The 72,089-nt window shown below is 39.3% G+C and overlaps 4 protein-coding genes across 10 annotated transcripts in view; 1 reads left to right on the forward strand and 3 right to left on the reverse strand.

Moving 5' to 3' along the window:
* The window catches only part of LOC307045173 (putative defense protein 3), a 4,131-nt gene extending 3,932 nt beyond the window's left edge, over positions 1 to 199 (reverse strand). Inside the window, exon 1 of the mRNA XM_079690703.1 lies at positions 1 to 199. This exon is cut by the window's left edge and continues 106 nt beyond it. Coding sequence (XP_079546829.1) covers positions 1 to 87 — 87 coding nt within the window. The 5' untranslated portion in view covers positions 88 to 199.
* A 4,640-nt stretch (positions 200 to 4,839) lies between these two features.
* Positions 4,840 to 33,339, reverse strand: egflam (EGF-like, fibronectin type III and laminin G domains). Of its 6 annotated transcripts, none has more exons than XM_079685970.1 (26): positions 33,266 to 33,339; positions 24,523 to 24,632; positions 23,060 to 23,146; positions 21,698 to 21,724; positions 21,354 to 21,471; positions 21,112 to 21,247; positions 18,683 to 18,849; positions 15,924 to 15,986; positions 15,458 to 15,570; positions 15,129 to 15,376; positions 14,014 to 14,201; positions 13,780 to 13,880; positions 13,601 to 13,701; positions 13,043 to 13,187; positions 12,581 to 12,770; positions 11,909 to 12,034; positions 11,243 to 11,486; positions 11,038 to 11,149; positions 10,351 to 10,467; positions 9,982 to 10,162; positions 9,589 to 9,612; positions 9,317 to 9,395; positions 9,024 to 9,167; positions 7,241 to 7,324; positions 6,709 to 6,812; positions 4,840 to 6,623 (listed from the first exon to the last, which is right to left on the reverse strand). In XM_079685970.1, the coding sequence occupies exons 2-26, from the start codon at positions 24,559 to 24,561 to the stop codon at positions 6,472 to 6,474; spliced, it is 3,090 nt and encodes a 1,029-aa protein (XP_079542096.1). In that variant the 5' UTR covers positions 24,562 to 24,632; positions 33,266 to 33,339; the 3' UTR covers positions 4,840 to 6,471. The 6 variants fall into 6 exon arrangements, 5 of the variants coding, with proteins under 5 accessions (XP_079542096.1, XP_079542093.1, XP_079542095.1 ...); XM_079685967.1 differs by lacking the exon at positions 33,266 to 33,339 and adding an exon at positions 28,426 to 29,018; XR_013809039.1 differs by lacking the exons at positions 4,840 to 6,623; positions 33,266 to 33,339 and adding exons at positions 8,690 to 8,875; positions 28,426 to 29,018 and having other exon boundaries at positions 6,784 to 6,812.
* Positions 33,340 to 34,815: 1,476 nt separating this feature from the next.
* Positions 34,816 to 37,932, forward strand: LOC307044825 (glial cell line-derived neurotrophic factor-like). Its single transcript, XM_079690216.1, has 2 exons — positions 34,816 to 35,598; positions 36,328 to 37,932. Exons 1-2 carry the CDS (start codon positions 35,364 to 35,366, stop codon positions 36,882 to 36,884), a joined length of 792 nt encoding a protein of 263 aa, XP_079546342.1. The 5' UTR covers positions 34,816 to 35,363; the 3' UTR covers positions 36,885 to 37,932.
* A 15,277-nt stretch (positions 37,933 to 53,209) lies between these two features.
* LOC307043129 (kinetochore protein NDC80 homolog) lies at positions 53,210 to 66,173 on the reverse strand. 2 transcript variants are annotated; one of them, XM_079687378.1, is made up of 17 exons: positions 66,017 to 66,173; positions 65,005 to 65,103; positions 64,436 to 64,522; positions 63,898 to 64,015; positions 63,314 to 63,486; positions 62,739 to 62,841; positions 62,528 to 62,617; positions 62,216 to 62,309; positions 61,926 to 62,026; positions 59,044 to 59,188; positions 58,410 to 58,615; positions 58,087 to 58,230; positions 57,791 to 57,880; positions 57,578 to 57,670; positions 57,253 to 57,383; positions 56,970 to 57,072; positions 53,210 to 53,714 (listed from the first exon to the last, which is right to left on the reverse strand). In XM_079687378.1, the coding sequence occupies exons 1-17, from the start codon at positions 66,022 to 66,024 to the stop codon at positions 53,592 to 53,594; spliced, it is 1,908 nt and encodes a 635-aa protein (XP_079543504.1). In that variant the 5' UTR covers positions 66,025 to 66,173; the 3' UTR covers positions 53,210 to 53,591. The 2 variants fall into 2 exon arrangements, with proteins under 2 accessions (XP_079543504.1, XP_079543505.1); XM_079687379.1 differs by lacking the exons at positions 64,436 to 64,522; positions 65,005 to 65,103; positions 66,017 to 66,173 and adding an exon at positions 64,151 to 64,207.
* Between the last annotated feature and the right edge of the window lie 5,916 nt (positions 66,174 to 72,089).

Raw genomic sequence — 72,089 nt, forward strand, 5'->3', positions numbered from 1 at the left:
ACAGGCGCCAGTAGGAGCCCCATTGGGATATCCAGTAGCCAAACAGAGCATCTGAAGCATAACTAACCCAGGCAATGACAGCTCCATCAGACTGAATGAAAAGCAACCACACTTTGAGCTAAAATTCTAAAATAGCAGTATATGATGAGGATGAAACGCACAATGTGAGCCAAGAGATGGACTAATATGAAGTACTGGTGCTGAGTCACACAAGCAGAACATTCTAATTTTCTTCAGCAATTCCTTTTCCAACCATGTAATGTGCTTCTTACGTGAATGCTCTCATGATTTATTGAAACAAAGCATGATTATTCTCCAGTGAAAACTAAATGGTTTAATTTTTTTTTTCTCATAATCAAAGGAAAGTTAGAAAACATTTTTCAAGAAAAGCACATGACGCATATACTCTTTAACACCACAGTCTTACATTTAAAGGTTTTTCATGAAATCTAAAGTCCTTGGCAATTATACCATCGTCCAAGTCACTCAAAGTGTTATGAATGCATATTTATTCCAGGGATTATTCATGACATACATGTTACTTCGTTGTGTCACTAAAGAATACGTTGACCTACTGTCAAGAGAAAAACAAAGACCTTCTATTTTACCTTTAGTGAAAACACTTTAGAAGAAAACCACTTGAATTTGTCTGATTGATCCATTTGCACTACGTAATGACCGTGGATTTAAAACACTCTTACTGAATTATATTATCACTGCAGGGGCACCACATGTGTTGTGAAAGGGATTATTTAATGTGTAAACCCTGCCTTGACAAAACTGGATGTTGAGCATTTGAGCGGGTTTGCACTCAGGCAGTGCTGCACATTATTCCCCACACAAGACGGGGGACTGTTTTCCATAATAGCAAAACAAGTGTTTCTACACTGTATGAGTAAAGCTGAAGTGTTAAGCATAAATAACATGAACTAGAAGGGTAATTTGTTCGTTTCAACCTGTTCCTCATTGTCTTCACTGTCAGCTAACATAGAAACCGGCTGGATGCAATACTAACTGACAAGACCCTGTAAAGCAATCTTTATCATCAAAGTGCGATGGACTGGTTTTTCTTGGTCAAAAACATATTTTTTAAGTTCACATATGCCTATATTTATTCTGCAGTTTCTATTTTATGTAAACATATACCAAGTCTCTAAATCAGTACAACAAATTCCTTTACAATTCCTTTTCTTTGTGCTTAAAGGATTAGTTTTTCATTTGTGAGAGAATTTTTGAGTGTCATTAACTTTGTAATCTTCCGTTTATCAAAAAGGATTTGGTGAATAATGAAACAAAAATAATAATAATAATAACATGAAAAACGACTGAATCTCTCTTCACTTTTGATTAATATCACAGAGCAGACATGAGAAAAAGTCCGTCTCTCAGTCCAACATTTCACACGTTCTGTCTGCAGAATAAATGCATGATTTATTTTACATAAAAAGGATCAACCGGTGTGAACCTGACACTAAGAGGAAGAAGCGGACTGCACTATGAGAATGCCACCGTGACATGTTCTCAATGGCTTTCACCTGTTTAAATGTACATTTCCCCAAGGGGATGGACTATACCCTTCCAACATTTATCAGGGGAAATGTGATTTTAAAATATAATCTTTTGAGGAGCATTATGACATGTACTCTGGTCAGATAAGGTTTTGTTCCAGCTGAGTTGTGAATCATTAATGGGTCACATGCTTACTGATTAAATCCCCAATGCTCTGCACAGTCATGGCACAATGTGTTCTGTTTTCAACATCAATCCATATCCTGTAGTAAAAGTCCTTATGGGCAATGTGAGGATCATTCTGAAGAAGTGTTGCCTTGATTTGTTTGTAACTTGTCTTGAAAATGAATATCCAGCAAGAGAATAAGTAGATGACCGATTAATTATAGATTACATTTAGGGAATATTGATAATCTGCTTTGTGCATATCTTTCTTTCTTTGCCTCCTCCATTTGTGCATTTTCTCAGATTCTACACTATGAATCAGAATAAGTGGAGACCAATGAACTAACTCAAATCCCTATTTGGTCAGACTGAAAACTGTCTTCCCCTCTTCCCATAAATAACGTTTGTGCTGGTGAACATGGGGGAATAGAGATCCAACAGAACATAACCTTGTTTGGTAACACAGTTCTTTAAGGCTAATGTGAGAAAAATAAAAGACTGAATTGTGCACAAAAGTCAAGAGACTTTTCCTCTTATTTCCATCCTCTCTTCCAGGCTCTCAGATTTATGTACCAATTGATGTGTTTCCATTCCTGTTCCAGACTTATTCTCACATTGTCACATCTTTGTACATCAACTTTTTCATGCACACAAAAAAGCAAAGTATCTAAAATTGGTGTCCTTGAGCAAGGCACAGGACCCTCACACTGCTGCCAAAGCGTTGTGTAAATAATAGTTGTCCACTGCTTGCAAATGCTACATTTAAATTGACTGTGTGTGCAGTGCTGCGATGATTAAACGTAGATTTAGTTAAACCCAAATATCCATTTCAATCACGATTTTTGAAGCCGTTTTTTTTTTTAATCTGGCTATATCCATTGATGAGGCTCTTAAAGTGTTTTCTGAGTTAGTTCGTTTATACAGCTGTTTCGCCTAAAATAGTTTGGGTGCTCAGAATCGGAAAGGGTTTTATTTAAAGGGTTGTTTTTGATTGCTGACAACCTGGAGGTACTATAAAGCATACACTGAACCTCTACGAATAGACTATAAGGGGAACAATGTCTTCTTTCTGGGTAAGTCAACCCATGAAATATACATTAAGCTGCAAGTGGAGCAGGATGAGGTTACAGGGTTCCTGGCGTATATAATACAATGTATTATTCAAGTCAAGGATCAGAGTGAGAAAAAGGATTAGAGTTAGGGTACAGATTAGGTAACTGTACTTCTATCAGTTTGCATTCAAAGAAGAACGTACTGAATGCTTAGATAAAACCAAACATAAACCACTAGCTATGAGTCTGGATAGTTATCACAAGTGAATTGAATGTGGCAGGTTTATAGTGAATCTCTCAGGGGTTACCTTTAACTCTAAACTGCGGTAAGAAGCGGATGACCTCAATAACTAAATGGTTTCTCTTCAATGAAAAGCTCAATTCATTAGTCCCCCCTGCTCTCAGTTCATTTGAGTGTGAACTCTGGGTGTTACTCTAGCATCAGGCGTACTGTAGATAATGTAGAGCTGGAGTGCGCTGTGTGTGTGTGTGTGTGTGTGTGTGTGCGTGCGTGCGTGCGTGCGCGTGCGTGCGCGTGCATGCGCGTGCGTGTGTGTGTGTGTGTGTGTGTGTGTGTGTGTGTGTGTGTGTGTGTGTGTGTGTGTTTGTGCGTGCGTGCGTGCGCGTGCGTGTGCGTGCGTGTGTGTGTGCGTGCGTGTGTACACAAGCTACTGCGTGTGTTGAGGTGATGGAACAGAACACCTGCGGAAACAAAATCAATCAAATTAAATGTAAAATTCCTCTGAAAGATGCTCAGTCCTGAACAAAATGTGCCATGTCATGTCCAGCAATGTGCAACGGAGATGGTACGATGTACCAAGACAATGTATCTTTTAGCTTTTAGCAGCTTGCATCAAATGACAATATTAACCAGTGACATGCTTACATATGACGAAGCCATGTGCTGGATTTAAGCATAGCAATGTCCGACTGAATACTTTATAGATAGTTGTTTTGCTGTATGACAAAAGTCCATCACAGACTGCCCTATTTTCAACAGCACGGTAGAAAGATATTGTAGCAACCTAGATGTTACAAAACCACCAGCATGTTCTGAAATGTAATGTCAAATCTTGTAAGCTTAGTTGTGATTGAAAGGACCTCCAGGAAAGGGCAATAATGACAGGGGGGAAATACAACTGAAGCAAGGAAAGAAACAAGAATCCAATGTGTATTTTCCTATGTGCAGAACATTGCTCTCCTGAAATGTATGTTTCTTTGTTTATCGGGGTTGAAAAATGTTCATTTACACAACTGTACATACATTTTCTTGTATCCAGTGATGTGTGAGTTATCACCAGGTAGTTATTGTGTGGTATATACATTGTTCATACAAACATTGACAATCTTCTGCCTCTGTGAATCACAGTGCCAGGTTATAAAATGTTTTCTCCTTTTCTCATGTACAGTACTTGATATTCACTTTCATCACAAGAGCCAACACAGGGTCAACCTTTGCTTAATTCGTGTTTTTTAAGATCTTGAATTTCTTCTTGCTTCCAACAGGGATTTTTCATTTGTTAAATAATCTCTCCTTTATAAAAAATGTTGACAGTTGTTGACATGGGCACAACTAATTTTGTGCTGGAATAGTATTTATATCGATTAACGATATTACCCTGAATATTCGATGGATGACAACATAGTATCTTTTATATTATAATGTTTCCTTTTGTCGATTCCTGGAGATCTTTTAAAGAACTTGTTCTTGCGTGTGAAACAAACCTCAGTTAGTGCAGCAAGTGAGATACTGTTTTTCAGTAAGAGGCATGAACAGCCTTTTAGTTGAAAAACGGTAACAAAAAGATGTTTGTTTCTTTGAGAGTAGTTTACCATATTAAATAGAAATCTTGTTCATAACGCTTTATTCAATCCATAACAAATGTTGTTTGGACATTTTGACTTCCACTTCCCAGATAAGTCGAGAGAGCACGACCATTAGTTACAAACCATGACAACGTGTTATTGAATCAGCTATTCAGTTATTTAATTTGGTTAGCATTTATCACAGCCTCTAGTTTTAGACAGGCAATTGTCCCAGTGTACCAAATACAAATATAGGGAACATTTCTTGTTAATAATTTAAAAAAAGATGGTGGTGTATCCATTCAAATCTTATTTTATCTTCCCTAGTTTATTTCATGGCTGCAAAAATGTAATGGAAAGGTATACTCCTTTATACTCAACGACAATCAACTTCTCATCATATAACAAATGGTGATCTATACACTTTTTTAGTACTGTAAATGATTCTTTTATTTTCAGGGGATCTTAACGGAGACACAGTTTTAAGGCTTGATTAGCAGTCAGCTTTGGGATGAGCACACTCAGCCGTGATGGTTCCTGCTTGCTCATCCCACTCCAGCTCTACCCAGGTCAGTTCCCATGCACACATGTAGATTATCTGGCTTCACTAACTGACACATATGCTGACATCACAGATGCTACACCAACATTTTCCTACAGGCTATGGTACACAGCTATTTTACACAAATGGTTCAACAGTCAATATGTGCTACGTTGTGTACAGCTGATGGTCAACCCCTCTGATTACCCAGTGGTAAATCCCGTAACGTATGTTTATTCACGTTACACAGGTGTGGATGTGCTTCATTTAGATCCCTTCAGACTTCAAAACGAAAATGTCACCATAACTACTGACCTTTTATTTTATTTTATCATAACAAATCCAAGATGCAAACTTCTGTTATAACTATAACATTGGTTTTGTTGTTTGTTAAGCGAGAGTAATTCAAATAGGCAGGCTTAAGCATGAGAAAGCACTAAATTTATCATCTTGCACTTAATGTGCTTAACTAAGAGGAATAATCAATTTCTTCTCTGTTGTGAAAGAAGCTCAATTTGCAGGCTGAAGTCCATAGGGTTTGGTTTGTGTCAGATGATAGTCAAATATGGTCACGCACAATACCACCAGCATTTTGGCTGCTTCACCGTGTCAACATGACTTTCATGTGACAAGTATCTGATTGTTCCAAATAAAGGAGCATGTAAACTAAAAGAAGATTTTATAAAGGTTAAATATTATGTGCAGCTTACATCTATGTCCCTTAAAACTACCAACCTTTAATCCGACTTTCAAAAAAACGTTTGTCTACAGACTGATAATACGTCACCAACAAGAACACGCCTCACAATTCCACAAAAACAAACAGAAGTGCTCTAGGGTCAAAACCAAAATCCTCTAAAAAGAAGTTTATCTCTGCTAGCTGCTGTGGGTCAGGTTCATGAAAAAGTTGTGATGACTCTCGATCCCTAGAATCACTCAATTCTTCCAGCAATCAAATCAGGATTAACATTAGAAAAAATAAATATACGATTTGGCTCATCCCATGAAAAAAAATTCCTTCAAAGACCTCCATTACCCATAACTTTAAGCTTTTATCTCCTTTCACAGAGAACTTGTGCTTTGTAATATCCTCTGGTCGTTTGCTGTCGCCATATGTCCAAACGGTTTTTCAGAGCAGTTCATCAACAAGTTGTTACATGAAAATAAAACATAAAACTTGGCAGGTTAGAGTTGGTTTGGAAACGTTTCCACTTAAATCATCTTGTGACTTGAAGTAACAATGTTGTTAGTCTTTTCCCACTTCCAGTCTATACAATGTCAGCCTAGAATTGGCAGAGCAAAATGTACTTTATTCTTTCAGTTTTCAACTGGTCGAGTTGTTCGTTCCAGTTGAAAAAATTGCTGAAAACAGACCTTCTTGTATTGAAGCGATTTCTTTTAGTTGGAGCAGGTGTTGATGTTCTTGCCGTCAGCAGCGTCCTCCACCAGAGCTAAGTGATAATCAGTGGAGAGCGTGAAGTGGGACACGCAGCCCACCAAGCCTCCAATGTACTGTCTGTTTGTGTGAAGGGCTATCTCTTTCATGCCACCTTCAGGGTGAAAAAAAGAAATTAAAATGATTGTCTACAGTAGATATAAAGCTTTTTGAGATGATCAGTTGTCAGCACCACCTACCAACATAGAGGGGGCCGTTGATATTGAGTTGTCTCATCTTTCCAGGTGACCGTCCTGTTTTTGCTCCATAGTCATCAACTGTCAGCTTCCCTGACGGGCCATCTCTGAAAACGTATCGGGAAGGTAAACCCAAGCAATTAAAAATGTTTTTAAAGTTTATCTTTGTCCTTGTATTTCGTTTTTTCATTTTCCACATGGTTTGAAAGTTGACCTGTTTCTGAATGTTGTGCACTGGAAAGAATAGCAGGTTTACCAAATACCTCTCCTTAAAACTAAAATAATCCATCTAAATAATATCAACAATCAAAGTACAATGTATTATGAGTAGGGGTTGCTTGTTTGGGGATAACACATCGCATATAAATCAACTTTAAAGGTGATTTGTCAGAATGTTCTGCTGCCCCCAAGTGGACAAAGAAAAACCTTGGTGCAGCTTCATTTTCTGAGTTGTCAAGTGAAGTAAAATATATAGCAAGATATCTTTAGTGAACATCTATATAAGAGGATGTTTTCATATTTATTTAGAGCTTACCTCACTGCTTTGACTCTGTGCCACTTTCCATCTGTGAAGGTCCCATTGACAGCGATATTAACCGAACCACTGCCCAGGTTATAACTAGAACAACATGGAAACACATACAAGGATTTACAAGAGTTCACAGTGGGGATGTACCCAGATCCACACAAATAATAGGATGTACAGTAAAAGGATCTTTCTTTAATGGAAGTTGCTCATTATTATTAGCGGGGGCTGCAGGCTTTTTTTTCACGAAACTGTGTCTCAGGGCTTCTTAACATTTAACAACCTATTAATGTGTCATACCCACTTAACGGGAAGAAACTCAGCTAACTGACGATATGAACCATTTTTACCGAAACAAAACACAAGTCTCACAAGAAGCGTCTAAATGAGCAAAAAGATGCTAACGCACTTAGCACAGAACTCACGGTAGAAGCACTTTATTACTTATTAGATCTGCAGAAACAAGATATCAGATTAAAGCTGAGATTCCACAGATTTTAGAGGTATAAGTATCATCACTGTGCGACCAAAACTCGCGGCAGCTCAGGCAAACCCAGACAACACACAACGTAGCTTTACTGATATTCCATCAGCAATGAGCCTAGTTTTCAGTTTTCAGAGCTTAACATAGCTTTCGGTTTGGGCAAACTGCGTGCGCATAACTCTCACTCCTTAATGTTAACGTGTAGGTGGATTTAGGAACTTCCCCTTCGATTATATTGGCTCTAACGGTTCAAACGAGATGTCAATGACCAAAATCGACCAATGTGTTCCAGAGAAACGGTAAATACACCCCTTTTGCTGAACCTCTCTAAAAAGGCCAAATGTCACTTGTTTTGCATCAATCTTGATACAGGTTACTTATTATATGTTATAGTTTGGATTTGGAGGGTGGTTTTCACAATATGTTTTTTTTTAGACCGACACTATAATTAAAAAATCTTTACTATGTTCAATCTGAATTTACTTTAGAATTAAAAACTTATATATTGATTCTGGCTTCTCTACATCCAACTCACAGGTTTATCATTGATTTGAGAAAAAAGATTATTAATTTACCCCTTTTAGAAGTGAAGATATAGTCATTTGTTCTGGGAATGTCATTTCGAGCCTGAGACCTGAAAAACAGGCTCAGGGCATAACAGGTTAAGGGGGAGTATTATGATGGAAATGTGTGTGTGTCAATTATTTATTCAAATCACTTTATAACATTTTTGATGGCCACAATATAAAATGCTAATTATGTCTCCAACATAGTTCTTTGATTTCCCTAATAATAATAATAATAATAATAATTGCCTTCTTTTAGCAGTACGTGTTTCATCCACCAAAATCAACAGCAGTTGAAATATTTTCTGATATAAAACACGCCCACACCTGGTCTTCTATCCAGATAAAGAAACAGACACATAATGAAGTCTATGAACACCTCAAGTGCAGTGGGTTGAAATTGTTCACCTTGATCACTTCTTCCAGATAAAGGTCCCTCAGCCTTCAGGTCTTTTTTTAGATCTTCCTCTACTGGGTGTTTAGCTCTCCTCCTCCTTTGGTGGGATCAGCATCCCTTTCCATAATCATCAACTTTTTCCTCACACTAACTTTCTTTGTACCCCCCTTGTTTCCTCAAAAAGACAGGAAGTACCACTGCGGCAAGAAGAACTTATAGTTGGACTAAAAATGTTTATTTTAATCCATATATTTCAGAAAGAATAAATAAAATACACTTTAATAACAGTTTTAATAGTGGTGTGATAGTGTCCCTCATGTTTACAAACACATAGACAACAAATACCTGAAGATTAGTGCCCCATCCTGAAGCCCCATAGACAGGAAGTCACTGTTGGCTCTCATGGGACTGTCTCCTCTCCACAACAACAGGCCGTCGTTGGCTGTGCTCTTAAAACGCATGAAAAGGTTGGTCCTAGAACCAGACAACCTAAAATAAACAGACAAAGTTAACACCAAAAGCGATTAAAACCAGAACTGTGCAGATAGTATAACGAACATCATTACAAGAACCTTAAAAGTATATCTATACATATCACAAAACATTTTGCAGCCCTTCACAGTCACTTCACAACCCACCTTTTCAGGATATCTCTGTTGTCATATGTCAGGTAACTTCGGCCAATGAACTGTGGGATTTCAATGGCTTCAGTCACAGCTGGGCAGAGAAAACATTGTATTTACTTTATAACATCACAAGGTGGCAGCATCAGCATGTATGAAACTAAGCTAGAAGACTAAAAGGTATTTTGGGAGGAGAAATGTACGAGTGGGAAACAGATGTAGGACTATGAGTTAAGTGAGGCGATGATAGGTTATGATTCATTTTTAAGTCATTGAAAAAAACTTACTGTTCAAACAGTAACTCCCACATTCTGTACAGGGAAAGCATTAAAAACAAAGAAAGCATAGATAGGCTTAAGGGATTAGGTATTCCAATATATCATTAAATATGACATTACATGAAGAGAGAAAACACACAATTAATCCCTGAGAGGAAGGATCATGCAACATAATTATATCAAAATATTACACACAAAAAGTGATCATTAACTTCTTCACAGTTGATTAAGAAGAAAAAGTGAACTGCAAACCTTCTCACTTCATTAGACTGCCCCCATTTTATAAGTGCACTAGTCGTAGTATGTAAGGTATAAAGAAGACCTAAGGCACAAGGCACATGCTAAAACAGCAAGTTCTGTAAAAAAATGTTATTATGCTTACTGTGCAACTATGCGACTGACCTTTCTGGCAGTGCCTCCCGTCGTACCCCAGGGGGCAGTCACACTCATAACCGTCCCACTTCGGCCTGCAGGACCCTCCGTTGGCGCAGGGACTCTCCACACATGGGTGAGCTGAATTTGCTACATTAACTCCACCAGCTGAGCCAGTTATTATTGGGATTGTGCGATCATTAAGTATCAGCTGGGGAAGGGAAAGGAAAGAAACAGAGAGAGACCAGATGGAGGAAGAGAGAGAGGTCAAGAAAGGGTTACACACTGAAATAGAAACTTGATGTCTAGTGATGTGAAAGAACAAAGTGTTTCGACTTTAATGTTAACTTTAAAGCATTTAGTCATTTCAACATTGTTCATAAATGTTAACTGAATTACCTTCTGAATAATTCCAGTGAAAGGCTTTATCACACCTGATGCCCTCTTGGTTTTATCGTATTCTGGCACTCCGCCAATATAAAGAGGTGAACTGCAGTTGATCTGGGTGAAAGCTCCCTATAGAGGAAATCAAACAAAAATAAATGAGTGATTTACAAAATAAATGAATGTAATTATGCCCTCTTAGCAATTATGTACACTAAGATTAACGTTGTATATATGTTTCCCCTGAAACAAAAAAACATGTATGCCATTTTCATACTAATGGGTTAAGAAAGAAAAAAAATTGAAAATGTAATTGTGAATTCGACAGAAAGATCTTGTCCTGTTTACGAATTTATTTTCTTGATTTGTCTTCATAATCTACTGTAAACACGTTATTTTCCTTGTTAAAAGGCTAAATCAATTTGCAAGTTTAAGCAAAATCATTGTCAAATAAACAGAAGAACACATTAAAGAACATATGAGATGTAAAAATAGTATGTGTACATGTTGGGCTGACGTTCAACAGGTGACACCAATGTTGCTTTGCATCAACTGGATTTATAATTTGTCCAATGTTATTTACCCATACCTGCATAACCTAATAGTGTACAAACACACTTTTCGAAGTGTGTGAGTTTGTTCTGCCCTCTTGTAGTAAAATAATGACATACTGCAGCTTTCCTCAACCCAAAAACAAAATACCTCAGTGATTCCTTCTATTGGCCTCTGGCTGTCCACCTGAAGGATGCCACTCTTTGCCGTGCGAGACACCCTCAGCTCATGCCATTTGTCCAGACTGATCTGTTCGTCACTCCTGTAGCACACACAGTTTCAGTCATCTAGTTTGAAAATATACTGAGAAAGTAAAGCAGAGGGGGAACCGTTTAAGAATACATCTATGTAATACCTTATAGTAGCTCCTCCAGAGCCGCAGTCAAATCTGAACTCAACATATCCGTCCACAAGGTTGATAGCCAGGAAGTCTCCGCTGCCTGCGTCGTCACTGTACAGCAGCGTCCCGTCAGGCAACGACGGCCTAAACGTCAGCTCAAACTCCATGAAGGACAGATAACTCTGAAAGGACTGGGGCCATGGGATGACAGCATACGAAAACACCGTCTCATTGAAGAGAGGGGAGGACAGTGAGAAACCTGAAGGGTGGAGAGAGGAAACAAGAAAATATATAAAAAGGATAGAAAGACCAAACAATGATTTGGGCCAAGAGGGAAGAAGAGGTGTGAGCACATAGAGATGATTAAGAGTGAAGAGGTGGAAGAAGAAGGAGTTGATGAGAACAAAAGCAAATGGAGAGAAAGTGGGGATATAATGTTTGAAACCTAGTCTTACATGCAATCAATCCCCCTGCCTCTATATAAAACATAATGATCCTCATCTCGAATAATTTTCCTTTATATTGCACTCAACTGGTCAGTAATTACTTTAAAAGGTTTCTGTGACAATCTATGACAGCTATCACAAAGGGATTTAAAGAAATGTGACTTTTGATAACAGTGTGTGTTTTTAGGTATGAGTCAATCATATTGAGTAGGTTTGAGAAATACAGTTGACTTACTCTCTTCACAAAGTGCTCCCCTGAAGCCGAGTGGGCACAGACAGATGAACCCATCAGCACGGTTTGCAAAGCAAACTCCACCATTGGCACAGCTGACCAGGTCACACACACTGTCGCTGCACTCACCTGGGGGCAAGGGGGGGATTTAGACAGGGTTAGGGTTCTATTTATTATGATGCACTTTTTAGTTTTTGCTGCAACTAATAGCTCAGGCTCTTCCCCCATTTAGTATTAGTATTGTAGTATTTAGCATTTGTATTCTGCAAAATCCTCTTAGGTATTGTGCACAACAATTATCTTAGGTGATGACTACTTACAACATGTAGCTTCTTTTAAAAACAATAATATTAACATATTTGTTTGTCCTGTTTTGTTTTTGGTTAGAACTGTCAGGACCTTGAACAGAAGAATAATTGCTATCAAAACATGTCAATCTTTACGGTGAAATTACTCAAGCAAAAAACTGGGCGATGAAGAAATACTGCCATATATATTCAAATAGAGCCCTCTAACCTCATTACATTACTTATGTACAGAGTCCCAAATGAGTTGTGTCACTCTCCAGAGTTGCTCCTACACTACTTCTCTGAGCATCAATATCCAAGATGAAAACCAGTGCATTATGGGTAACATGGGTTAGAATCATATACTGCTGGTAGTATGCCTCCTCACCTATATCTGCTCCGCTCAGAGCCCTGCCCAGCGGCCAGGGTCTAATGTTTATCGCCTTGTTGTTCACGGTCAGACTCTGAATGCAGCCCAGAAAGCCGCGATTTGTCCCTGTTGCCCTGACCAGCCAATAAGCATTCGGGGATCCACCCACATACAGCGGGGAGCGGAAAGTGATCTTGGTGTACTGGCCCTGAAAGCAAAGAGTGAGGAGAACAAATTGTGCTTCATTACTGTAAAACCACTTTTGGTCCACTAGCTGAAAGGACTGAAAGGCAATATTGGCAGCAATGTTCCACACAAAATGCATCCAAACCACAATATCAAAATAGTTATACTGCAAAAAGCTTTTCCCTTTTTGAAGCCGTACTGCACTTTAATAAATTGATAAATAGGTCTTACGCAAACACATATAATATGTAAAAATAATACAAATATGTAAGTGATTATGTGTGTTATTGTTACCTCTGAGCGTCCAGATATTGGGTTGTCGTTGTCCATTCGCAGCCAGCCGCTCATGCCATCTCTGGAGAGAGTGACTGTGTGCCACTGACCGACCACGATACGACTCTCACTTATTATTTGAGCTGCTCCTGTACCACAGTTAAACCTGAGGGGAAAACGATCAAATGTCCAGTTACCTAAAGTATGCTGACATTACACAAGGATGAGTGATTCTATACAATTATATTTGCCATTTGTAAATACAAAATATACTGTATATTATTATCAGCTATATTGTCTATAGATTGAACATTTAAGCACACCATTTTCTTTATGGCTTCAACCTTAAATCAAATGGGAATACAGTGTTACAAATGTCATCAATGTTATGCTAACAACCACATTAAGATGGTTAAAATAAATATTTTTCTTGAATGCTTTTGAAGAATCGCATTCATAAAATTCTCAGATTTCCTTAAATCACATATTTAACAATCCAGTCACTTAAAACCAGCAGTCTTGTAAACTTTATCTAAAATAATCTACTCCTTTCATTCAGTGAGTCACATTTTTCTTCACCTGTAGTGCAGCTTGCCTCGCACCAGAGCCAAAGAGGTAAAGTCTCCTCGCGCGTGTTCATTCTCTCCACAGTATAACAACAAGCCATCCTCAGAGTCGGCCTGTACCACCGAAAAAACTGGATTAAAGATCTGTTCACCCTAAACCATATATGGAAAATCAAAGATATGGTGCTTTACCTTGAACTCCAAAGTGATCTGAAAGGTCTGGTAAGAGTTCTTCAAGGGTTCAAAGGTCATGTGAGAGAAGCCATGGAACCTGGGAAAGTTCACGGATACCACTGAAGAGGAAAAAAAGTCATGATAGGTTTATTTTGGGAGGGATAAAAGACGAAAGTATTATAAAATTGATAGTTGCCTCTTTAGCATCACCACACTTTTACTAAAGCTTGAACTCAATTACACCTCCCTCACCCTCAGAGCAGTTGTCCCCTCTCCGTCCAAGGTTACAGTGGCAGCGGGAGCCTCCGCTGTCGAAATCGCTGAGACAGAAGCTGTCGGGGGGGCACACAGTGTCATCGCAGGTCAGCTCGTACATACGAGGTACCTCACCTTTCCAGGGGGACAATGTTGGGGCGGTAGTGGTGGTGGGAAAAGGGTTGCTAAAATCAGAAGAGAAAGAAAGAAGTTTAGTGATGTTACAGTATAGTCAGTGGTTTAGCAAATAATGATATTTTTATTTTAAAAGCAGTTGTATAATGTATCTATCAGCACTTTCCTAAGTTTTAACTAAAAATGATACCTTTTTTACATTCAGTACATCACAACCAGAATGGCAGCTTTAATTTGTGTGACATTTCACTGCTCTATTCTCCATCTATTATCACATAATTAAGTGTAAGAGTATACAAAAAACGGTAGGTGGATCTTTGGAGAAAATAAAAAAGCCAGAAGAGACAATCTAGGAATCCAAGAGCAAGAGGATCTGCATTAAGAATCGTGATTTTGCTGAGATAAAAGAAAACCATCCTCATACCCCTGTTTTTTGTTCAAACATTAGGAAACATTAAAAGAGAGGCCATAACGACCTCCAGCTGCTGATGAACATCAATAGTATAATCAATGTAAACCCTTCAGTAAAATCGATTATTAAGGTAAAATAAGGAGCATGACATTATGCCTTCACATCTTCAAGTAAATTGTTTGAATGTCATGGTCCCTAAACCATTAGGACATTGCTTGTATGTGTGTGTATGTGAAGTACACACCTTTGTGAATGTGTGTGTGTGTTTTAATATCAATCACCCATCCCCACCACCAGCAGCTGACTACAGCAAATATAATCATGTAAATTAATCCGTTGATCTCCATCTCCATCATCCCAGACTCTCGCGCTGTCAGGTGCTGTCCCACATCCAAGCTTAGGGAGGAGACTGTTTTTTGTTCAAACATTAAGAAACATAAGGAAATCCTTTCTTTAAAAGAGAGGCCATAACGACCTCCAGCTGCTGATGAACATCAATAGTATAATCAATGTAAACCCTTCAGTAAAATCGATTATCAAGGTAAAATAAGGTTTTATATCTTACCTGGTGGTGCTCAGTGGGGCCGTGGTTTTTGTGTAACTGGTGGTCCTGGGCTCTGAGGTGGATGAGAAAACCAGATCTGGGAAATCTGGGAAGATAGATGAGGTGGTGGAGGAAGCAGGCGTAGCAGTAACGTTGCTGGGAGCGATGGTGTTCATACGATAAACAACGTTAAGGCCAGATGGACTATCAGGGCGTGAACGGAGCTGGGACTTCCTGTTGTCTTTATTGATTCCTGGGAATGGCTTTAACTAGGAAAAAAGAAGAGGATTAATAATGATTGATGTGCCTAAAATTGGTATCCATGTCAAGCTGTGGTTTCAATCACCCACCTCCTCAATAAATATGTCATAATCAGAGTCATCAATGTCAAAGCCATCTTCATCTTTGTCTCCTGAGTCTGTGATGTAACGGCCGTAATCCCCACTGCCAACTTCAGAAGCACCTGTTCATGTCAATAAAGATACATGATGTTTATTACATACTTCTTTACATTTCTTTATAACAGTTGATTATAAAATAAATCATGACTGCAGGTTTAGGGGTCAAACTAAGTTGGTGGAATGATGAAACACAAGCAAGCTGTTAGACAATAAAAATGGCCCTGACAACAAACAACATGTCAAATTCATATGAAAGTTGCACACATGGAGAGATTGAAGATGCATGGTTCCTCTGTGGCTGGATGGGTGACTGTTTCCCAATGATAAACGATCACTGGGGAATGTGAAAACATTTCACTGATGGTGGGACACAGATATTGAATAGTAGAAACAGCTTCTGGCCCAGCAGGTCTACCTGTTCGCCTGAAGCCAGGCCGCGGCACCACGTACTGAAACGTGTCTCCTCGATACACAACGGCTGCTCATAAGATACAAAGACAAAAGCAGACAGTGAGTACTGTGAGCATAGCATGACACCTGGGTCCTTTTTGGTCAGTAGCTCTCGCTGAAGCTGCAAAAATAGTATTGCTTAATAAACCTATACAGATCTAGCTGGTGTGGTTTAGGTTAAGATAAATAAAAGACATGTTAAATTGTAATTCCTTCATTAAAATATTTATTTAGAAAGACAACAGACCAAGCAAAAATGTGTGTTTATCATGTGTTTTTCCTTTTTGTATTGCTGAAAATATTAATTATGTTGAAAATGCTGAAAAATCTATCTTATCCTATATACTTGGTGTTGGACAATGTGTGTGTGTGTGTGCGTGTGTGTGTGTGTGTGTGTGTGTGTGTGTGTGTGTGTGTGTGTGTGTGTGTGTGTGTGTGTGTGTGTGTGTGTGTGTGTGTGTGTGTGTGTGTGTGTGTGTGTGTGTGTGTGTGTGTGTGTGTGTGTGTGTGTGTGTGAACCTCCTCTGCCACCCACTCATGACAAAGTTTAATCTTAGCTTACATCACAACATCCCCTCCCTCTACTGCAAGTTTACCATGCTTTAAGGCAAGTTAGGGAATTAAAATATAATTTGTAGTTATGGATTGAATTACAACATAATTATACAACAAAATAAACTGTTAAACATTCTCAGATCTCAAAGAAACTTGACTATTTAATGGATATCAAGATTTAGAGCCAATTAGCACAGCCTAATAACATTAAATCCTGAATACTGACTGCTGGCATACAGGGAGGGGGGGGCGCCCAAAAAAGCCCTCCACTAATCTTCTGTTGTGTAACAATCCCCCTCAGTCCATACCCTGTTTCAAACCACTATAAAAACACACACACACACACACACACACACTCAAACACACACACATAAACACTGTCATAGAGAGAGCGACAAGAAAAGTATGTCAGTCAGTCAAGCACACCCCCGCTGTTCAATCAGGCTGCGGAGCATTGTGTGTGTCAGTGTGTGTGTCAGTGTGTGTGTCAGTGTGTGTGTGTGTGTGTGTGTGTGTGTGTGTGTGTGTGTGTGTGTGTGTGAGTGTGTGTGTGTGTGTGTGTGTGTGTGTGTGTGTGTGTGAGTGTGTGTGTGTGTGTGTGTGTGTGTGTGTGTGTGTGTGTGTGTGTGTGTGTGTGTGTGTGTGTGTGTGTGAGTGTGTGTGTGTGTGTGTGTGTGTGTGTGTGTGTGAGTGTGTGTGTGTGTGTGTGTGTGTGTGTGTGTGTGTGTGTGTGTGTGTGTGTGTGTGTGTGTGTGTGTGTGTGTGTGTGTGCGCGTGTGCGCGTGCACCTGTGTGTGTGTGCATTGATCAGGGCTGTGCATAGGCAGGGAAGGGGTCTGCTGGCATCCCGTCCTTAATCCTGTCTGATGAGAATCGAGCGTAACCCGCTTTTATCCCCCGCTAAGGAACCAGGTTTTTCCATCTCTTCGTTGTTGTCTGTCCGTCTGTCTGTCTAACCGCCTTATCTGATTTGGCTTCATGTAACTTTTATTGACATTTTTCTTTACAAGTTCCTTCTATTATTACCTCCCTTGCTGTGTGGCTTTGTAGCTTTGTCTCTGTGTCTCAGAGCAGTCTAGCAGGACTTAGGGCACTTAATTTAATCGGAGTAGTTTACACCAGTTGACAGCTAACATAGCTTGTGACGCTCAAGCCGCCCACTCACATGCAGCGAGTGAGCAGTGAGGTCGGTAGGTCACAGACAAAAGTCTGGATAATGTGATTTTGTCTACATGGCTGTTTGATTTATTTGATGAATAGTCCTCTTAACTTTACTCCCAATAGTCTGACATGAAGAAGCATCCACTCTCACAGAGCATGACATTATGCCTTCACATCTTCAAGTAAATTGTTTGAATGTCATGGTCCCTAAACCATTAGGACATTGCTTGTACAATATGTGTGTGTATGTGAAGTACACACCTTTGTGAATGTGTGTGTGTGTTTTAATATCAATCACCCATCCCCACCACCAGCAGCTGACTACAGCAAATATAATAATGTAAATGAATCCGCTGATCTCCATCTCCATCATCCCAGACTCTCACGCTGTCAGGTGCTGTCCCACATCCAAGCTTAGGGAGGCAAAATGTGTTTCTGGGTCAAAATTCATAGAATATATTTAATTTATTCCAAGGTTTCCTGAGCCGGAGATCTTAACATCTAAAGACATTTGGAAAAAGCATATCTAAAATGGCAAGATTTCCGAATATTACACAGTGGGATAATATGTGATGAGACTTTAACATCATTTACTTTAAATACCAGCTTCAATGTTTTCATTTAGAAAGCTAGACTAGGATTTGGTAAGTGAGGAAAGGTAAGAAACTGTCTATATAATAAAGCAATACTGAATTAAGTTATTAAGATCATATTTACATGTTGGCGCTCACTATAATCAATGCATGTATTTGTATTAAAATAATTTCCAAGTTTCATTGCTTCACAGTGCAGTGAGTAAGAAAAGATTCTTCTCCACTGTAATGCTGGAGTTTTACATAGTGGTTGAACATTGTATAGCTTTGGTGAAAAAATAACCACAGTCTGTTTGGTTCAGTGTGGGTGTATTGTTCAATTTGCTTTGAAATGTGGTGGAAAGCAGACTAACGAGCGAGGTTTCCTGGCCGTCACATCACAGCACGTTGGCTCAAAGATCACATTTTTTCTTACCGAGAGTGCGCACGGGGTTGTTGATGTTGCTGGGTGGGCTGACTCCGTGCATGTTGGCCGCCCTGACGACAAACTGATACTCTGTTTCCGGTAATAACCCCTTCATAACCATGGAGTTAGTCTCAATGGGCTCACGGATATATGTCCACTCAGTGTCCATTTCTGGCCTGCGAACGACAAGATACACAAAATAAAGGATTTGGGATTAATTTATCAAAATGTTACAATTACCTTGAAATAATTATAATTATTTGTTGACAAAAAATCCTCATTCTCAAAACATCTTAAAAGTGATTGTATTGAGGATGATGATGATGACGACGATGTCGATGTGGATATTTGTCTTTGTTTTCCTTGAAAAAGTCTATAAGTGTTTGCAAATATAACAATAACTAGAGACTGTAGATCAAAGTCGCAAAAGAGAGAGATGTTACTATTTTTAAGGCTCTTTAGAAGCTTTCTTATTTTTTCTTTAATCAGAGCATTGTTTTGAAAAGTAGAGCAAAAAAACAAAAAGATGAACTCCTGAACTTAATTTCTTCTGCCTATCATCTCCAGCTGCCATATTTGGTGCTGATTCTTTGCGCCTGGAGCCACGGCTATCTGTTGAACAGAGTCATCTTCACCACCAATCACTGTCTCTCTTCAGCAAGGCCTCTTTTGAAGTAGGGGGAGAAATATTTGCCTCTGATAAGGCCCTTTTGTATTGAAAAAGCCCCTGCATGCAAACACAGACGCTGATTCATGTCTACGCTGTCACAGTAAGTGACAGTTTCTCTGCCTCTGTCTCTCTGTCTTTGTCCCGCTCGCTTTACGCAGTCTGGAGTTAACTCTCTACTGCAAAAGGCAACACTATTGTGATTGAACTTAGTTTTCGTCTAATATCTTTAGAACTGTTTTCTGTTTATTTGTATTTTTCTTTTATGGAGGCATTTAAACATTTTATCTCTCTTTTTTCCTTATGTTCTGGCAATCAGACAGAGGACAAGGAGGATCATTATCCCACTTCCTTGAATTTGTAGCCTAGACAGTGGCGGGTGTGTGTGTGTGTGTGTGTGTGTGTGTGTGTGTGTGTGTGTGTGTGTGTGTGTGTGTGTGTGTGTGTGTGTGTGTGTGTGTGTGTGTGTGTGTGTGTGTGTGTGTGTGTGTGTGTGTGTGTGTGTGTGTGTGTGTGTGTGTGTGTGTGTGTGTGTGTGTGTGTGTGTGTGTGTGTGTGTGTGTGTGTGTGTGTGTGTGTGTGTGTGTGTGTGTGTGTGTGAGTCTGGACACTACCAGTCAGGGTCCCAACTGATCCTCACGTCAAAACACAAGTGATTAGATTGAGCAGACCCGCAAAGGCCTCACGAAATTCAGTGTTAAAAGGATCTTTGTATTCTGTGTTGTAGTAATGTGACGAGTGATGAGTGTCTGCAGATGGTCTGAATAAGGAGGCTGAATGTGCTGCTTTACAGAGAAAGCTTTTTGGATAAAAGCTTTTTTTAATTTTCATATAACCATTGTGTATTCTGTATATTGTCAATTCACTTATTTGCTTTTGCTCTGCTTATAGAATTTGAAACTAAAGCCCAAAGGACAAAAATGTTGTTTCTAGTTTGTTTAATCCATACCCAAACCCGTCTTCTTAGAAAATGTTTTACATTTAGTATCCTTGGATACCTTGGCATGATGACTATGTACTATCTGTATGGTTGTAGAAAATACCTAAGAGTATTTTTTCTCCAAAATAACCTCTCAGAATGGTGGTCTTTGTTCAGTTTTATCCAGAGACAGACAGCTTATCAATTAAGAGAATGACGATGAAGATCAAACCAGTCAGCCTATTCCCTTTCCTCCCACGGCCAGTTATGATACAAGGCTTTTTACTTAAGGCCGTTCTTTCCCTCTGTGGCTTGGACACGTCAGTGTCTATATGGGTTGGGGTTAGTGTAACCTGAATGTAACTAAGTGCATCTGCAAATCTATAAACCTGTCAATGTGTGTTAGTGTGAGTTCTGGCAGCAACACCAAAAGAAGGAATACAAGTAGATGAAACCGACCTATAGCCACTATAAAATCTATGACAGGAGCAAAGGCCAAGTCAGTTGAATTAGTATTAAAAACTAAAAACTCCATGAGGGGTGAAAGTTGTCCGATCGATAAGACACAAAACACAGGACACACACCAAGTAGTTTGCATCTTGTGGTACGAACAATGTCTGGGTGTTTCTTTTTCACAACGTTACGTTTCAAACTTTAACATGTGTGATTTAATTATTTAACCTGTCATTTTAAAAATAAATTTAACAACGTAGTAGTAGGTGCAGTTTGGCTCTCAATAGCAATATACACCATTGAAGACTATAAATGGGTGATATGATTTGAAATAAATGGGCTTGTTTTATAAACATCAAGCTTCATTACATGTTTCTTTGAGTTTTGTAACGACTGACCTGATGTAGGCCACCAGGAAGTGAAGGACAGTTGCGCTTCCCTCGCTCTCTCCTTGCTGCCATGACAACGCCAGCTCAGTGTCAGATACAGCCATGACGACAGGCTGAGTGGGGGGTGATGGGGGCATGCACTTGTCTAGTTGCACAGAGAGAAATTGAATTCAGAAGAAGATATTAACAGTACACCATTGCAGAAACATTAGCATCAGCTGTAAAATGAAGTCACTACGACATATTCTTACCATGTGTGGCAGTGCTGATGTCTCTAGGCATGCTGGGTCGGCCTTCCCCTGCCCAACCATACGCTCCGACTGTCACTCTGTACTTAGTGTTCATCTTAAGATTACTGATCTCCACATCCTACAAACGTCAGAGTGGTAGAGTAGAGAAAAAGACAGATATGGATTAAGATGGCATCAAGGATTGTTCGGGGAAGATGGTGGAAGAGGACGAAAGACTAAATAACATATCATTTATTATTTGAGATTTTTCCGAGTGGAAAGTAGTTCAAATGCAGCTGTAAATGTCAAGCTTGATAATAAACCAATTCAATTTAGTTTGTTATAAAAGAGAAAATAATACTCACAAAGCTTGCTTGTCCTTCAAATTGGCCCTTTGGAGAAAAGAAGAGCAGAGGGTTACCTAAATGTTTAAGTGTATCAGTGCGGCGGATATTATCACAAATGTAATTGAAGGTCCAAAACATTCTAATATTCAACTTGATGTTAGTGATGTGTGAAACATGGGGAATGTAATGGTCTAGTACTCTAGTTAGTACAAAGTTGTATTTTCTAAAAAAGCAAATAGTTCTCCAAAAGAACTGGGCTCTGCAATTTGTTATATATAAATAAAACAGAAAACAGGGCATTGGCACATACATATTTTCAGCAGCAGATAAACACACAATTGGTGTTCTAGTATTAAGGCAGCAGGACAATGCGGGATCAACTTTAAATATATATCAGTGTCCATGTTCACAATAATGAAGCAACATGTCACTATGTGAATAATTCATGTGTTTTTTATAGTTGTTTGGAAGAAAAAGGAGCTCTTTGGCATAGAGGAGAGACGAAGAGAGGGATACAATGAATCAGGCTTTGGCTAAAGAGTTTTTTATTATCTTTTCTGGGGAGGGGTTTTGTGTTTTTGAAGCATGTTTTCTTCGTGCAATCATAAAGCAGCTCTGCAAAAATGTGTTGGCTACCACAGCTGATAATTCCCACATCGGAAGTTAGAGATGGATCAAAGTTGAGTGGTGAATACAATGGGATACTATAGCACATGTGTCAAACTCAAGGCCCGGGGGCCAAATCAGGCCCTTGGTGGATTTAATTTCGGCCCGCAGGATAATTTTTAATTACTATTTAATCTGGCCCGCCGGTATATTGCACGCACACCTTCACTCAATCCTGAGGGTCTCCTCAGCTCAGAGCCTGAGCCCAAACATTGATGAACTTGCACCCAAGATGAGATGAAAGTATCTGGCTTGAACTAGCATCACAGAGCAGCAAACTGAGTTTAAATGGATGTTTCCTTTTGCACTTTTTCTCTCACGACAACAGGGCATGTTTGTTTTGTTTTTTGAGAGAAATTGTTTTTTTGAAGTTGTTGTTGGCCTGGGAAAAAATGTAATCATAAGAAATGACTCCGGAAAAGCTGCAGATAGAGCCATAAGAAATGAATGCAACTGATTATTTAATGTTTAATGTTGTTTTTATAGGCAATAATTTAAGCTTTGTTAGTTCCAGGTTTAATATGTGCAATAAGTTAATCTCAATACGTTTTGCAATAAACATTGAACCAGTCCGGCCCTCGACTAGTACCAATTTTTGTATTTTGGCCCAGTGTGTATTTGAGTTTGACACCCCTGCTCTATAGCATGTTCACCACTGATTTAAAGATAAGATAAGATAAGATGCTCTTTAAAGTTTAAAGTCATTGTGCTCACAGTGGTCAGCATGTCCAAGTTGAGAGGCACCTCCATCAGAGACCCTGTATCCATCGGACGACCATTCCTCATCTCTGTGTAGAAAACCTGAAAAACACACACACACGGTCAACGAAAAAGACGCATACAAAGATATATTTGTCTATGAAAAATGTTAAGATTCATATTATTTCATGAAAAAATCTAATCTATTCTGTCAGTGTTGTATTTGACATTCATAAATATCATGTTTTGCTATTTTGGATTAAAGCACAATTTTTGTTTAACCTGTTCCAGTATGAAGTCATGGTTTCTTAATGGATAAGAGGAAAAAACTATGAGGAAACCCGATTATCAATGATTTCCAAAGTGATTGGTTAAATGAACACATACGCTGATCTTAGAGCATTGGGGAAGCTAGGTAGCTGGCTAATCCTCTTAGTGCGGACATATGTTCAAAAGCAGAGCACACACCAACACTCGTACTGATCCACGCTTTTGGTAATGGTTGACTCAAAACAAACTAAATAAAGGAAGGAAGGCAGGAAGGAAGGAAGGAAGGAAGGAAGGAAGGAAGGAAGGAAGGAAGGAAGGAAGGAAGGAAGGAAGGAAGGAAGTTAGTAGGGCATAATATCTCATTCAAAACGTTTTTTTTATTTTAAATCTACGTATAAGAGAACATTGGCTCTTAGAAGTAATGACTGTAAAAAAAGAAAATTGGTACTCCTTTTTCTATTCAGTATCCTGTCCATTAGTTCAACGACTATACACAATCTCTTGACCTGCCTTTGCATATCATAAAATATATATGTGCTATATGTTTCTACCAAGAAAACAGATCCCACTTTAGTACTCGAAGCACAGAGCAGAGCAAAACATCTATTGACAAAACGCTAAAACAAATATTTGTGACATCTTTCAGAGCTATATTGCCCCCTTAAAAGCATAAATCTAAAGTGAAGAGGTTCCTTTAAAACACAAGAAATGTTGAAATATCAATCTAGCCCTCAAGGCCATCTTGCTGGACAGTGTATTTGACAGGCACTTTATAAAAGGTGGGGGCCCCCAACTGAAAAGCTTGCAGAGGTAAATGGGTATTGGCTTAGAAGAAAGAGAGGCAAAATGATTTATGACATATCCGAGAGGTTTTTTTTATGTTTACCAGGTTGAAAACCTTTCAATGCATTTTGAAAAGGAGTTTGTAGAGCAGGATTTTAAGCCCGCTGTTTGTAAAGCTAAATGTTTTATTTTCCTTTTGTACCATTTTTTCTGTGTAGTGATTCTTTAAATGTGTGGATGGTACCCATATCTATGGTGGTACCCAGCAAGGAAGCCATCACAATGAAATCACTGCTGGAAATCCTGATATAAATTGTACCAAGCATCTCCCTTTTGGACCAAATTAAACAATATGTAAAAATAATACATACAATACTGAAATATCTGTGTTATTATTTAATGTAAAAGACACGCTCTGTGACTACCTTGTATCCGGTGATGGTGCTGACGTGTCGCCGGGGCATCTTCCATCGTACACTAAAGGTGGTGCAGTTGACTGTCTCCAGTTGGATGTCTAATGGAGGACTCAGGCGTTCTAACAAATACACACAGAGTGCAAGTGATCAGGCATACTCAAATTGTTCATTTGATTTTTAGTGCTGACGGATTATTGAACAAGACTATTAGATTTACATGGCAGCTTTTGACCAATGAAACATAGAATGAGCTAATTAAGCATCTCAGCATCCTTAAAATAAATAAATGATATATATAATATAATGTTAACAGTGGATCATATGTGAAAGGTGCTGCTCCTGACACCAAACCCACTGAGAATCATCCGCTAATGTGTCAAAGGATGCTCTAAACAACCCACAAAAAGAAACTCAAGTGCTGGTGTTACTCTGTATGTCTAATATTTATTATATTTATGTATTTGTTGCTAACATTCATCAATGCAAATGTTCACAGCTTGTTCTGATGATAACAATGGTGCAAAGTGTCAGGGGAGGTTTCATAAATATGAAAATATATTTTAATTTATATTTACAACCTTAACCCTACAACTTGTGAAGATGATATATATTGAGTACTACTTTCAGTTGTGACAGAATTGCCTGTCGATTATATATAAATGCTTTGTCAATACCACTATGAAGTTTGAACAAAAGCAGGTCTTTGGCAAATGGTTTTAAAATAGCCAATGATAACATAGACATTACCTTACCTTTTGTTAGAGTTACAAAAGGATTTTTTTTAAATGGCATAACCCATAGCTCTCTGCGGGGGATTCTAATATCAACTGACTCGCTTCATATGTCATTATTTTCCTGGTTTGGAGTCATTAAAATCCTGGGTGTTTGTGTGACACTTCAAAAGATTGTAATTTCAGACTGCGGCCTGAAAACCCTCTTGAAGACGAAGAAGAAAGAGAACGGGCTCTAGAGGTGTAGATCCTCCTCACCTCTGATGACCTGCTGTATATTCATCACCTGGCTTTAATAGAGATAGAGGAGCAGACAAGGACCCTTATGGCCATGCAGTCATGCACTTTATGTCATACCATTTACACAAACACAATGCTACATTCAAACAATGAAGAGGCTACGTGAAAATGCAGCATACAAATAGCTAAACCTTTCTTTTTTATTTATCACCTTATTAGAGTAGACTTGTATATGTCCTGATCTGGTCTAGTTGACAAAAGGACAGAAGTCCCTCGTATACACTGACACGAGGAATAAACAAAGGTTAAAGTAGGAGGCAGATCTCTGTAAATTGAAATATCATGTAGCTAGAGCGTTGCTCTTTTCCATTTTCGTGTTTCTCTCCTCTTTATTTCTTGTGACTCCCTTCTTCTACTTCCTAAGCCGACCTCTCTCCTAAATCCACTGAACATTTCTTCTGCTTTATCGAACCCTTTCCCCTGCTCTTCCATCCAAGCGGGTAATTCAATATGTCAGCTGTATTCCCTGATCATCCATTTCTCCCCAGGGATGTGTACGGGTGAGCTGAACTCACAGAATAAGGGTTGATGGAGAAAGAAATTCTTAAATCATTATTTGTATGTACATGATCATCAGTGGCGAACCGTGTCTATCACAACTGGACCTTCTGTAGACACACACACACCACATTTGTAGTTTGTTTTATCTGAGTGTTCCAGGGTATTCTCTGAGTACAGCAGCTTACAATGGTGCTTCAAGGTAGCTCTGGGTACATTAAGCTTTTGACCATGAGTGAGGGACAGAATTATTTTTCCGTCAACCTTGTTTTTGGTTACTCTTCAAGGTACTGTTTATGCTGTTATAATTGCCACATAAGCTGCTTTTGCTATACTGTGACTTCAACTTGGCCGTACCACCCAGAAACCCCACTTGAATGGTCAAATCTAATGGGTGCATTGCCCTCGTACATGAATGGGACAGGAGAGGCCAAACTTTAGAGGTTATGCAAGGCGCAAACTTCTACAATGTACAGTATAAACACACTGTTTGGAAAATGGCCACAAGAGAGCACACTGTCAGCTACCAAAACATTGTCATTCTCTCTTGATAACACAAATAAATAAAAACATCTGCAGCCTCTCATGCAGAACACATCAAGGAACACACAGTATTACAGGCCATCCCAAAAATTCAACACACCACGTTGTCAAACTACCACTCTGAGGTGCTTCCTTTGAAATCCCTTGTTACGCTGAAGTGTGGATGCAATAACTCCAGTGGTCAGGTAGCATTTTCATGTTTTACAGACGGAAAGAAATTCTTTGTAACATAAGTCAACATGACACAGGAGTCGCAGGATGTTGTTTACCGATTGGCTGCAGGTACTCTCTGGCTCTCTAGAACCAAAAACACATAGACATTGAGTGGCAGCCAGACATCTTTTGGAGCAAAGCACCTGCACATTTCACTCTGATTTTCCGGCTCCACTTTTGAAGTCAGTCATGTGAAAAAACACTGCTTCCAGGTCTGTTTCATCCACCAAGACGTGTGCTGCCCTTCAGCATGGCTTAGGGAAGGATATAAGATATTTGAATGAAATGTAAACTGAATCTGACAGGATTAACTGGGAAATGTCATCTCCTGAAAAAGAAATGAAGTATATTTTCATTGTTTTGGAGCTCCTTGGTAGCAGTGTTTAAAGTGGATGCTACATTACCATGTTGTCCTTTGTTTGATTCCAGCATTGGGACGTTTGTTTAGCTTGTAATACTCCTCTCTCTCCCCTCTTTTTTACTCTTTCAAATACAGGTGAACATGCCTTGTATGTAAGATTCATTGTCTTTCCAGAATAATTCAACAGCTTTCACTAACTATCGAGAGGGCTGTCAAAATCTGGCAAAAGTAAGACAATCTCGGGGAAAGACGTCATTCAATCTTAACTCTTTCCTTGTGCTACCAGCTTTGTTGTGTAAAGGCTGATGTGATTCATCTGGACATCTAGTTGACACCCCCAGCCCCCCCTTCCCTCAGAAGGAAGCCTGAGAGACCTCAAAAACAAACCAAAAAAAAGTACAAATGTCACTGGAGGTCATGGAGACAGAACCACAGCCGTCCACTGTATGGCAGTCCCCACTGTGGTGAGTCTCTGTGCTGACAGACAGATGTGATAGTTAGCCTGTGGGTCTTAGGCTGAGGGAGAAATACATCAGATAGACTGACAGTGAGAGAGAAAGGAAGTGATTGAAAGAAGGAAAGAGGGAGGAAAGGGAAGAAACTGTGATGGAAAAAGTGTTCAGGGTGTCAGGATATCAGAAAAGGTTGGAGGAGAGAGAAGGCACTGTGGGAAGAACAAATCAACATCCACTGGCAGGTTTCCTTTGTATGCAGTTGATCAGAAGCTGGATACTTCCCTGTCTTTATTCAACAACCATTTCATATCTGGGAGAATCCCTAAATTATGTGTTTTAGTCAAAATGTTACCAAGTTATATCCATTTTATTTTCGTTCCTTCCTAAAATGTATCAGAACAATGTGTTAAAATGACATCGAAGAGAGGGGAACTTCTTTAAATGGTCTAAGTAACATGCTGCACTGTAGATTTTGTTGTAGAATTATCACTTTTATGAACAGGGGTGTTAAGTGGAAGGGGCTTGTTTTGAACAGCAATGTTCATATTGTATAGTTTTTATCACTATAAAAAGGACTTTAAAGTTTAAATTAGTCACGTAGATGTTTGGAAATTAATGTTTAAATTGTATTTTTCATGTATACTGAAAAATCATTTCAAAAGCTGGCTTTATGATACTGGAGTAATAAAACAAATGGAAAGATGAGCACACACAAATGCTGCCCTAATCCACAATGTTTCAATAAAAAGGATTATCATGATATTTACTACACCATGTCAAATGTGGAATAAAGGTCAGCAGGTAAACTCACCAGATCTCCGAGCACTTGATTTTCTTGCACAAAGGCACACGTTGGCTGTGCATATTGCGAAGAGAAGTAACAGAATCCTTTCTTTAGATCCCATGTCTTCTGCAGGTCGAAAGTTTAAAACGGTCAAATTATCATTGTATCCCACATGCAAACGCGCCTGTAGCTGTAAATAAAAACAGACCTCTGTGATAATAAAGTTTCTCTCTGATCAAAATCGTTTTTTCATCCAGATTTTTCTTGCAAATGCCACTCGAAGACAGACAGAAACTGCCCGAGAGGAAAAGGCAGGTACGGTTTGACACTGATAAGATTACAGTCTACGAAAGATCAGTGGGTTGGACACATTGACGGACGGACAGAAATCCACTGCGCCCCACGCGCTGACAAACGATAGAGAGGGTTGTCCCGACAAGTCGCGCGTAATGCGCAACGATTAAAACAACTGAATAGTGGGCTCAATCATTTTTAAGCATGAATCTCGCTTTCTTGTCACGCTCAGGTCCGCTTCTTAGACAGGATATGAGACGGACAGCGGAATGCAGGAACGTGGGGCCATTTAGAGCTAAGAGGATAACAAGCCTCTAATCCGCACAATGGACACAGATGGAGATCATGAAGACGCAGAAGCAGAGTAACTGTACGGTGTGTCAGTGTGTGTGTGTGTGTGTGTGTGTGTGTGTGTGTGTGTGTGTGTGTGTGTGTGTGTGTGTGTGTGTGTGTGTGTGTGTGTGTGTGTGTGTGTGTGTGTGTGTGTAACAATTACTAAACAAGGCAAAACAATGAAATCTTAATTAATGTTCCACAAAGACATTGCTGTACTGATTTTTATGCGATTCTTTACAGATGATGTTTTTTAAGTCTCTATAATGACATACAGTTTGTTTGAAATGATTGCTATTTGAGTGTTGTGCACTTGTGCACGTGTAAGAGAGAGAGAGCAGTGTTTGCAGGAGTGCTCAGCCAAATCACTTCAGAGGCATTTTTCTTCTTATCAAGTAGCTAAAAAGAAAAGGAGAGTGAAAGATGACAGGGAACAATGCACACACACATTATACCTGGCAATCTTAACACTGATTGAGCATATATTCTAAGTCAGGCTTTGTGAAAGTGCATTTCATCCATCACTTGTCCTGCTCATTTTCGTTATTATTGATAGAAGAAAGATTTAGACACCCACATTATTAGTTACTGTAAGTCTTTAAAAGTGGAAATGTAACATTAACTAGTGCGGAGACCCCTAAGCTTCACATGTTCCTTATAGTCCTTTTCGTAAAGACTTCGTCGTTACAGTACAGATTGTACCACACAGCATGTTTTGTTAGGGAGAATGATGATGTTAGGCCAGGACTGAGTGAAGGTGAAATGTAAGTAAGACATATCAAAGTATATGACTTTATCATCATGAGTGAGGGTGTGACATAACACTGACATTTCCTTATGATCCCCTTTGTAAAATTGTAAATTGCTTCAATTATAGTCTGCTTTACAATTGAACTCTCATTCCAGACGCATGCACCAATATCAGCAGTTAACCATGCAAGGTGTAAAATGTAATGAATAGCACTCAGTATAATGTAGTTGTAAGCTGCTTTAAGGATATCTGTCACTGTTGATGCATTCATCAATGATGCTGATAAACTAACAGGCGATGACCATCACAGTATAAAAATACATCTTCATGGGAGAAGTTATAACTATTCATAGTGTTCATCAATAAGCATCAATAAAGACAAACTCATTTTAAATAATAATACTCTATTTAAAGATTACAAACATGTGTTTTCCTTCATGTCATGCATCTATCAGATTGTCAAAAGATAAAAAAAGAAACCAAAATAATCACGCCACCAATCATCATCAAAGACCTAGAACAAATACAACATGATATTAGTGTTATTGCACTATGCAGAAAATACACAATTTCTCTTTAACTTGATTCCAACCTTCCTTGCATTTGTCAATTGTATTTATCATAAACTCTCTGGGTCACAGAGGCATAATGTGATCTAATTATTCAAGTTTCTTCACCTGAAATTATCAAACAATCACAAAACATGACCCAAACCGCCGGATAAGCACTCATCTGCAGAGGTCAGAGGGAAATACTGTGAGAAAAAACATCATTAGTGTTTTTGGAAAACTCTACCCTGTGTCAAACAATATAAGCTGATTTTGGCAAAGACTAAGTTACAATTTAATTCAATTAAATCCTCTGTTTGTTTGTTTTTAAGTGCATTTGGTGAAATATTTAGTATTTTGACTAATTCAATGGAGCAGGATCCTATTGTCATGTTGTATAATCTAAATTACATTTCTAGCTCATCTATGTTCAAACAAAAGAAAATTATTTAGCATAACTGATGTTTATTGTGTTGTCACCATGTAGTTGTAAAATAAAAACATGTTTACTCATAGGACTACATTTCAGAGACAAGACTTCCTGCTTTGATTTAACTTGTAAAAACTCAGTCAGATCAGCACAAAATGTAACACATGTAACACGATGTAACACAACACACTGTTAATTGAGAGCAGTGTCTGAGATGATTGTCACGTTGTTGCATGAACAAACTCACTGGTTCCATCTCCTGGACAAACACATATCGCACAGACTGGACAAAGAGATGCAGGCAGCCAAAGCACAAACAAAAGCATATATTTTCTCATAACATTATCATACAAACAACCAGACCATCCATCTACTTTTCTGGGGAACTCACTCAAAAATAAAAGGGAATCACAAGGTAAAATTCGTATTAGCCTTGTCCAAGTAAATTAATTAAAACGTTTTTTTTTTTTTTAACAAGCTAATAAACCAGACTGGTGGTTTAGAAAATTGTCCCTCTCAAGGAGAAGAGCAACAGTCTGAAGTCATAGGCATGTGACAGGATGTTTGGGATGTTGGGGGAACTAATTTGTTCTTTCTCACCACACTACAAGATCATTACAAATATCAAGATTAATTGATTTTATTCTTCACTTGCATCAGTGGTTTTGGTTTGCTGTCACACTTCAACCATAAGGACTTTCAGTCATAACAAATCATAGAAAAAATATAGAATTCTGAATTCATTTCAACTCTGTAAGTTAAACAAGAAAAAAGGAAATACAGAACATTTTACTCTCGGTTGTCAACACTGTGGTGTTTAATGCTGTACATGTTTACCATTACTATGTACATTGACATCAGTACATAGAAATGGTAAACAGTGTCCACTAGTGGCGGCATTCATCCATGCAAGTCCTAAGAGTTACATAACAAAGTCCATCAAGGTTAATGACAAGTTGATTTGCTCATAACTAGTTGATCATTTATGGTAATTTTCTATTTTTTGGGTAACTTTAAATTCTAAATCTTAATTTAGAATTGAAAGTTTCACATCCTGAATTAAATTAATCTTATGAGTTGACCATTTAGAGTTCACTTTGAGGTTAATGTAAGCAGTTTTCCTGCCCCAAGCCATAACCCCTGGCAGCTGCAGGGGAAATGATATAAATAAAAAGTGATATAAATCTCCCTAGCATAAAAGATGACTACAAGTCTAAAGACACGCTAGTGGCTCATTGAGGCCTTACTCAAACACACCAGTGCTTTAACCTTTAAGCTGTACTGCTTATGATGACAATGTTTACATTCTGATGTTTAGCTGGTTAATGTTTACCACTATGCTTTTTAAAATATCTTACGCAAATGATTGTGCTAACCACAAAAAGCTGAAGATGACTAGAATGTTTGTGGTTTTGAGAAATTCTAGTCATAAATCCATCAAATTCAGAAAATGCGAGTACCACATTTTGAGGCAATTATTTTAATATCTATTAAGACATTTTTGTCAAAAACATAAACTTTAGACTCATTATCGTACTGGATGGGAATTTATGGGATGACCAAATAAATAATTAATTGCCTGGGAAGATATTTCTATGTATAAGGGAAGAATGTGACCTGCTTGTGATGCTAGAGGTAAAGTCAGGTTATCCTCAGTCACTACAGTTCATCCTCTTGGGAACATGAATGTCTGTACTGATTTCCATTGCAATCCATCTAAAAGTAGTTGAGACATTTCAGTCTGGACCAAATGGGCCATGCTTCTAAATAGAAAACACATTCCACTGTAAGTATGAGATTAAACACGTATTAATGTAGAAAACAGAACACAGGATATTATCACCAACCCCGAAAAACAGGTCAGGATATTATTTTTTTTCCCTGCTAATTTCTGCACCAGCAGCAGTGTCCCAAATCAGACGTCTATTACAGCTGTCAACTCCCTCTTCACATGAGTCGCTCTGGGGGATGCAGATTCATGCTGGCCGATAATGACGGGTGAAATGACCTGTGCAATTAACCCTTCTTCATGTGAGTAAAACTGAGCCCCATAAATGGCTGACAGATTCAATTGCAGTTCAGCCCCCGGTTAGCCGCTCATGCCTTGCAAGAAGTAGAATGGACATCTGTTTGGTGTATTTTCTGCTTGTGAGGGTCTAATTGCTTGACGATGAGATATTTCCATTCAGTTATAGTGGGTCAGAGGAAAGGATAGCCTCTTCTGAGTGATTAGTAGTCTAACTTTTAAAAACACAAGTGGAAGAAAACTGTTATTCTGTATGACTTGTCAGTTACAGAATACATGGATGCTCAAATGGTTTTTGCATGTTCTGTGTGGTGAGGTGATTACAATACAGTGTGGCTAACATCCACTGACATGAACATGATTCATTTCCAAACACAACACTTTAAGGGTGCATGAGTGCATGTGTGTTTATACATTTACATGTACTGTACACACACATGTGGACACACTGTATTTCAAATCAATCTTGTAAAGTTAAACTATACCTTAGAGGAAACAGCCTTATTCAGTGCAGCTGGAGAGAAAACAGTGACATTTCTCTTCTTCCTGGAAAGATTTGTCTGGTTTGTCTGCAACGGGACAGCAGCACATTCTATCCACAAATAGCACTGCGGAATAAGAGAGAGGGTGGATTTTAAAATGTTAGCAGGAATTCAAAGTATCCTAGCACTTGATCATTAAATTGGCATTGGTTATCTCCATTAGAACAGAACTGGATGTTGTTTATATCTGGACTTTCAATCAAATATTATCACGTGGTATACATAATCATATAAATCGTACATATCATATGTGTTGTGCTTACCCTGATCTACCTTGAAGTATTAAAGCATTACAGCTGTGTGAGTAAGTTCTACTGTGATGACTAAAATAAAATAAACAACTTTTAACAAATCCTGGAAAAAGAGCATTTGACACATTAAGCCTTGTTTATAGAGATAGAAACAAATCCCATAACACTGTTTCTGTTCCTTCTCGTTTGAGTTTTCTCTCTTGTTTCTGCACCACTGTACTCTTTGGCTTACTTTCTTTACCTTTTTAAAACATTTCTCTACAAGCATATCCCGCCTTTAACCTCCTTTTTGCCACTTATATAGTGCCCTTACGACTGACACTTGCACTATGGAACAAGTTAATGCCACACGAAACAACTTTACATTTGTTTAGTTTATATGCAGTGTTAGGCACATAAACTCAATTACTTCCACTCATAATTGCTCTGGTCTCGATTATTAAACACAAAGAGATGTGTGCCTTGTAGCCTGTCTAATTTAAATTATTAGATTATAAGAAGATCTGTCACAATGAATAAATAAGAAAATAACATTTACTTAGCCTCCTACATTCTTTCACTAAATAATGCAGGAGACTGTTGTCGGGTTGAGACCAAGATGTGCTTTCATTTGCAGTTTGGTGTAAAGTGAAGTTCTGACTTTCATTTTAACACCCACAATGGCTGGTTTACAGCTTGAGTTTCCAAGGGAAGTTTGGAGTTGTTTAATTTGTTTAACAGGATCACTCGCAAAACACATGTGCAGCAGGCTGATCCGTATGCAGTTTGTTGTGTCTCACAGCAACCGTATATCCTTGTGCATCAATTGTAACTTAATAAAAAACAGAAACACTTGAATGCTTTCGCCAATTTCACTGATATTAACACCATGTATGTCTTTAAATGGGTTATTATTAATCTTAAAAGCAAGTTGTTCTTGACATGTTGCTATAAATATAAATTGAACAAATAATATACTTTTACCTTAGATAATTCACACCATTGTTTGTCCCTTGATTAAATGTCATGTGTTCATTAACTACAAAAAAGCGTGCTTTGAAGCGCACTGGGGTTATAACACAATTCAGTATGTTTTGACTGGCTGATATGAAACACATTTCCCATCCAGTATCAATTTAACACCAAAAGCAGGGCACGGAGTCTGCAGTATTCAGTGGAAAGTGTGAAACTTCTCTCTGAGTGGACAGACTGAGTCTCTTTCATAACAAAACCCCTATTCCATTACCCACACTGGAAGTGGAAGTTGAAGCCATTAATCTGGACCCATCCCTCTGTGTACTCTGCATGGGTGGGGACTGGAAGAAGCAGAGGATGGACCCTCAGACGTCACCACCTCTGCCCAGCCTCTCCTTCTGCTCAAGGCTCAGTCAGGACTGATGGTGAGAGGGGATGAGTGTATGACAATAGAAACCAACAGGAACCGCTGAGTGGAAACCTGTAGACTGTAAACTGGGAGTAATGTGTTTCTTATAAGCGTCGTTGGATTTGCTTACAACTTCACGGGAAGTCTTTGTTTTGTGCTTCTGCCTCTGGTTTCGTGTCTCCTTGGATGTTGCGCCACGCTGCACACCGTTTGCCAACTGGCATGTGAGGGATCGCGTGCAGTTTACAGTGCGCTGGCACGAACACGTTTATCTTCAGCCTTTTCAGTGGCAGGAACCCGGCCGAGCCGATGAGTGCGCCCCACATGTTCCTCTCAAACGTATACAACATGTTGTTCATCACATTTGCCAGATGATACCTGTTGATTTTTCCTCGCGCCATGTCCTCCTGTCAGACTGAGCTGGACAATGAAGTTATGGGATAGCCTGACCACTTGTTTGATACTGCTGAGCGCCGTGCACGCTAGCTGGCTGCTCCGGAGCCGACCGCAGTCCTCTTCCACCGAGAGGAGAGGGCGCGCCGCCGAGAGTCCCCCGGAGCTCCCGCCGATTCAGGGCCGCCTGTCTCTCGCTTCCCCGGGAATGAGCCTTGCTGAGGCGGGTACAGCGGACTGGGAAAGGACGCTGGCTGAAGGAGAAAAAAGTAAGAGCCTGTGGTTTTACGTATGGAGTGCCCAAAGTGCCGAAAAAAACAATAAGATTAGCCTCCAGCAGGCATGCTCGGTCTTGAATTATTTTTATTTTCCATAACAAAAAATAGGTAACTTTAAAAAAAAAAAGAACTGTTCAATTCAAAACATGTGAAACTGATTTGACTGAATTAAACTTCAGAGAATTATCAATGTTTACACATATTTTATGTCTACATAGTTATGGTGCCTGTTCAGCTTTTAAACCTTTGTTATGGTGTCCCATTCTTGCCTCCAATCTTAGGACTGCCACATTCAGAGCTCTTGGGTTGTGGTGGTATTACTTTCTTTATACCTTTAACACTGGATAGGCCGTAACAAGAGTTGGTTTTGGACATAATTCAATTGTGTTATGTAGGTTGGCAAGACAAGATACTTTTTCAATTGATTACAATATAATTGTTTTGTTTATACAATGTTATGTTGTAAATGACAATAGTTGTCCATTTAATTTCAGTAAATCCGCAATTTTAACTCTGGTGGTATTTGCTATAAGAGTGGCTTCTGTTTCTTTAATGAAGCACTCAAATTACAACAGTCTGGTTCATAAATAAAAACATTTGTAATTTGGCAGTCAGTTCAAATTAAATTCCTCACAACATCTGTTCAATAGCCAGATGATGAGTGAAGCAATATGTGCTTGCTGCCCTTCTAAGAGTACCATTTGTCTTGATGTGTTTCAGACACCATGGAGGAGTCCCCTACAAACGAGTTTAAGGACATGGTGGATTTAATCAAAGGGACCATCAGTAGAATACGTCGTTCCTCCTCATCCACTGTGTCCTCATCTACCTCCTCCCCTACCTCTTCCCCCTCCGAAGAAGACCTGAGCAGCAGGACTCGACTCAGGAGGGAAAGGAAGAAGGGGGCAAGCCAGCAGAGTGGAGAAAGAAGAGGAAGAGCTGGAGGGACAGGAGGGAAGGTAAGGGGAGGTAACAGGAGAGGACAGGGCTGTGTGCTCAAACAGATCCACCTCAATGTGACAGACCTTGGGCTGGGTTACAGCTCCAGCGAGGAAATGATATTCAGGTACTGCTCCGGACCCTGCAGGAAGTCTGAGACAAACTATGACAAAATCCTTTATAACCTCGCTCACAACAGGAGGCTTCTTCCTAAGGACACGCCCCCACAGACCTGCTGTCGGCCAATATCGTTTGATGATGACCTCTCGTTTTTGGACGACAACCTGGTGTACCACATCGTGAGGAAGCACTCTGCCAGGAAGTGTGGCTGTGTGTAGGGAGCTGGTGTCAGGTGTTGTGTAGTTTAACATACCCTCCCACTTTGAAGTTGATGTTGAGTGTTTTTTCTTCTGTTTTTCCCACTGTGAGGAGACTTCCAGGCATTACTTGTGGTTGAATCCAGTCCAACAGTAAAGGATTAAAGAAGAAAGGAGTTTACAGTTTTAACCTCAAAGCAAGGATACTCTTCTTCTCCATTGCTTAATCCAAATATCCATAATTTCCTTCACAGTTCACACCTCACATTGCTAATATGTTCAGTGTGATTTTAAATGTTTCCATGGATACTCTACCTATACTTTCTGGACTGAAATCAGTCAAACACAATGGATGATTCAGCAGACTCGTTCCGTCTATTGTATAGCACGTATGTTACATGGAAAAAGTTATACACATATGAAATGTATTTATGAAATCTTGAATTTTATTAACTTATTAATATTTATTATGTTTTTATAAAAGGAATACATGTTATTTATTACTGTAATGTGATATCTCAGACCGTGCCAAAGGTTTAAAACAAATAATTTGATGATCTATTTCCATATAAAAGCTGTTTAAAAGACTGGTTTACAGGCCCTGTGGAAATGTCTTGCAAACAAAGGTTTGTGTTCATGTATTGCTTTTCACCAAAGCACATTGTGTGTCCTTGAAGTCTAACAAAAGAGTTTTCTAAATAATTTTCTTCCTCATAAAGCATTTTCGAAGCCGATTTTGAAAACAGTCATTTCAATTGTGCATTGTTTACATCATGATCAAGCTTACATCATGATCAAGTGCTTGCAGGCTTCTTATTTGCTGTTGCATTCATTGCTACTTTGGTGCATTGCTCACATGCTCATACTATACAAAGAAGCAGGGACCATCTCTTAAAAACTCCACAGGATATCTTCAAAACTGCCCTCACTATCTTATCCTAGTGTATTCACTTGATGTATAAGTGAAACAAGATTTCCTGATAGAAATGTACCTACAGCTATATTTTTTATACGATATTCACTTTAAAAATGCCTCATTTACTTGTCAATAAATGTATTCTACACAGTGTATTCTGTATGTGATTACTAAAACAGGATTTTGTGTTTCAGATCTATGTCGATGAGTTTAGCAGACAAGAAGCCATGTTGTCATAAATTGTCCATCTGAACAATAGACCAATGCTCAGAGAGAAACTCAGGTTTCCAACATTACGCCATACAGCCATAACATACGCTTGGCATTGATAAAAAAAAAACAAGACAGATAACAGAAATGAATCATTGTATTTCCGTCACTTTTTGTGTGAAAGTGGAAAAGCAGCGAGAGGAATGGGGCGTCAGGGATTTGCCTTTGTAATATATAAAGGATTATAGAAGGATCTTATCAAATTACAGGAACAGACATCAGACAGAAGAGGATGGAGTATCTGTACATACATTAGAGTATAGTGTACAAGTATAAAAGGAAAATGAGATGGACAGCAGATAGATAGATGAAAGACAAGTGATACAACATACAACATGGATTAATGAGTTAAGAGATAACGTATGTGTTGGCAGAGAAAGGGGGACAATGAGAAGACAGTATAATTGAAAGGTGGCGCATATCCAGAGAAGACAGTGATGATGGAGAACTTGAGAAGACATTATGTTTCTTGCTTAACTAATGTATGGGGTCGATATCTGATCTATCCGCTGCTCGCTCACATTTCACAGCCCTTCCTCTGCCTGTCCCCGAGCTGTGAGTCAGTGCTGCCTGGTTCAACAATTACAGGGCAACACTGGGGCTAAGACTCCCTTATTTTATTATGTTACTAATTATCTCAATAAGCGACACTGTGATTCTCTGTGAGACGCTTTGCAACCAGAGCTGATACACCAGTCAAGCTCAGAGCTGGGGATTGATAGATTCTGACAGCTGGGGTTACACTGACGTGTTTACAGTTCAGCTCTGTTGGCACTGCAGATGTTTACGTCTCTGTACTTGAAAATGTTCATCTTTTGGATGTTGATATTATTACCATGGTACTGTTATGGTAGTAAAAAGCGCAGCCAGTTGATCATTGATGAATTGAAATCAGCTACGCACTATACCAATATTGAAATAAAACGAGTGCCACGTTCACTTTATTTTTGAGCTTCCTCGCTTTTTGGTCAACCTAGAAATGCAGTTGAATGAGTCAACACTTTCCATTGCTATAACTTCTATTTCTCCTTTATTCAGTTATCAAGCCACAGTTTTACTCAACACTTAACATTTAACAAATTGGCCGAGTGTGGACTGTGGTTTGATTGCTGCGATGGGACCAATAAAGCATAAAACTGAGTTAACCATGACAGTGCCAAACCTTTATTGGCCCCCCTGTAGAAAATATACACAACAAGGCCATCAGCTTAACCTGTGGAGAGCAGGGGAAATCATTAGTGCTCACTGACAGCCAGAGGATAGTGTCATTAGTCAGATGAGTCTGAGCTGCTCTTTTGTTCGTGGTGTCAGAGGAGCTTGTAATGGAGGATAATGTTCCTGTGGAGTGTAATACAACACAAGCAATAGCAGTTAAAGGGATGGTGCTCCAAACAGGTGCTAAATACTGTCAGAACTGAGAAGGAGACACTTATGTTACAGTGATATCTTCAAAGGGCTGGTTCACCTAAAATATAATGTCTAGCCATATAACGTTTTCAGATATGAGATATTATCTTAGTAAAATGTGAAGTGTATAAAATAATGCTTGTAGTGCACGATGCAAAAAATATGCCATATTATATATATTTATATTTTCTAAAAAATAGAAAATGTTTTATTATTGTTAGTTGCCAGGGCACATGTTCAGGGAAAAACAAGATTGTTTAATTTTCTAAATTATTTTCCATATGGATACTTTTATTGTGCAACTGAGTAGCTGAGCAGTCAAAGACATATTTTAGTAGTTATTATGGGGTAAATAGGGCAGGCAAGGTAAACACTGCTGTTAAGTCAGTTTCTCAGAAGGAAAGCTTGTCAGCATGATTGTTTTAAATTGCACTTCATAAAGTGTCTCTGCAGTAGCTCAAACACTCATCATTCCATCCAAATGAGTGGCCAGCTTGTTTACAAGAGAAAACAATTGTGGGCAGAGCCTTTCGACCACCATTGTGCCAGCTGGCGTGAGAAAAGATACAAATTATAACTTAAGTGTAATCACGGTTATATGAGACATAACGCGGGTCTTCATCAGAGATCTGTCAAACCACACAAGCTCTTTGTGCCACTGCTGTCAGTGTGACTCACTATAGGAAGAGTCAATTGTAAAGACAACCACAGAAGGAGGAAGGAGAGGCTTCGCAGATGAAAACAATACAGCTACCAATTCCAGATGTATGATAACAACACTGACGCTTTCTCACTTATTTTTAGAGATTAAAATAGACTCCAAGATGTGATATATTCTCATATACACAATTGATAAAAATAGTTTGTCTTTTGTGGGTCTTGAAAACGTAGAAAGGCAAAAGGGGGGTTTTGGTTCCAAACTTCAAAAATCTTTAAGATAAAACTAAAAAAAACACAATATTTTAGTGATCCATGCAAGAAACAGACTGAGAGCTTTAGTTTAGGAAGGATAGCTGTGCTGACAGTGGACTGGCTGCAACACAAAGCAGAAGCAGAGGGGATTAACGTGGAGCTCTAACCACACTGCCCTGATCATCACGTCTACTGGCCTATCGCCAAACCTCCAGTCTGGACCACCAGCCACAGGCTCCCACTCATCACTACCACACACACAGACACGTGTTATCAGTCATCTCTCAAGTGAACTGCAGATGGACTTTACATTCATACACCCAATTATCAGAGAGATGAAAGACAGAACAATGGACACCATCAAAAAAACATCAGTGGTGAGACACTTATCAAAACCCTCATTTTCATTTTTTAGTTTTTGATTTAACAAAGGTTTAATATTTAATGGGCTTGCAATTGAAAGGGTTGATGGTGTAATATAACAACACTGTACTGTACATAGTGTATGATGTAACACTTCATATACGTAATATAAGTCAGTTGAACTTCAGTTAACTTGTGAACCTGACCCAGCTCAGTCCTTTAGCGGATGCAATATTTTGACATAAATTATAAATGTCGAGAAGGAAATGGCAAGAGGTGTGAATGTAACACTATCACCTGCGAGTTGGTGAGTACGAGGTGTTCGACCCGATGGTTAAATATTCAGGTGCAACCTGAGAATGTGCATTACAACGTTCTCAGCCTCACTAATTTGACACATTATTGAGTGTATGCATGTAATCATACAAGAAAAGCATACATCTCTATGTTTAAGTGCTGTGGCAGAGGGCCAGCTTAAACCTTTATCAAAAGCCAGAAAGTGGAATTAAATGTGAAAATAAAAGTTGTCTAAAATCCACGCTAGATGTGCTCTTATGGCTATGTGTGTAAATCCTATTCTGAAAGAATGCCTAGTGAGTAGGCAGCTCAGCCAAAGACATTTACTGGTTGATGACATGATTTTTCGGCCACTTCTGTCTGTGATGTCAGGGTGAAATTATAAGAAATGGCTCCCATGCCGACTGGTTGAAGCCCTGCTGGACAGGAAGCTGTCCGCTGTAGTGTGACACGCTACATCAAGCCGGGAGGAAACAGCTGAGATGATGTGACAAAGTCACACAAGCTCACAGAGAGATTGAGCAGCGAGGATTTACCTAGTTAAACCCTTCTTTGAAACTGTATTTCTTTCAACCCAAAGGCTTCAACTATTTACTTGCTTGTGACTATGCAGACAGATTACATAGTTAAGTGACTTCCTACTTGTACCACTTGTTTCTCAGATCGATTTCGAACTGTTAAGCTGTTTTTATTTTTTTTCATCTGTGAAAAAGGTTTTGCCAATCGGATAAAAGTTTTCAGAGGAATATTTGTTTGTTTTAATCTGCAAAAACAGGTGTATTGGCAAGGGAATTTAAACACATTTTTCAGTGTCATGCTATTTTTATTTTTATTTTGCAACAAGAGACCGATTGTCTTGCGAGTACAATAATGAATCAATCAATCAATGTTTATTTATATAGCCCAATATAACAAATGTTACAGTTTGTATAGAATATCAGTATGACAATACGACACCCTCTGTAGACCCTCACATCGTTGACGTTAATAAGTATTTATTATACTGCCACAACATCTTTTGTGGCAATACACAAACGAGACAGTTTACTTGTTTTTACTTCAGACATTGATAACTCGAAATATACTGAATCCCTAAATAATGGCAATTATGATGAACGACATCAAACAATCACACTTTAAACTTCTGTTACAGCCTAAATGTTTTTGTTGCTTTTTGCAGCAATAATTACATTTGTATTAGTTGTTCCCATCTTATATTAAGTGTACATTGGAGTGACCCTTGACCCATGATAACAAAATAGCATACATTGTCAAACATCAAAGTACATTCCTCTCATCGTTTACACACATGGGTCTGAAGCACCTCTGCTACGCTGAGGTACGGAGTGGAACTGCTCTAATCTCCTATGTATCTTATGTTGTATGTGTGTGTGTGTGTGTGTGTGTGTGTGTGTGTGTGTGTGTGTGTGTGTGTGTGTGTGTGTGTGTGTGTGTGTGTGTGTGTGTGTGTGTGTGTGTCCAAGGCCCCAAGAGGCAAACCAGACTACTAACACACCATTCATTCTCCCCTCATGAGGAAACAGCAGACCTCCCTTGACCCCCTTCTTGCTCCTCACTTTCCCTCCATCCTTCTATATCTTTCACTTCCTCGTCTTCAGATACCTTCCCACCTCTTTTCTTTTCCTTACGTCCCTCAACGTTTTGACGTAATTTAGCTTCATCCATTATTGTCTGCAGCCCTCCTTCCTCTGTGTTCTCGTAATTTATACACCCTGTGAATAAACTCAGAACTTGGCCCCAGTGTGTGTGTGTGTGTGTGTGTGTGTGTGTGTGTGTGTGCGTGCGTGCGTGCGTGCGTGTGTGCGTGCGTGTGTGCGTGTGTGTGTGTGTGCGTGTGTGTATGTGTGGATCCACTGCTGTGTGTGTCTGTCTGTATATTCCCTGGTGTTAAAGGGAGGAACCTCTCACTTCCTCCATAAACACCTCAGTGGTATGCAAAGGATCTGTAGCAAAGACTTCTGACTCCTACACCCTCGCTATCTATTTAACCTTTATTAAACAAGGACAAATCTTTTACAATAGAGTCCTGGCCAAGATAGGTAGCAGCACAATTAGAAACAAACAATTACAAACGACAACAGAGAACCAACCAGAGTCACTATCGGAAACATCATTATAGAGAGTCGATGTCCCGCCCATCTACTTCCGACCCATGGGACCTTATTTTGGAAAAATTATGTATTGAAGTCAACGGAGAGAAAGATTATCTTTCGATCTCGTTTGAATTGTGCCAAGAATTACACATATGATGTTTGTCAATCTTCAAAAAGAATTTCCATGTCAAAAAAGTCACAGTTTGTCGTAAAACTGTTGAAATATAAGACTATGAACAATACGCAACTAGAAAGACTACAAATCCCAGAATCCCGCTGGCTCTTACGGAACCAACTAACTCCCCTTTTGTGTATGTACAGCTCTCAACATGCCCAGACTTGTAGTGATTTTCACCTCTTTTAATACTTTTCGCCTCATTTTGAAAGAAAGAAGTGAAATGTGCTGACGTGACGGCCGTCTTGGTGTGTGGTGCAAGACGGGAGATGTAGTTCATTTAGCGGTTTCACACACAAAAAAGTGTTACTTCACAGTTTTATGACACATTTTTATTTTTTTGACTTGCAAACATATCTTTTAAATTGACAAACATCATATGTGTAATTTTACCATAATACTTTTCTGAAATAAGGTCCCATGGAGGTCCCCCGGAAAGGGAGGGACTTCGCCTCTCTATACAAAGCATCTACAAATAGAGTTGCCTGCTTCACTCTGCATTGAATTAACAATTGTCCATCATCAGCGACTGAATCAAAGTTCATTTTTAACAAACTTCCCTCTTTATCTTTATATATCTTTGTTGTTTGGAAAAAAATGTTTGTGTTTTCCCTTGTAGATCTGCAGAGGGAAAAGTCAAGAGGTGGTCATAAATCTGATGAATAGATCACGCAGCTTGGCTTTAGTATCTGACTTACAATATAACTAATATTCAGATAAAACACACAAATACAAAAAGATGGTACTGTATCCTTATCATCCACACAAACCACATCCATAATGTGAACAGGGCCAAATGCAAAAAAAGGAACACTGCTGGATGCCAAAACTGACATACCACCAAACCATGTGTGTATAAAACTACAGCTCATCAGGACACTGGAATAATACTTCCCAACCATCCAAAGGAGCAAGAATTCCTTTGTGAAAGCTGCAGCCTTATAGCAGTGTTTCCTCATCTTTGTAATTTTGTCATATTGGTTTGGCTTTACTCGATAATATGCATAAAATAGACAAGAGATGGAGGGTGTGGCTAAGTGGATAGTGTGCTGGACTTCGAATCAGAGGGTAGCAAGTTTGATTCCCACTGCAGTCAGCATGTCGTTGTGTCCCTGGGCAAGACACTTCACCCCAAATTGCTCCTGTGGGGATTGTCCACAGTACTGAATGTATGTAAGTCGCTTTGGATAAAAGCGTCTAACAAATGACATGTAAAAAAAAAAAGATGTGTTGCAGAGGAGGGCTTCAAAGAGCATGAGCCATATTGAGACTCAAAATTGTGATTACACACCCAGAATATTTAAGAAGTGCATAGATTCAGTGAAAAGAAACCTCATCAATTACTCATGGAAAGCAAACTATTGGTGGAAAAACAAGGACTGCCACCAAGTGTTGCAGTTATTAGCTACTGATCAAATCCAAACATAAATGTGTAACATTCCAAAGATACCTACCAAAGTATTTAAAAGCCTCTGATCCTCTGACAGACATCTGTTTCCCCCCTGAATGGACGCTGAAATGGATCCTACTAAGCCAGAAAATGACTCACAGAGCGAAGGCACGGAGCAAACAGTTCAAACCTCTGACTCACAGACCCTTTTATAAACTTTCAGAGTCTACAATGACCTTCGGAGGACCCCTCCTTGGAACCTAATAACCCCCATCCAGGCCTGAGTGAGCTGAGACACAACTGATGGACATTTGATATCTCAGCCTCAGTTTCCCTGTGATTCACTAAAACACATTACATTACATGTTACTTGTTAGACGCTTTTATCCAAAGCGACTTACATACTCAATACTGTGGACAATCCCCACAGGAGCAATTTGGGCTGAAGTGTCTTGCCCAGGGACACAACGATATGCTGACTGCAGTGGGGTTTGAACCTGTGACCCCCTGATCCCAACACATCATCTAGATCCAGACCCAGATACAGACACTAACCACAGACACATCATGTTCATATGAACCCACACAGACACACACTGATTGATGTCGGACTGCTTTAAGACTACCATTTTACTGTTATATAACTATGAGTAGAAAGCAGAAGGTGGATAATAACATGGCATGTTTATTTGCCCTTTGATTCGTTTAAGTTTTGCCATATGGTGGAAAGTGCCCTATGCCACTGTGAAGTGAACACATTTCAACAGAGATTAGCAGGACAGGAAATAAAACATTGACCTCTGTAATGTTCCTGCCATGCTCTAACCTTTGACATACACAGAACAACAGCAATGGTCTAAAATAAACAACTCCTCTCAAAGGATGTAGAAAATAAATACCTGCCACAAGCACTTTGAGTACAGGCCGAACACAGAGCTAATACCTTTAGTTCATTGATTCAGCCTTTTTTCATCCATTACTCCTGAACTCCAAAAGACCTTATTGCTTACATTGAGATGTGCAGTGTCTCAAATCTGCAAACCAGAGAACAATGATTACAAAATATTTTAAACCTTGAGTTAGACATTCTGGTAAATTAAATTGCTGTCTTTCTTACAGATAGTTTGATTAAAAAAAAGATAGATACTACTTACGTTACGTACGGTATTTATGAAACTATAGCCAGGAGCTGGTTAGCTTAGCTTAGCATACAGAATGGAAATTAGGAAACAACTAGCCGGAAAGATGTTTCCCAGTTGAATTATGGGAAATCGTTTTTTGAATGTTGACCCATACGAGGGATTCAAAATCAGGAAAACTCAGCCTCAGAACCTTTGATCCTTTTAATGTCTCTCAAATGTCCACCAACTTTATAGAAGGTAAAAATCTATCAATCTGACTACTCCTTGAAAAAACAACTGAAGCTAGTTGTGTCTTTTGATTTCTTCCAAACACTTGTTGACTCTCATTAGCTACAATAACAATGGTTAATTCATGTTTGTGTCCATTTCATTTAGAATTACTGTCATGTCATGACAAGTACGACATAAAGTGTTTTAATGTTTATGTGTTATTTACAATACATTTAAGTTAAGGGAAAATTGAGTAGTAATTTGTAAGTTAGTGGTCTCTTTATTAAAATGTATAGGCCTACATGTTGGAGATGAACCACAAAACATGGAATGTTCCCCAGACTACACCATGTGTAAAGTCCAAGTAGATTTCCAGCTGCTTTTTCTTCATTTTTTGTGGAGCTCTGCGTGACTGTTGGACAAACCTATGTTTTGTTTTCCTGCTCAATCTGTGGTTATCTTCCATACTGTGGATACTGTGGATAAATCGTTCTGCCACAAAAGAATAACATTTAAGGAACTGTTATGTTTCATGCCTTAGCTGAATTATGAGCGGGCTGAAATGGAAACACCTGCTGTGTCTAAACCAGTCAGTCATTGAATCTATTATTCAACAAAAGATACCCTGATTACACCGTCTCACACTGAGGCTGAACACACAGGAAACTGTCAACATGCGCTGAAGTCACACAGGACGCTGCCGTAGTGTCAACACAGACCACTGCGATCAAAGGAACCATAATAAGAAGGAACCACTGGCCTCACACATGCATCACGAGCAGAGGGAGAGCCCGGGGAGGAGCTGTGGCATCACACAAGTGGTGACAGAAGTACACTCTCTACTACACTACTGGCCTTCGTCTTTGCTGCTTCTTTCAGGACACAGACACTGGTCGGTATCACTCTCCTCTCATATCACCAACCAGCTGCATAAAGGTTTCATCATTGTTGTAGAGCAAGCTGATGAGTCTTTACATATTTATTTTTCTATTGGTGTACTGCATCCATTTAGTGTTGCACTTTCATAAATAAAGGGCATTCTCAAGAGACAGTTTGAGGGATAAGGAATAATCATAATCAAAGCATCATGGATTGAACTGTCCTGCATAAATTTAACATAAAATAACACCTGAAAACCACAGATAAATAATGAGACATTATAAAGGCGTTGATGCACAATCAAACATTACTTAAAATGTATTAGGCTCTCTATCCAGCTGCTGATACCTTGACAACACAATCAGATGATTATGTAAGAGAAAGTAAGTCCTTCAATACACAGACTCTCTGCTGTAACAACTTTCAGCTGGTATAATTTTGAGTTATTTGCATATCTGATGTATCTTGCTTTACATATTTGCATATTAGGCGTGCAAGGTTGTCTGATCTAAAGCATTTCTTTCTGTCTGTCCCTCTGTAAGGTTTCATATGTAATTTATGTGGACAAGCAGACACCCTTACCCTTCAGCACGCAATGAAAGAAATTAAATATAACCGAGACAATTGGAAACCAGCAATAAAATGTCTTTAAAAACGCATCACCTCAAACAAGCAATTTAAAAAGAGCAAAATGTTGCACATATATACACCATATGTTACAGGCACAGAAGGATGCATTACTCGTTTTTTTTAATTGCTGTGTAATTGTTATTAATGACTGTACTAAAGTCGAGACATCAACAGTTGTCTGGCGGTCTGAGTCTGAATCTTGTTACAACAGTTGCATCATTTCTATGCCTGTGTTTTGTGCCATAGCAGGAGAGGATTTGCCTTCTAAATCCGGAGACAATTAGTTGCTGGAAGGGAAATCTAAATGCCAGGGCTAGTCATAATGTAGGGCTAAGGAAGACTGATTTTAGCTACACAATGGTGTTTTGACAGGGAGCTGGGAGACAGAAAATAGAAAGCATAGAGTTATAAAACAGCCCTCACTTGCTTTCTTTATCTTACCCTCTGCCGCCATTTCCCACATCTGTAGAACAGATTACTCTTGTTGCGGATGGGTGAGATTAACCCCAAATAAGACTCCACATTAACACCTCGCCTATCTACTGTATCTGGCTGTCTCTGGATTGACAGATTAGCTGCTGAAAGCCCTGTGGTACATGGGATAGCAACAACACACACCTTCTCCAGGTCCCAGGGCAGGAAGAAGATAACCTACCACATACCCTCCTCCTTACATCTCTCTTCTATTAGAGGCCCTGTGTGAGAGAGAGAGACACACACACACACACACACACACACACACACACACACATACACACACACACACACACACACACACACACACACACACACACACACACACACACACACACACACACACTCACACACACACACACACACGCACACACACATCTCCTGGAAGAGTTAGGCATTTTCCCTCACCCGTGTCACATTGACTTCCCCTGTGTGAGAGGAGGAACATACATTATATTAAGAATTCATGGTGCATGTCTTTGAATGCAATGGTCCAAAATAAAATAGGTCCATGCAGGCTGAGGGCCACAAGCAACATGGGACAGCAGACACACACATGCAAACACACATATAAAGATCCATGGAAACAAGCAAGAACATAAATACAAACCCAGGCATGTGCAGAAATGAGCACGCAAATTCCTGCACGAGGAGTCACACACATACAGTTGCAAGAAAAAGTATGTGAACCCTTTGGAACGACCTGGATTTCTGCATAAATTGGTCATAAAATGTGTTCTGATCTTCATCTAAGTCACAACAATAGACAAACACAGTCTGCTTAAGCTAAAACCACACAAACAATTATATGTTTTTATGTTTTTATTGAACACACCATGTAAACATTCACAGTGCAGGGTGGAAAAAGTATGTGAACCCTTGGATTTAATAACTGGTTGACCCTCCTTTGGCAGCAATAACCTCAACCAAACGTCTGCATATCAGACCTGCACAATGGTCAGGAGGAATTTTGGACCATTCCTCTTTACAAAAATGTTTCAGTTCAGCAATATTCTTGAGATGTCTGGTGTGAATCGCTCTCTTGAGGTCATGCCACAGCATCTCAATTGGGTTAAGGTCAGGACTCTGACTGGGCCACTCCAGAAGGCCTATTTTCTTCTGTTGAAGCCCTTCTGTTGTTGATTTACTTCTGTGCTTTGGGTCGTTGTCCTGTTGCATCACCCATCTTCTGTTGAGCTTCAATTGGTGGACAGATGGCCTTAAGTTCTCCAGCAAAATGTCTTGATAAACTTGAGAATTAATTTTCCCGTCAATTATGGCAATCTGTCCAGGCCCTGAGGCAGCAAAGCAACCCCAAACCATGATGCTCCCTCCACCATACTTCACAGTTGGGATGAGGTTTTGATGTTGGTGTGCTGTGCCTTTTTTTCTCCACACATAGCGTTGTGTGTTCCTTCCAAACAACTCAACTTTGGTTTCATCTGTCCACAGAATAACAGCCAGGCGCTCTTTTGCAAACTTCAAACGTGCAGCAATGTTTTTTCTGGACAGCAGTGGCTTCCTCCATTTTATGACCAACTTATGCAGAAATCCAGGTAATTCCAAAGGGTTCACATACTTTTTCTTGCAACTGTACACGTTCAGGTCACCATGCACATGCCTCTGGGGGTACAAAGATACACAAATCTAGACATTTCTTTTTTCTCCCCCATGCAAAGACACAAACACGCACTCTTAAGTCCTAAAATGGCATTTATGGAGGCCACCTGTCCATATGGGATCTGATAAACACACCAAGGTCAGCCCTGTTTAGTTTGAATTAAGGCTCTGTGAATGTTAACACACGGCACAGGCTTCCTCTTCTCCTCTTCCTGCACCCCACCCCCTCCCTCTTTTCTCCCTTTCCAACACACACACACACACACACACACACACACACACACACACACACACACACACACACACACACACACACACACACACACACACACACACACACACACACACACACACACACACACACACACACACACACACACACACACACACACACACACACACACACACACACACACACACACACACCCACACACACACACGGGTTGCCTCTGCTAGTAGTGGAAGTTATCCATCACATTTTTCATACCCTCTCTCCACGGAGCCCCTCACAATCACCTCATCTTTTCTCATCACATCTGCCAAAACATTTCTCTCACGCTCGCAGCACCGGTGCTTTTCAAACGCTCTCCTGTAAAAACTTCTTCAAGATTATTGTGTTTTGGTGTATTGAGGGGCCGCGTGGCGTAGTGGGTTGTCCGTAGGTGTTGGGATCAGCAGGTCACAGGTTCAAACCCCACTGCAGTCAGCATGTCGTTGTGTCCCTGGGCAAGACACTTCACCCCAAATGGCTCCTGTGGGGATTGTCCACAATATTGAGTATGTAAATTGCTTTGGATAAAAGCATCTAACAAGTGACATGTAATGTATTGACACAATGTGGAGTTTCAGTGTCGGGCCATTGACCCGATGACACGAATGAAAGTAGTTATTAAGTATTTCAGGATTGCAATAGTTATTTATTATTCATTTTTCTACAAATCATATGCTTAAATAATATCAACCATGTTGTATTTGATTAATCCTGCAATTCTTTGCTTCAAATTAAAATGTTTGCCACACTGTTGCAAGAAAATAATCTCTGTATGTTGATGCATTAACATGTCATAGTGTCCCTGGGCAACATTAAAAACAACATATTGCTTTGCTTGTGGTGCTGTATACGAGCGTTGGATCTAAGACCTTCTGTATAAAAGCTTCTAAATACGTATGTATCCAGTCATGTGCTATGACACAATGGAAAATAAGGACATTGTAGGGAAATGTCTTCCTTTAAAGAGAAAGGAGTGAATTGGAAATGGATGGGAAATCATAAATCAATGACACCGTGTCGAACAAGAGCAGCTGAATCAGAAAACAGACTTCTTTGTTTAAAAAGATTCTGTGAAAAAAACGTATGAACCGTAAAGTTTCATAAGACAGTCTGACAAACACTGCCTCAGGGCCCGTATTGAAGGATACAGAAATAAAATATATATTAAAAACATAAAATGGAATTGTGTACAGCTTGCCACAGGATCTCTGGATTGCATCACAAAAAATCACAAAAGGCAGATTTCTGTGGACACAGGGACAATGAGCGATGCTGACCATGAAATAGAGAAAGCATTGAGAAGAGAGAAGTTCTCACCACCAACTACGCATCAGCGAAGAGATTTTCAGCAAACACAGACAGCTTCAAACCTCCCTTTTTGTAGTTGTGTCGGTATAAAGTGGGCTTATGTAGACTGTGGTTGCAATCAAGAATACAATGAGGAGATTCAGCCGACAGAATCAATGTAAACACTTCTGTGGTGCTTACTCTGATCAAGAAAGTTGTTGCAGCTTTGTCTAATTAAATGTAAGACTTTTTATAATTTTTTCTCACAATGAAATGTAAGGCAGATCTTTCAACGGGCAACTTACGGTTAGGGAAAGTACTGATGTTATAACAATGTTATTGTTACAAAACATTTCACATGTAGTTGTTAGCTACAACAAACTAAATTAGTTTTTGGTTCAACAGACATTTTGTAAACTGTACAAACATAAAAGAGGAAACAAATGACTGAGTCAGAAAAAAAGAAAACATTTAAATAAAAATGTCAGGCTTATTTTTACAAAATGAATTGCCTTTTAAGAATGTGTGTATATATATATATATATATGTGTATTTGTGATATATATATATATATATATATATGTCAGTTTGAGCAACCGAAAGATTGTGCTGCCCTCTAGTGGCTTCAGCTCAACACAACTGCTACAGTACGACCAAATGAAGACTGATGTTTCTTTACACCACAAACTAGCAAGTTTACAAACAACATTTTGACAAAATGTTAGATTTACATTTCTATAGATTGCATTATATTTTAAGAAAAAACATAGTTCGATGTTTTCCTGTTGACAAGAAAATGGCTGCATCTCAGAAACTATTTGATTTAGATATATATGTAATGGAAAATGTCACAACTTTTAATAAGTGTGATTCTTTATGTGATCTGAGAATCTAAAAGGTTGTACTATTAGATACTTACCCAAAGTTGGTCTGTAGACTTTAGACCAGGGGTCGGCAACCTTTTTGATATGAAGTGCCATTTAAAAAATTGTTATCAGCGTGTCAACGATCGAGAATCATCAACGGGAGGGGGGGCTTGGGGAGCTTGACACTCGTGAACTGTCAACAGGAGGGCGGTGGAGCCTCGCTGCGGGGAAGCAGCGTGTGGACCTGTCAGCGCAACTTACATGATGCCGAATTTAACAAACACATTTAAATAATTGGTTTAAACGGCATAATAATAATTATGATTCTCCAGAGCACACATATTATGATATTAGGGTCATGCAGAGTGAGATGAGATCGCTGTCCCTTTAAGAGAGAGAGGGGTGTGGATTGTGCATGTGTGTTTGTGGATGGTAGAGCGACAGTGAGGGAATGTGTGTATGTTTCTGGATGTGAAACGAGGAAGCAGAACAACAGAGGTCTGTAATGTATTTTGTGAAACAGAAGAACAGCTAAATAAATGCAAAGAGCTCGCCTCTCTCCAGTCATTTAAGCTAAAGTGGGTTATTGAACCTGAAGCTTGTTGCTTCTGCCCTCCTCGACTATGGTCTGGGAGCCGACAGGAAAGTTCAACACACAGATGGCCAGTCCGCCCCTTTGTAGCATATTATTTCGATGAGATGAGCAGATCGCCACTGGGCTTTCAAATAAATACACAACCACGCAAAAACTGCGGCATTTGTACAGCTCCTTATGGGTACTGCAATTAGTGAAGTGCTTTCCTCTGTGGTGAAACGATCAGCACTGCACCACGGAGGAAAGCGGCAGAAAGTCACCTGGAGTTAAAGAGAGCGGGGCTGCGTTGCTTGCATGGCTTCCTTCTGCAGGTAACGGGGCGACGCGCTCTGGCAGCGGTCTCGTTCAGGATCCGAAAATACAATTTAAATATTTTTGCACACTTATTCCACTTATTCCTAGTGTGCCAATGGTTACAGTGCCGCGTGCCAATGCTGGCACGCGTGCCAGGGGTTGCCGACCCCTGCTTTAGACCAATCATAAAAAGGCTTGGCCATTTGTTCTTATAAATCTAAATGTTTCTTTAGGCACAATTAAGTCGTTTTTATTTAGTATACAAGGGTTTCATAATTAAAAAAAACTGAGATGTGTCAAAGAATGACACAAAAGACCAACGTGAAAAGCTGGAACATGTTAATACAGGGTAAGTGAACAACACTTTCATTATGAACTAATGAATGAGAATCTAAATCTAAGACACAAAACAATGTGTGAACAATTTCAAACAATTTAAGAACACAAATGTCAGATAAAGCTCCCCACGCTTCCATAGTCTCTTGAGTTATGTGCCCAACGTGAACATCTGGAACATGTAGGTACACAGGGTAAGTGAACAACATGCATCTAGACTTCAAAACCTTTTTCTGGATGGAGCACTTTTTTCTAACACAAACAATTTAAGAAGACAATGTCAGATTTGTCTGGCCATGAAGCTCTTGGAAACGTCCCTCAGCTTCTGTATGGCGGCGTCATCGTCCTCCACAGCCTTTGAGCAGACACGCTGCACTCCGCTGAGCAGGTCCTCCATGCTCTTCTGTTGTAGCACAACCACACACACACCAATGGGTTATATTACATCCAGTAATGTAAATACAGGTGTTGATGCAACCGGAATAATGATGCCATCAGACCAATACACTATAAATTAAACTATAGCCGCATTCACACCGCAGGACTTTCCCTGGTACTTTGGTTCTTTAGTTCCGTTAGTACCAATAATGTCGCGTTCACACCGCCGGGACTACTCAGTGCTGGGAACTAGGCATGGGCGGTATAATTTTTTTCATACCGTCATATGGCCCCACCAAAAATATTTTCCACCAGCCGCCACTGACGGTATGACTTTGGTCGACTTGAGTGATGTGGCGTTCGGCGGCAAATAGATGTTTCGAACGGTATATTATATGTTCGGTGTAAAATGCAGCCCGAGCCGGTAGACGCTCGCAAAGTGCCGCGAGTGCGCGCAAGTGCAAAACAAGGGCTGCATACACGACACATTGTGCAAATGGCACATTTTGAGATCGGATAAAGGACGCGTTTGTAGATGTCCGACGTTGTTTCCATAGTGAGCTAAGTTAACAATATATCATCATACATAAACATTTTCCGGGAGTAAATACTTGACTTATTGAATAAAGTTGGCTATATTCACTAACTAGTTTGGCAATATTATTCCGTGCATGTGTTAAAAACCTTATTTCCATTTGATTCATTGGATTACTCGCGTGAATGTTTAGCACGTAAATGCTTTCGTTTTTAAAACCGTCCGACCTCGACTACAAAACCATCAACCAGTTGCATAGGATTAAAAAATGTCAACACTCACTCACCCCGTCTTAAACATTCCCAAAGAAGTGCCTCTGTCTCTCGTTGTGCTGGATGAAGTCACTGGCGACGAGTAAACCCAAAATAGTCCCAAACAGGCGCAGAGGCATTTTTCTTTTTTACTAGTTGTCCAAGTTCGGGGCCGGCAAATGCTGCCTCCATCTTGCTCAGCTCAGCTCTGTGCTGAGTTCTGAGAGCGGGAAAGACGGACTGCCCTCCCCTGCCCTCTGCTGGCGCGTGCTGTGCATTACAACCAATGTCGTCCCTGTCAAAACTCCGTGTCAGTGCAATAGAATGAAACGCATCTGTGATTTGGCGCACAGTCTGTGACGTGACGGTATTGAAAATCATACCGACGGTATTTCGAAATACCCTGGTATACCGTAATACCGTCATACCGCCCAAGCCTACCGGGAACTCTTTTGGCCATTTTCATTCCCTGCTAGAGAGGTGGTACGAACCTGGTGATAAAAGAGTGCCAATTTATATTCTATTTCTATTGGCTGGGCGAATTGCAAACCACGCCCCGTTAGACTCTGAATTTGTTTTGTTAGGCAGCCATTTTTTTCCTTGCTACAAAACCAAATCCACACCTGAGCGAGTAGTTTTTTTGTACTTTAAAGCAGCTATGACCACACATACTACAACACCGGAGCGGTGGAATGATGCTTCTGGCAATTTACTCTGAGGACGGGATGCAGCAGCTTCTACAGAAAGCAGTTCCCAACCCCAAATGTTTTGAGCAATGTTCGCAAAAGCTACTTGAGCGGCGTGATGCCGTTATTGTTATGTCTTGACTTGCAATAAAACAAACAAACTGGCGAAGCTTTATTTATTGTGTCCCACCCCAAATTTGCAGAATGGAAGAATGTGAGAGCAGACAGGTGTCGGTGGTTGAATTTATCTGCAATGTTGCAACCTTGTGCAGCAATGGCAGGGGCAGAAACACAAGTCTTACACACATAAACACAAGTAATTTATCATGTCATTTGTTTTAGATAAATAAGGGAAAAACACCAAACAACGTTTAATGTCCTTTTCCAAAATCAGCCTGAGGGGGTAGTATATAATAAATACATAAAGATAAAGTCCATTGTTATAATGGGGTATTTTATTTGTAAATTACCCTTATAACCCAGCCTCATGGTGCACATGATTCTTTGCTTGGACATTTTGTTGGTTTGAGTCATTTGAGCTCGGATTCTAGTAGGGACATAAAGTAACACGTATCTTAGGAAGATATGAACTTCATCTTGGTGAAGTTGATGCTGAATTCACTATTTAGTAGATAATCATGTGACACTTTATCTTTGCATTACGGTCTGTCTGCTGAGCCTACCTATTATATATATATATATATCATGTACAGCGGGTGGGCTTTATACCCCCTCCCCCGTGTAGTTCTTCTTCTCTCGTCTTTTTTTCTTTTTTTGTACTCGCCGTGAAGTGGTTTTGCGGCCTGCCAGTAAACCCAGAGAAGAAGAAGACGAAGTGACGTCAGCGTAATCTTGCCTCAGGGAAAGTACTGCGGTGTGAATGCGATTGGCACTAGCCCCCTGGCGGATTCAGTGCCGTGCTACTTTAGTGCCGACACTAAAGTACCGCAAGTCCTGCGGTGTGAAAGCGGCTAATATGTACCGTAATTTTCAGACTATAAGCCGTGCCTTTTTCCCCATTTTTCGACCCTGCGGCTTATATAACGGTGCGGCTAATCTATGGATTTTTACAGCTAACGGCCACTAGGGGACCTCCTAAATCTATGGATTTTACAGGTTACAGTCCACCACCTTTAACTCTATGGGCTCTATGGCCGGTCCGCGCCCCCCACCTTTAAGCGGCGGGCTACAGCAGGAAAAGCTGGAGGCCGGAAAAGAGTGACACAGGTAGCGCGCAAAAGTAAAAGTGGAACCGAGAGTGGTACGAGAGACAGAACGAGAGCAAGACAGACAGACATTACGAGAGCGAGACAGTTTGTCCCCGTACCACTGGTTGAAAACCACTGCTGTAGATCACTGCCGGTACATAAGCTGGGAGCACAGCGTTTTAGTTTGAAAGTTGAAAAGCTTGTGTGTCTGAAACGCTATGTGATACAGTACAGTTTACACAGCACAGTACATGTTCTGTAGGTACTATTGCACTAAATGGTAACACTTGAATACGTTATGCAAATATGCAACTTGTTTGTTGAAATGTTAATAAATGGGAGCTTCCTCAAACAGCCATCTCTTTCCCGACAATCCCCTCTGTGCACGAACCCTTACATATGGTAATTAAACATTAAAACACCTGCGGCTTATAGTCCAGTGCGGCTTATATATGTACACATCATTCAATTTAGCTGCTGCGGCTTATATTCAGGTGCGCCTTATAGTCCGAAAATTACGGTAGTTTATTTGCATGCTAAAACTGATTGAAGTATTCCTTAGAAATAGATTAGGAGGCAGGTGTAGAGTAAGAAGGTTACCTCTGCGATTGACATGTGGTTGGCAGCTGTGGTATATACAGATGCAAGGTTACTTGCTACAGTTCGCCTCTCCTCATTGGTCTCCTGCAGCACCAGGTGGTACCTGGAAAATAAATAAGTGTTATATTCTAGAACAGAAAAAACAGAAACCCGGAGCACTTAAAGCTAATTCCTTTTTAAAATAAAAAATGTTTTAGAGCAGAAACAGTATTTAGAGTGGGCTTTTGATAATGTTGTGTTGTGTGATGGCCACAGCATATAAACAGTATCGTCAGTTACTCACTGTTGTTGTGCTGCCTTTAGTTGCTGCACGGCCTCCTCATATCCATACGTAACTTTCTTCGCCAGAATATTGCGATGGGTTTCCACTGTCTCCATCTCTGTGGCCCAGTCCTGTTCCTCCTGTGCCGACTCCTACACAGACACAAGCACACAGGAAACATTATGTGCTTCAAATATTTGAAAATGTTTCATATTCCTGTTTTTCTGCCTTGAAGACAAACCGTTCAATGCTGGATTGACACGGACATAGTTCATCTTGTTAACATGTGATTGGGTCACTAGATGTGTTATACCTGAAGCATAAGCGTGAACTACATGGACTTTACCTGCATGACAGAATCCAGACGCTCATCCACCTTGCGGATCTGCTCTTTGAGAATCTTCAGGTCATTTGACTTGTCCAAGATGTTACAACCCACCTAAAAGACACACATACACATGAAAATGGACAATTGAGATGGAAAAAATATAAACTTTGGTAATAATGTGCGTCAGTAAAGGAAAAAGTTAGCATCGCAAAACAATAACGATGTTTTTACCTGTTCAAAAAACTCTTCCAAACTAAGTTTCATGTTGGCTAGGCGACCGTTCTCCTCCTCCACGTTACCGACCAGCTTTCTCAGGAGCATCTACAAACACACCGCAAAGATCAGAACAAGGACACAGAACACACATCTTTCATTTTTGACGAAAAAAGAAAATCGAATATCATTTCCACCTGATAGCATTAAATGTATCAAAGCTCCAAATAACTGGAAATTACATTAGTATAGGTATAATAAGCCAGCTTTGATCATACTCTATGTATCTGTATTGAATTGGATCTTGGCAGTACCTGTGTCTTAACTTTATGCTGATTCATGGCGCCCGACTCAAACAGCCTGATCTCAAAGTCATGACCGCAGGCATTCTCTGCAGACAGCGGGATCAGCTTCAGTTTACGGGCCAGCTTGTGGTATTCTGCCACCTTCAGCTCCGCCTGGATGGATATATGGAAAGGACACACACACACAGAAGGGGCAAGGAATTCAAGTTAAATCAAATGGTGAAAAGCATTTGGCATTATCAATCTTTAGCAGCCACAAACACTGACACGAAATACCATTTTTATCCCAACTATGTCACTCTCTTTTAAGTATGCACACTAGATGCTCATACCTTTTCGTTGAATTTGGCCAGGGCGATCTCCTCGTTCCACTTGTGCTGCTCAGCGTCTTCTAGAGACTTGCTGAGGCTGGAGGTGGTCTGCTGGAGCTCTCTCTTCTCTATGGTGATCCTCTCCACATCAGCTGGAGTAAACTTCTGGTTCTTCAAGAGTTGATGCAGTTCATTTTGCTCATGTTTGAGAGACTCCAGGTGACTCTCTGCAGGAAGACAGAGAACAAAAGGATTCTAAACCCCATCCAAACCTCAGTATTGAACGATGCTGCTCAGTGGGAGCTTTGTTAGCATTGAGTGATCCCGTGTTGACAGTAAGAGACAGAAAATGTTTCTATCGCACGGTAAAGTGCGGTCTCTGGGGACTTATTTAAAGCAAGAATGTTAAATGTTTTTTACAAGGATTCAGACAGAGAAAATATCTCAGTCAAGAAGTCCAGTTAACTCCTAAGAAGAATCCTTGTTTAGTTGGTACAGAGTAGAGACAAGCCAAAAAAGAACATGTAAATTCAGAGTTTCAGTAACTTAATGAGCTTTGATAATTAGCACATGAAACTGCTTGGTGTCTGAATACTGAAATCTCCCCCATGATCCTGTACATCCTGCTCAACAACTGGTTGAATGTTATATGTACCAGCAGTCTCCTGCTCATCACACAGTTCTGAATATTTGCACTCCAGGTTTGCTTTAAAGGACTCCTGTCTGGTTTGATATCTCAGGAGATTCGACAGGTCTGTCTGCAGCTTCACTCTTTGCATCCTCTTGGTCGTGACACGGTCCTGTCCAGGAGAAGAAACAGAATCTTATCCATCCGTCTTATTGTTGCTTAAACATATATTCATTACGTTACATTGCATTTAGCTGACGCTTTTATCCAAAGCGACTTACAATAAGTGCGTTTGACCAACAAGATACAAACGATGTTACTGATAGAACTATAAAACGGGTGCACACCCTCATAAAAGCCAAGGTATATTGGCTTTAGCTTTAAACTTTTGCACCTTCGATCATCATAAATGTCTTGTTTTCGTTTCATTTTGTTGCACAATTATTTTGTTGACGATTGTTGGGAAAATACTGAATGTACTCTTCTAATATCAGAGTAGCACATGATAAACGAAGGCCCTACGTAGGCTGCCAGACTAGCTCTCCACTGTTCGAAGCGCACTCATATTGGAGTTATGCATAGAAACCTATCATGGCTTCCAGTTGAGAAACGTCTGCTATCTCGTGTTATCACTTTTCAAAAAAATGTACAATTTAGCACACAAAAAAAGATTGTATTGTTATGATCAAATAGTTTACACAAGAGACGAGCATGACCATAAGACTAGACAAGCTACATCAGGCCATCTACGGGCACCTAAACCCAGGACAAATCTCCTGAAATCTTCTGTGACTTATAGAGCTATAAAGGAATGGAACTCATTGCCAAACTAGCTTGCTGAAATAGAGTCCAGAGCCTCTTTCAAGAAGAGATTGAAGGGCCATCTACTAATGACCATGTACCTTGTGAGCTGTGAACCCTCATTTAATCTCATGCTTTGTACTGGTGGGTGTCTTGTGCACTCATCCTTGGCTGAGATTGATATTGAAAGTGGATGAGATTGTTGATGATGTTGGAAATTGTTGATGATATTGTTGATTTTGTTAATGATGTCAGGACTTATGTCTTAAATGTTGTTGTATTATTGTTGTATTGTTTTAAGTGTCGGATCCCAGGAAGAGTAGCTTTTGTCAAGAGCATGGGGATCCTAAATAAACATAAACGTAGCTGTGTACGTAACAGGAAGTATGATTACTTAGAAGAGCATCAGGACACACTGTTTTAGGCATATGATAGCTATGTGACAACGATTAACATGATGATTCAGCCTCTATGGAGATAGACATATGACTGTCATGTTTATTGCTTACGTAGGCCTTAGCTAATCTGAACTAAACATTGAATACTGCTTTGAACCGGTTTTCCGCATCTTGTGATTGTAACTCCCTCTCTTGTATATAGGCATGTGAAGGACACTGTTCTGGGAACTATTTGTCCCACGCGGCCCTGTGTGTGATGACTACCGTAATTTTCGGACTATAAGCCGCGCCTTTTTTTCCATTTTTCGACCCTGCGGCTTATATAACGGTGCGGCTAATCTATGGATTTTTACAGCTAACGGCCACTAGGTGACCTCCTAAATCTATGGATTTTACAGGTTACAGTCCACCACCTTTAACTCTATGGGCTCTATGGCCGGTCCGCGGACCCCCACCTTTAAGCGGCGGGTTCCAGCAGGAAAAGCTGGAGGCCGGAAAAGAGTGAAACAGGTAGCGCGCAAAAGTAAAAGTGGAACCGAGAGTGGCACGAGAGACAGAACGAGAGCAAGACAGACAGACATTATGAGAGCGAGACAGTTTGTCCCCGTACCACTGGTTGAAAACCACTGCTGTAGATCACTGCCGGTACATGCGCTGGGAGCGCACTGTTTGAGTTTGAAAGTTGAAACGTTTGTGTGTCTGAAACGCTATGTGATACAGTACAGTTTACACAGCACAGTACATGTTCTGTAGCTACTATTACACTAAATGGTAACACTTGAATATGTTATGCAAATATGCAACTTGTTTGTTGAAATGTTAATAAATGGGAGCTTCCTCAAACAGCCATCTCTTTCCCGACAATCCCCTCTGTGCACGAACCCTTACATATGGTAATTAAACATTAAAACACCTGCGGCTTATAGTCCAGTGCGGCTTATATATGTACACATCATTCAATTTAGCTGCTGCGGCTTATATTCAGGTGCGCCTGATATAGTCAGAAAATTACGGTACTTCCTTTCTTGCAAGGATAATAAATACATGTATCCTTCCTGATATTGAAGACCTAGGCGGTGACTGATCATTTTTCCTAACAACGATGATAGTTTTTCACCCTTTCCACTTGTGCAGTGCAATAACCCTAACCCTATATAAAAAACCGTAATAGAAATATCAAGATTCTAATCCTAATCTACGCAGTACAAATGGGAATGGTTTTATAGAAGGTCTCCTTACCTCCTGGCGGTCGCTCTTCAGTAGGCTATTTCACCTCATCGGTTTATAGAGCTCCTGTTCGTTCAGGTTTTCAATGGACGAGAGTGAAAATGGAAAGAAAAACGCTATTTGTTGTTTGTTTATATCACGGAGGCTGTTCTTCTTCTCTGTCTTCCGGTTGTTCCGGTTGTTGCCTCTTTTGAATGATGAATACACACTATCGCCGCCTGCTGGTAAGGAGAGTTATTGCCATTCACGCATACGCGCAGTTCATACGTGCTCGGCTCGGATTTGCGGTGTGTTCCAGTGCGCGAAGTTGGCAAATACGCAGGAGAGTCCGGCGACGCAACAGTCGGTGTCGGCGACTGCTCAGGTGACTGGCCGGTGTATCTAGGCCTTAACCCTATATAAAAAACCGTAATAGAAATATCAAGATTCTAATCCTAATCTACGCAGCACAAATGGGAATGGTTTTATAGAAGGTCTCCTTACCTCCTGGCGGTCGTTCTTCAGTAGATTCAGCTCAGTGCTGAGGATTTTGTAATTCTCCTCCATCGAGTCCAGCACGGCTTCGTCAACGTTATAAAGTTCGGCTGGGGTGAAGACAAACGATTCTTGTTGTTTTGTCGTTTTAGAAAACAACACTTTTAAATGGGACTAAAATCCAGTTTTAAAAATCTAAATTTGAACGTACAAAGTCATTTCAATTCTGTTCAAACAACTATGGAATGCAAAGATTTTTTTTTAAATAAATGTATTGCATAAAGAGATGCTCTGCTTACTTAGTTTATTGAGGAATACATCCCCCATGTCGTCAAACGTGTCCTCGCCCTTCATGAACTTGGCGTATTCCTCAGCTGAGTACTCCTCGACAAGCTGCACCGTAAAGACAAAGAGAATAAAGATAAATAAACAACATGCTTTAGATTTAGACGGATAAGAATAACCTTATAATGTGCAGTTATGTTGAGGATTTGGGTCCGAAATACAGAGGAAAAACACTGAATGGGTTTGGAATACACTGTGTGCTGTTTAAACATTACATTTCACTTGTTAGACGCTTTTATCCAAAGCATACATACTTAAAGAGGTACCTTGTTATACTCCAACCCTTCCTCGATGTTCTCATTTTCATCACAGAAGTCACAGAACAGCGTCTCCTGCTCATCCTTATGCGAGACAATCTGGCACAGAAAGAAAACACAAGACTGGTTTTAACTAGGTTATCAAATTACAATAATGTATTCTGCTTCCTATGCAAATGAGCCTGTTCTTTTCAAATTAAAAAGGTCTATAGCTTCTCACCTTGACAAGATCAATCATCCATGTGAGAGCACCGAGGGCCAGAGGCCAGGTGTGAGGGGCTCCAACGGAGTACATTGAAGACTTGGAGAGTAAAAATGGATACCTTCAACCAAAAAGAAAAGAGTTGAATGAGAAAAAAAGAGTGAGAGAAAGGAAAGGTGATCGTTGGCGATGGCTCCAGCGATCTGAACATCAATATGAAGCCAACAGAGGTGGGAGAAGTACTTAAGTAGACGTACCAGAGTGTAGGAATACTCGGTTACAAGTTGAAGTTCTTAAAATGTATAAAAGGAAGGCTACAACTAATTAAAATAGCTACTTGCATGTTCAGACTTGTTGTACTATGATTTTTTGATATGCATAGTTTCTTAATAGTTTCTCTTCATCTTTCTTTTATTTTTAATATTACTTCAATCCATTCAAATCTTTATATTCCAGTGGTACTAAAGTGCCTTCCCGATACACAAGGTAAACCAACGGGTGCTTTTTATGATCAAAATATGCAATGTGGGGCACTAAACAAAACAAAGTAATATTAATGAATATGTACTTATTACAACAAAATGACATCTTACCTCAGGGCTTTAAGGAGAGCTGGAACCTCCTCCTCAACTTTTGAGTTTGGCATCTCAAACGTGGGGTCTATCTGACAGTAAACAAACTCAAACACCTTCACAAACTCCTTGGTGGAGGGGGACACGAGGGCCTTGGATGACAAGGGGCCTGGGTAACTGTGCTCTGTCAAGAACTAGAAAGACCAGAGAGAATCAGACTGGACAGGGCAACGGTATAGATTCCTACTCATATTAACTAACTATATATGTTTTTAGAAAGGTACATAAAAAGGTTAAGCTACAAATCAGATACCATAAGGATTGATGTTAAATCAGTGAGAGTGTAGTGATACAAATACCTGAAATCAGCCAATATTTATTTTATGCTAAAGTAGTGTTGTTGCATTAATTGTAATCAGTTCAATGCAATGAAATGTACTGTATGTTGCTGTCTGCCAAATTAGATCCAACCACCGAAGTCTTTCAATTTTGTTTTATCTCCTACACATTGGATTTGATGTATTGAATATGAAAGGGTGAAGCAATGTTAAATCTAACTATTCGTGTGTGTATATACATTACATGGGCTGATAAAGTGTTTGTACCTCGTGCAGCTGCCTGGTGCATTGCTGAACAAACGCTTTATCATGCAAAGGTCTGCTGTCTTTTATCTTCTCACTTCCTCCAAATCCTGACATGTTGTTGCGAGGCATGCTGGCTCCACTAGTTCCGCAGACAAAATGTTAGCATTACACCACAATATAAAAAATGAATTGTGTTAATTGACAAAAAAAACGGTTAAATTATATTTGCATAGAAATAATTGCATTGTAGAAACATATTAATAGATATAAAAACCTCAGTCAGCTAAGGTTTTCATATAGAACATGCATTATACTCTTTAAAGCCATATTCACAGGATGTTCAGGTACTGAAGTCTTTATTCCTGTATAAAAAGGCAAAGTCAACATTTTTCACACTTTATTTAATCTTACTACTACTTAAGTTGTATTAGGACCTGTATAGTATATTGCCGATGTATATATATGGTTATTCTTAGTATTATATATGTGTATTAGCACTTACATTGTAGAAGTACATGGTAATGCAACTTTAGATATTCTTTCAATATTATTCACATACCGGCCGCCATTAAAGAAGCAAGTCCGCCTCTCAGAGGTCCCAGACTGCGGTTTGGACATGTTGAGCTTTCCAAAGGAAGGCTGTGTGCTGAAAAGAAACAAAACTGTGAACAAATGTATATAATTCACATGACTGCTATTAAGGCAAAGTACCACTAATCTATTAGTCTGACTTTACTGAGTTCTCACAGGTTCATAAAACATTGTTCATAATACACTAAATTAAGTAGAATGTAATCTATGAAGTCTTTAAAAAATAAAGCTGCAGTGTCTCCCAGTTTGTTATTAAACTTTAATGTAATATACAATAACATGAAGCTAGGCACAACATCTCAATCTATCTATAACAGTGTAGTCCTCACTAAGTTATCTTATATATAATATCATATCGTGGATACAACCTATTATAACAAGTAAAGTATCTTGTAAAGTAGTTATGTGGGTGTACCAACTACATGTATGCTTCATACAAATAAGAGTGTAATCCGTAAACGACACAAGAAACCTGTATCTTTGCTAACTATACAACTTAAACGAATGAATGTAAACACGTGTTTGCATCAAACCCACTTCTTGGGTGTTGTACACATCATTCTTTTTCTGTTGGTGTCTTGCACGCGCATCGGCAGATCCGATGGTCTGCCGCTTACTGCTCGACTCAGCCTTCCACTAGAAACGTAGCGTTAACAAGAACAAAATAAACAGATACCATTTATAAACATTATTCGTATGTTAAACAATGTCCGCAAAATATATACAAGTGCATTTTATTGTGGAAATGTCGGCCACAGTTAAAACAATAATCATCAGGAGCAACCGCTGGCTAACGTAACGGATGTCATTATTTCAGTGTAAACCAGAGGTCGCGTTAACCGAATATGTTCCGTCTATGACGGATTTTTTTTGAACAATGACGGAAAAATCTGAAAGCAGTCCGTCATTTTGACGGATTAGAACAAACTACGAACAGCGCCACAGTTTCACCGCAGCGAGGCTCCAGTGTTAAGCATGCCTGCCTTTCCAAACCCAACTTTGCCGTACAAATCATTGAAATGTCTGTGAGTTTTGGCTTTACGCTGTGCGTACTCCCGCGAGGTGCAGTGTGCATGCATAACACGGCGCTAACAGTTCACAAGCGTAGCGTTAACAAGAACAAAATAAACAGATACCATTTATAAACATTATTCGTATGTTAAACAATGTCCGCAAAATATATACAAGTGCATTTTATTGTGGAAATGCTTGTGAATCCCCCCCCCCCTCCGTTGACAGTTCACGTCCGTGCTCTCCCACGCAACCTATGGTGTAAGCACTAGCTTAACAAGCTAACTAGCTACTCGTTCAGTGACATAACTTGAAAAAACTCTACACGCCGAAATCGTTGGCTTCTTGCTAAATCTAAAATAGTTGTTATGAAAAGCTTACTCAAAACAACCTATTAGGATTGATAACATCGTTTAAATTAATGTTACAAAGACCGCAACTGGCAGAACCTGCTTTGGCGAGCTAAAAATCATTACATATTTTCTGTCTGTTTGCTGATTACGTTCAGGAATAAAACAACTGCAAATGTAATACGTACCACTCCATAGTTCGTATTAAGAAAGTTGATGTTTACAAGATCGGATAAAACGTCCGAGGGGAGGAAGCATAGACTGGAAGACACAAACGGTAACAGACCCCGCCAAAAATATACGAATTTTGCAGGAACAGAAAGGCTTTTATAGAGTGGCAAAGTCCCTCCCTTTCTGGTGAACCTCCATGGGACCTTATTTCGGAAAAAATATGTATTGAAGTCAATGGAGAGAGAAAGATTATCGTTCGATCCCGTTTGAATTGTGCCACGAATTACACATATGATGTTTGTCAATTTAAAATATAATTTTGCAAGTCAAAACAAAAAAAATGTGTCGTAAAATTGTGAAGTAACACGTTTTTTTTTGTGTGAAACTCTCAATCAACTACATCTCTGCTCTCGCATAACAACACAGACACGTGGGAGAAAATACGTTTCTAGCTAAACGTAATTGAGAATGCAGTTTAGTTCTGTGGGAACATAATTTTTAGGAGACAGGGTTGGGTCGATAGCAGAATACATTCATTAGTCAGGACAGGAGTTTAAACGAGTATTACTCAAAAAGTACACAGTAAAAGTACTTGATTGTACTTTTGGTAGTAGGCTAGTCCAAGTAGTATAGAATTCCACATAACCGATTTTATTAAGAACTTATTGCAAAAAATGATTGTATCTCTCATCAAAGAGGGCAGAAAACATGCATTATTTTACTCTGGAGGAGAGTTTGACAGAGTATTACTCAAATAGTACACAGTAAAAGTACTTGATTGTATTTGTGGTAGTAGTCTAACAAGTATTGAGTCCAACAGTTCCAATTTTATTAAGAACTTATGGCTAAAAATCATTTTATCCCTCATCAAATCTCATTGATTGATTGATCAAATATAGCATACGCACTTGTACTACCGTCAGCGCCGCTTCTCGGCGATTACCGTAAAGACGCTATTAATCGCGCACTCAAAAATGAAGCGCTGCTCATTTGACCAAGCAAATGCGAGAGACGGCTGAGTTGACCGCAGTATTGTCTCCAGGTGCAGCCTCTTCCAATATCCAATCAGGGCCTCCTTAAAGGCTCCTCTCCTTGGCATGTGTGCAGCATGGTCTCTATGTCTCTGTGTGGGACCTGTGTTTCTTTAATCATGAGATGTGCTCCAGTATATTTGTATCTAAGTTTAGTTTGCAAGTTGGCTGGTGAGCCCTTTTTCTTTTTGTCCATTAAAAGACCTGCTTGTGGCTTCAGAGATCAGCTTCCTCTCCTTTTTCTCTCGCCTGGTCATTTTATATTTGTGTTACGGATACGGATGTATTTAAAAGAAGAGAATATTGAAAACTTTGGTTGAAGTACTGTATTTTAAATCTTAACCAAGTCCAAGTACAACATTTTGACCATCAAGAGATACAAAAGTAAACTAATAATTTTTGTACAATGGCCTATATTTTGTATTGCTAATCTACATTTGCAAATCAACTTGAGGTTTCATATAAATGTAATTATGTAAAAACGAAATGTAGAAAACAAAGTTACATTCCATCTCTTAATACAAATAAGTGTCTGACAGGTTTGATTTGACAGATTTAAATGCAGCTTGTATACAATTATCCAATATAAAGACAGTACCATAGGCAGTAAATTATGTTAGGAGACTGTTTTCCATAGTGGTGTAGCATGATTCCCTGGTGGACACAATACAAAAAAGGGTACCACTTTACAATAAGACTACCCTTATAGAGGATTCATAAAGGGTTTATAATTAGGTTGTAAAGTAATGTAAACACATTATTAATCATTAAGAACCCTTTATAAACCAGTTCTATACATCAACACAGGCTCACTATGTGGCAAGATGACTAAGCCTTATATTGGCTACTTAGCAAGAATCAACTCAGTGAACAACAGACACCAAGGATGCTGGCTGATGAAGAAGATGAAGTAAGCTAATTAGCCAATATAAGACTTAGCAGTACAGATAAATGTGGGCTCACTATTTGGCAAGCAACCGGTCACAATTGCCCTGTTTATCTCATGTCTTATAAAAGCTTATTAATGATTTATAAAGTGTTCACAACCTTAATTATTATAAATGAATTACCTTATTATCCATAACCCTTTATAAGGTACCGTACTTTTTAATTGTAAAGAAAGGTACCGGTCAGGAGCTGACTTGTTTTAAATTGTAACGAAATACTTCAGAAAGGATGTCTGTATATACTTTTTTAAGCTTTCCGCATCCCTCAGAATGTAACAGGATCTAAGCCTCTGAGACCTATCTGTGTTTTTGCAGTATCCAGTTCCTACGCTTTTCTTCATTTATAAAATGAATAGATCAGATTAACACCTTGAGCAGACAAGTGACAAAGAAGTAGAAACATGTATTGCAGTATTGTTCCACCAAAAGGGTATGAATCCCCTTTCCTCTTATTACTAGGGTGACCTAATACAACAAAATCTACATTTACAAAATATCTTCCTGCAATAGGCCAGATATACTGCATGCGTATTTCGAAATAGAATAAATTATGTCCAGAGGACTCTGCCATTGTACAGCATGGACAAATAAAAGTGAACAAAAATAATTTTTTTTATTTTTTTGGTCTTTTTTCTTGTTTTCCATAAAATATCTAAAAGCTAAAAGGAAAAAACCATCAGGGTGCTAGTATTATAATAAACTCCAAAAAACACTTTAATAAGAACATCAAAAAGACTAATTTCCAACATTCACTTAAGGTTTTATTCTTTTTTTACAGCTTTTTTGTCTTCAGAGATATAAACATTTTAGTTTTTTGTTGTGTTAAACTATGATACAGTGGGAGTAGAAATGAGCGATTAGAATCTGCTGCACAACAGCGAAGGAGCTCCCACAACAATGTTGACATAACATTTCCCTCCAAAGGCCTGTACTACGAAGCTGGATTTTCCTAACCTGGATATGTTGGAGTTAGCCGGTTGGCCTAATCCAAAACATACGCGCTGTCGCTAAACGGTACTACGACGCTGGTTATCAAGTGGATCGCTCAAGCCAGCAGTGTCCTATCTAGTTAGGTGCGCGATCACATAAAAGGGGTGGTATTTGGAGCATTCGACCAATCACAAACATGGAGAAGCGTACTGACAGCGCAGCGTCATACTTCCTGAATGAAAAGTCAACAATAATATTAGACAAATATGAAGAAGTTAAACTTTAAACATCCATGACTTAAACACTTTATCCAGGATAAAAGCCACATAGCTGCACCTGCAAGGTGAATACAGCTGGTAAAAGAAAAAGTGTTTGAATGCGTACATTAACAGGTTTATGATATCACTGCCCCATCTAAGACACGAGTGGATCTGACTTTAATTACATATGTCTCGAGTGTTTTGTCAACTTAATGTGTTTCTTAAAATAATACTTCTGCATACAGTATGTGACACTGTCTCATCACTTTTTCCACATCCTCCAAATCCAAATCCTCCAGATCGGACTCTGAGCTCTCCGACTCTGGAACAGGTTTTTTGGCCTTTTTAGGCCGCCGTACCACATCTTCATTTTCCTTGTTTCCTTCCTCATTGCTCCTGGGAGAATCACAATGAATCTTTTCCTCCTCCTTATGTGGTGCATAATGAAGAGAGGCTCCTCCTGGCTCTGGTATGGGAAACAGGCCAGGTTGTCTGCTACAAACAGCAGCATGTTCACTTCCGTCCTCTGCAGAAAGAAAGCATTGCTTAATGGTAAGTAACACTCTCTTCTTAGTATTCATCTACTAGAATTTAATTCATACATGCTACAAATAAAAATTCTTATTACATTTGCAAGACAGTAAAAGAGTGGGATTTAACATTTTGCAACACCAGTGTGTCTATGTATAAAAGGTTTTGCTTTCAGTGCTGTTATCTGTATCTTTAAGAAATGTTCTCCTAGCACAGGAGTCTGCAACCGTTTTGACCAAGAGCCATTTTGCCCCCTTTTCCACCAATTTATTTTGTATGGAGTCGCAAAAAATATTTGATCGCTTGATAGCTTATAAAGTTGTATTTGGTTGACCTGATTAAAATCGGGTTTTAGATTCAGGTAGATGCTGGAGAATGTCTCACATCTCCAGAAAGATTGACCAGAAAACTGCAGTTGGGTGCTCATTCAGAGATTCCTGGAAAAGTAACATCTTTTCTTGTAGGATTGATATCTGTGGACGTGACATCTGGATGATCGCTAACTTCTCAGTAGCAGTGGTGTCTTTCTCAACAACATCTTCACAACATTTTCTACTTATGACTGCCAGTGTTGTGTTTCTCTGTCTGCTGCACATGCCTCAAATGCTTGCCAGTACAAGCGCCACATGGCCTCACTGAGGATCCTGAGAGCATGCATGGTTTGGTAGTAGACAGCCTTCTCACCAAAGAAGGTTCCAGAGAAACGGCGGACGTAGTTTTTTTTGCTAAACAGATCTAGGTCAAATGTCACTTGTTTTGCATCAATCTTGATACAGGGTACTTATTATATGTTGTTCTTTGGATTCCTAACCCTTTTAGTCTAGCATCCCATTATTCAAGGTTGGTTTTCAATAAGTAAAAAATAATATTTGGACAGATACTATCATTTACAGTTTTTTTACTATGTTCAATCTGAATTTAAAAATAAAATAAAAATAATTATTGATTCTGACTTTTCTACATCCAACTCAAAGGTTTATCATTACTTTGAGAAAAAATATTATTAATTTTCCCCTTTTAGAAGGGAAGATATGGTCATGTGTTCTGGGAATGTCCTTTTCGAGCCTGAGACCTGAAAAACAGGCTTGGGGTTTAACAGGTTAATAGGTTGTTAAATGTTAACACTGTAAAACTGATTTACAAATTATTAAAGAATTGTAGTTTACAGTAACAGTGCTGGCTAGCTAGCTAGCTTAAAATCCTCTCACTTACTGGCAAATCTGTAATCGGCAAATTAGTATCGGCAGTAAACCTTCTGTATATTAATGTAAACCCTTCAATATGTTATATAGAAATAATCTTTTAAGTATATTGACTCCAATCTGCCAACACTCTCAAATCATTCAAACAATCCCTAAAAACTCACCTTTTCACTTTTGCCTTCAACTCCTAATCCACTAACCCCTCACCCTTATTCCACCTATCTTAGCACTTTTGTTATTTTTCTTCTTTAGTTGCTTGTTAAGCGCTTTGAGCACCAGGAAAAGCGCTATATAAATCAAATGTATTATTATTATTATTATTATTATAATTATTACCCATTTTGAACACAGCAAACAATCCAGAGGACCACAAGTGCATTGCTTAAAATGGATTTCGCTTTGGAGACAAAAAAGGCAGTTTCATCTTGTGGCCTTATTGATAACATGCTTAACCAAGGCATCATCTGAAAGCTTATGTTCTGCTCTTTCAATAGGTTGGCTCAGTTTGTCTTTACCATGAACTGTCACAGAGATATTCAATCAGAAAGGGAATGATGGCATCTGATCGAGACAGAATTGTTGACTTTTTTCATATAGGGGTTGCATTGTTTGGACCCTCACTGTAGCTTTCCAGTAGCTAGTTGACCGGGTTGTCCACCCAGGTTGTGATCGTTGAAGGTCCTTGATATCATTTCTGGTGGACAACCTTTTACAACATTCTATGTCTGATTTCCCAAAAAATTGGGTGTTGCCTCCTGGGTTATTTATATTTATATCTATCTATCTATCTATCTCTATATCTCTATATATATCTCTATATCTCTATATATATCTCTATATATAGATAGATAGATATCTATCTATATATATATATCTCTATATATAGATAGATATAGATAGATATCTATCTATATATCTCTATATATAGATAGATATAGATAGATATCTATCTATATATAGATAGATATAGATAGATATCTATCTATATATCTCTATATATAGATAGATATAGATAGATATCTATCTATCTATCTCTATATATAGATAGATATCTATCTATATATCTCTATATATAGATAGATAGATATCTATCTATATAGATAGATATCTATCTATCTATATAGATAGATATCTATCTATCTATATAGATAGATATCTATCTATATATCGATCGATATCTATCTATATA

Source organism: Notothenia rossii, assembly GCF_949606895.1.
Source record: "Notothenia rossii genome assembly, chromosome: 6".
In the NCBI taxonomy this organism is placed as follows: domain Eukaryota; kingdom Metazoa; phylum Chordata; class Actinopteri; order Perciformes; family Nototheniidae; genus Notothenia; species Notothenia rossii.

Excerpts from the sequence above, each read along its gene's own strand:
- egflam (XM_079685967.1), bottom strand. The coding sequence starts at position 28,519 with ATGGGATCTAAAGAAAGGATTCTGTTACTTCTCTTCGCAATATGCACA. Across the intron at positions 24,633-28,425 it reads ATCAAGTGCTCGGAGATCTG|AACGCCTGAGTCCTCCATTA; the intron begins GTGAGTTTACCT and ends TGTATTTGTTAG. Across the intron at positions 15,571-15,923 it reads GCCTGGCTTCAGGCGAACAG|GTGCTTCTGAAGTTGGCAGT; the intron begins GTAGACCTGCTG and ends TGACATGAACAG.
- LOC307043129 (XM_079687378.1), bottom strand. Across the intron at positions 64,016-64,435 it reads TGCTTCTTTAATGGCGGCCG|TGGAGCCAGCATGCCTCGCA; the intron begins GTATGTGAATAA and ends CTGCGGAACTAG. Across the intron at positions 58,616-59,043 it reads TGATGAGCAGGAGACTGCTG|AGAGTCACCTGGAGTCTCTC; the intron begins GTACATATAACA and ends GTCTTCCTGCAG.
- LOC307044825 (XM_079690216.1), top strand. The coding sequence starts at position 35,364 with ATGAAGTTATGGGATAGCCTGACCACTTGTTTGATACTGCTGAGCGCC. Across the intron at positions 35,599-36,327 it reads GCTGGCTGAAGGAGAAAAAA|ACACCATGGAGGAGTCCCCT; the intron begins GTAAGAGCCTGT and ends GATGTGTTTCAG.